Below are 72,089 nucleotides of genomic sequence, written 5' to 3' on the forward strand. Positions count from 1 at the left end.
AAATAATGTCTATCCCCCGTGACAAGCGGGATGTGTGTTCGTGGAAACTGTGCCAAAAAGGACCACGGCCGCAGGAAGTGGGCCTTCCGCCAAACAGTGGCCATGAATACACGCCAGCCTTGACAAGCAATAACAATGAATTAAAATCGGGTTTGGGAAAACGAAACCTTGCTCAAATAAAAGGCTTAATTGCTCCGGACAGTGTTCAACATGATAACGATCCTAACTAGAACTTGTGCGTGACATCGGATGTGAAAAATACAAGCGATTCAACAATGTCAGGGTATTTGATATAGCAACCTCCCGCATCTAAGAATAGTAACGCTATTCAGGAATTCTATATATTTTTTCTTATTTATTTACTTATGTTTACTCAGGGCATAGCGCCAGTTTATGCGCGGAAAGATTAAGGAGTAAACTTGGATCGCGTCAGATAAAAGCTATTGAAGGTAGCCCACTATGTATTGACAATCATGAAAAATGTGTGACATTGCTTGGGGTTCGATTTTGTTACCACCATAAGTGACGGTCAAAAATACAGCATGTTGATTAAAGGGCAATTGCGAATTATAGGATTATTCTATGTGTTTTAGGCGCATTCCGTCTTTCAAAACCCCACGTAACGTGGATCTCTAAATATTGCAAGCCTAGATCAGAACCGTCTGCCACGTCTACTGCCCTATGATAGGCATCCCATATCATCGATTATCCGATTAGTCATACGTTCCTTACGTGACATTTAAATACCCGATTAATATACAGGCACAGACCACCAGGAACTCGGCCGTTGAGTTTCAAACTTTACATCAAAATGACACGTAATAAAGTTTTTACATGTTACAAGTAAATACCACGGCGAACAAAAGTTATGAAATATAACAAAACAGTAAGACATATATATGTTACGGTTGTATGTACGTGTTTTTTCAAGTTACTTGTACATGATTCAATAAAAACAAACATTTTAAGTCGGGCTTTCCAACGTAGACCACTTTGTTACTATAAACCTCTTTTTATTTAATATTTGATAAACCGATATATGTAAACAATACGGCACTGGTAGCCAACTATAAAGCATTAAATAGCGACCTTTGTTCTTGCGGGATCAAGTCCCAGTTCAGTAGAGATCTGTGAATAACCTATTGGTTTGTTTCATACATTAAATTCATCAGCAGGCTTTTCACCATAAGCCAAATAGCGATCGTTTTACCACAACTAGAAAACTGGAACTGCGTATCTACCAAAAAACCTGATATTTGTTTATTTATAGCCAACGTTGATCATTATAAGCCTATTGGCAATCGTTTAATCACAATAATTTAAAAAAAATACAGAGGCGCTTTTAGTGCATCCGGATATTTATTTATTTACAGCCAAAGATGATAAACTGGCATTTTACCATAAGCCAATTGGCAATAATGTATTCTCCGTAATTCGGAAATATAGAAGCCCATTTATCGCTTCATTTACCAACCATGTACCATTATATATAACCACCACAAAGTTCTTCCGGGATTAAGTCCCGGTTAAAGTAGAGACCCGGGAAACGGCGTTATCTACCAAGAACTTCTTTATATTGATTTATTTAATATTTACTTATAGCCAAATGTGATCACCGGACTTGTCACCACAAGCCAATTGGGCGATCGTTTCAACACCATAATTTTGAAAATGAATAAGCACATTTTGTGCACCATCAACCAACCATGTACCATTATATATAACCACCACAAGGTTCTTCGGGGATTAAGTTCCGGTTCCGGTAGAGGCCCGGGAAGGGCGTTACTTACCAAGAATTTGATATATATTTAATATTAAATTATAGCCAAAAGTGATCACCATAAACCAATTTGGGCGATCGTTTCAACACCATAATTTTGAAAATACATAAGCACATTTTAATGCATCACCAACCAACCATGTACCATTATATATTGCCACCACAATGTTCTTCCGGGATTAAGTCCCGGTTCCAGTAGAGACCCGGGAACGGCGTTATCTACCAAGAATTTGATATATATTTAATATTTACTCGTAGCCAAAAGTGATCACAGAGCTTTTCACCATAAGCCAATTTGGGCGATCGTTTCAACACCATAATTTTGAAAATACATAAGCACATTTTAGTGCATCACCAGCCAACCATGTACCATTATATATAACCACCACAATGTTCTTCCGGGATTAAGTCCCGGATCCAGTAGAGACCCGGGAACGGCGTTATCTACCAAGAATTTGATATATATTTAATATTTACTCGTAGCCAAAAGTGATCACAGAGCTTTTCACCATAAGCCAATTTGGGCGATCGTTTCAACACCATAATTTTGAAAATACATAAGCACATTTTAGTGCACCACCAACCAAACATATACCATTGTATATAACCACATTATTTTTCTTTTGGGATTAAGTCCTGGTTCCAGTAGAGGCACTGGAACTGCTTATCTACCAACAACCTGATATTTGTTTATTTATAGCCAACGTTGATCATTATAAGCCTATTGGCAATCGTTTAATCACAATAATTTAAAAAAAATACAGAGGCGCTTTTAGTGCATCTTCAACCAAACATATACCGAACCTATACCAATATAACCAGATTGTTTGATCTCACAGGACTAAGCCCCCATTCTATTATTTATTTACAATCAAATTTGTTTACGTGTCTTTTAAACTTAAGCCCATCGTTTATCATTTAATTCAAAAATTCACGAAGACGTATATTTAAGGTATTTCAAACGAATGTATATGAATATGTATTACCGCAGTTTGTTTTTTATTATGTTACTGATGTATTATATTTTGTTATTATTATCATCATTATTTGTATTTATTATTATTATTAATTTTGTTACATGGATTATATTACAAGTGCTGCAAGATACGAACCAACGCACATCACTTAATATAGTTTGCAGATAAAATTGATCGCTGCGATCATATTTGTTGTTCGTTGATTTAGTCTTCGTTGCAATAGACACCCGGGAAATGCGTTTTTACCAAGGTATAATTAGCAATTCTTCTTTACAAATCGTATTCGTAATCAGACTCCAAGTGTAATGCCGACATGCATTTAATATGGCTAGAAATAAACCTAATTTTTTACGATATATATAAATACACCCATGGATCCATACTGAATTAAATATGTAATGTTCCGTTCGTGTTAATTTTATGATCGTCACACTATCCAAAAGTTTTGACGATTGAGAACGAAGCGAGAACAAAAATTAGCATCCATCGATTGTTGGCGCAGAATTTGAAATTACTAATCTATCACATGAAATTAACGACTTGTGTACTTTAATCACTGATGGGTTTCTATAAAATATACGGCTAATATACGTTTTTCTTTAATCGGTGTAACAGCGGCAAATACATATGAAATGGTATTCGTCTTCTAGATCAACGGAATTACATAACAAACAATAACGTTCATTTCGTGGAATGTTGTTCTGAGCATATCTGCCCGTTTTGGTTCTCCACGGATGTGCAGAGACTCTTTATCAAACAAAGAAAACGCAAACGTCTAGGGAGTAAGTCTTAATATTCTTCGTATTCCAAAGAGGACTTAAAAACGTTATACATATCTAGAACAGTATTGCTATTCATTTTGCCAAACCATTCTTGTTTAAAATTATCAACAAGTCTACATTTGAACTCTCTAACAAAACTGTTTACTTGTACACCGTTTGGATTTTCAAATACATAACCAAATCCATAACTATTCAAAATGTTCTTTACATTTTTGACCAAATTTTATCAACTTTATGGCAATCGTTTAAAGCTTGGTTGTAAACTGTTTTCATAATAATATTTTCATTATTCAGAATTTTAAACAAAAAATTTATAATTTTAAAAAACCTGTTTTCATACAATGGATATCTACCTAATTCTCAATAAACAGCAACATTACATATATTTACTTTAACCTGAAGCAATCGTTTGCAAAATTTTAAATGAATGCGTTCAATGTCATCTGACTTTGTGAAACCCCATACTTCTGAAGCATAATTTAAAATAGAACCAACATAACATTTTATCAATAATGTATTCAATAATTTAAGGGCTTTACCGATCAAATGTTCTTGGTTGAATTTAAAACTTCCAGTATAATTCAACACCGTACCAAAATAGTTAAAGTTATCAACCACTTCAATATCATTACCATTGTATGACCACTTTTCATTTTCTTTTAATCCTCCTCTTTTACGAAAAATCATTATTTTAGTCTTTGCAGTGTTTACATTTAGCCCCCAAGCATTGCAGTATATATATAATTTATCTAAACGTGATTGGACATCAGTCGGTGACTTGCCTAAAATAGCCATGTCATCGGCAAATAACAATAAAATCAACAAAATGTCATCTCTACTAAAACCAGAATTAATGCTATCTTGTAGGTTAAGTTCAAGGTCTTCAACAAATAAAGAAAACAAAATCGGGAACATTACTTCCCCTTGCCTCAATCCAACCGCATAACTAAAATAATCTGAATAATATGAACATGATTTTACACGTGATTTAGCATTTGCATACATATCCTTCAATATTCTAATTAATTTACCCTTTATACCAGGCTTAAACAATTTCAACCATGATGCATTACGGTATATACTATCAAAACATTTTAACATATCGACGGGTATATAACATACAAACGTTTATTTTCATTTAAATAATTTTGAACAATTGACATCAATATATAAATAGCATCAACAGTTGAATAGCCTTACCTAAATCCGAACTGCGCATCCGGAATAACATTGTTTACATTGCAAAACGTTTCAATGCGCTTGTTTAAATCGTGGTAAATAGTTTTGAAAAGCAACTTACTAAGGCAATCCCTCTATAATTATTAACATCATTAACAGCACCTTTTTATGCAAAGGGATTATAATCCCTTCTGTCCATTTTTCAGGAAAGAAACCCGATACAAATATACCGTTAAACACATCGCACAAATGTGAAGACAAAATATCACTACATTCAAGAAAGTATTTATTCAATATGCAATCAAATCCGGATGATTTATTTCGTTTTAAATGCTTAATTGCATTGCGAACTTCCTCAACAGATATATGAACGTCAAGTTCTTGGAATGTAGAATTTTCTAAATTAAAATCATTGTTTAAACAAAATTCTTCTGCTTCATTATTACAAAAATCAGACATATTGCTACTGAGGTTTTAAAAAAAAACATTGTAAATTCTTCTAATGATATTTTATTTGTTAATACATTATTTTTAAATTTGAAAAATCGCCAAAAGTCTCTTGGTTTTTGTTTTCTTAAATTTTCAATCTTTAACATTTTTGCCTATAACAAATGCTTTCTTCTTGCGGATTAAGTCCTTATAATACTTTTTACGTGTACATAAATGTTCTCTGTTTGTTTTTGTTTTACTGGAGTTAAAAATACGTAAAGCGTCGTGGTACAATTTTTGTGCATCATCGCACTCGTGATCAAACCATTCTGCATTCTTTGTACAGCTATTAACATGAAAACTAGGATCTGTTTTATACACACATGTTTTTGAAAATAACGGGTCAACAACACTGCGAATAGTTTCAGTAAATCTAATCAAAACTTCATTAATTGACGTTCTACTTGAGAAATCAATATGTTGTATAATATTGTTAAAAACAGGAAGCATACTTATAATCCTTGAGCGAAATTGCCCGCATAAATCATCATTCCATTTATATTTGACATCGGTGAAAGACTGATACTGGGTCGATGCATTGTTACATAATAAAGTAAACTGTAACGGGGCATGATCACTAAATACGTTAAAATCGTGCACGGTATAATCTGCTATAGTTGAAAAATTGTATTCGTTTGTCAATAAGTAATCAATCACACTAGTACCGTTATATGAATAAAAAGTTTGCTTACAACTATTACCAACTCTACCATTAACAATACGTAGGCAAGTGGACTTACATAAATCAAGTAATTTCACACAATGGTTATTAAGAACATTATCTACTGAGGCCCTAACAGAGGCAAAATCTGGAAAGTAATCAATATCATCATTAACAGTATAAATTTTGTCATGCACAATATAATCGCATTTATTAATTTCTCTACTATTGAGATCGCCAGCAACAAAAACTTTACCAATTTCAGAAAAATAAGAAATATAATTTTCTAATAATTCAAACAATCTACATTGAATGTGTTATATACGGGAGACTCTTGCCCCCATATATACGTTGCACAAATATACAAATCATCTGATATATTAAAAAATGTGTTGTCCAGTTTTAACCAGATAATTGTGTCATAATGATTTTTTACAATAACAATATCTTTAGCTACTTCTTCTTTTATGTATATTACAATGCCACCACTATTTATGCGAGATTTTCTATTCTGGAATTTTCTAAAGAAGTTAAAAGACAAGTATCCGCTCAAATCAATATCGCTACTACTATTCGTCCAAGTTTCATACAAAAAGGATATATCATTAGTACACACAATATTTACAAGAGAAAGGTTACTTTTTTACAATTCGTAAAGCCATTCACATTCCACGAAAGAATGCTGATTTCTCCCCCCGTCGTGCCCCTAATCGCGCACTGGTCGCCCATCGACGTAGAGAGTGTCGTAAACAATCCACGACCGCTTGCCCTTGGCTCTGGCTTCCTTCATATTGGGAAGCAGCTTGCGACGCTTAAAAACCACTTCTGACGGAAACTGTTCAAACACGTTCAATGCGGTGCCGGTCACATGTTTCCACTGACGCCGCGCCATTTCCTTGTCCTTGAAAAATGTAAACATCGCTATGATGGAGCGAACCTAACCACATGAGTGTTCCGCAAGCGATCGATGGACCCTCTCAAACCTGATAGTGTCCGCAGTTTCATGAGCAATTTTGACGGCATCGCTCAGATGTTTCCTCGGAATCTTCTCGGTTGTCTCAGGTGACTCGTTTTCTGTTTCCGGTACACCAGTAAATACAAGGTTAGCTTTCATGTATGTCAAATCGTCACGAAGGCTTTTTCGCTCATCTAATCTACTGCTAACCTGTGCGGCCGCAATATCCGCCCCATCGGAGATAAGTTCGAGCTTGGAAACGCGCTCTTCAACCGTTGTGACTTTATCGTCAAGAGCCAACCACAGAGTTTTCATGTCTTTCTCCAATACTGCCATGCGATGGTCCATCTTATCTAGGCATTGTAGTTTGTGTTCTACTGCAGAGAGTCGTCCACTTATGCCTTCTAGCAAACTCATCGGCGTCGCCTTGGAGGGCAGCGACTACCGGTAGTATGTAATGCATTTTTTTTCGCTTATGGGAGGAGAAGTTATATTACGGATCAATATTATATTTTTGTTTTAAGACTGTCTTGCATAGTGGAGATTTTTTGTGTAAATTAGTGTAAATAAGTACTGCATGTGTGCCTATTACATTTATTACAACATTTATTGCCAATAATGCAAAGCTAATTGTTTTAATTAATAACTGATCCACAACTGATCACAGGGGAAAGATCACAGGGACTGGGCAAATACGCGTAACTTTCTGGTTTTGTATAAAAACAAATGATGTTTTGTATAAAAACAAAACATAATCAACATATATTTATTTTGTGTTTTTTTCTAATTTGCTTATTTAGTGGAGAATCAATGTAGTACGATATTTGACGACCTATCGCGCAAGCAAGTTTATTGGAAGGCGTAGTGGTACGAAAACGTACAATGTATTAGTTTATTAATAGACATATAATAACGATCGCTATACACAACTTCACCAAATAGCAGTACATAGGTGAATGTCAGCCGGAATAGCTCAGTTGGGAGAGCGTTAGACTGAAGTTGTTTACGCAACAGTCATCTAAAGGCCCCCGGTTCAATCCCGGGTTCCGGCACGAACGGAACAGTTCGGCGGCTGACAATTTTTTGATCACATCACTTAAATATCTTTCTTACATCACTAAAATATCTTTTAAAAAATACACGTGTTTTTATATTAACAAATAAATGCAAATAACACATCTATTATCCATGTATTTGTATGGTTGTCTATCATAGGCCTTTCCCTACCACATATAGAGCGCGAAGCGCGACACGTATTATTGATTGTAACAATGAGTTGCGATAAAGGAAGCAGCCGCTTATCAAGGAGGAGCTGTGTCCCAGCAACCCGTTTCCCTAGAGTCAAGCACTCCTCGGAGTTTTTTTTTAAGAACCACATATAGAGCGCGAAGCGCGACACGTATTACTATCCAGATGGTATGGGCCCTTTAGCATTATCTGACCATTACGGCCATAGTTATCTTCCTTAGAATTTGAGAAATTTTTAAATCCTTCTTCCAAGTCCAACATTTTCATCCGATTGTTCCCAAACTTTCACAGGGTTTTTTTATCAATGAGGACCCAACCCAAACTCTATATGAGCAATAAATGACCAGAGTCCAGAATTATGTCTCTTTGAATTTAAAAATAAAAGTGAAAAACTGCTTGGTTAGGTGATTATGTCAACATTTTTCATCAGATTCTTTCCAAACTTACAGTGTCTTCATAGCAATGAGCATTTTAACCTCATTTTAAATGAGAAACATCGGGACAATAAGTCCAGAATTTTTTTCTATTAAATTTGACAAAATAAACAATTTCCACTTGTTTAAAAGATTTCACAACTTTCGTCTAAATCTTTCCAAACTTGTTAAGTGTTTTTATATCAGTATTACTCGAACCCTATTGAAAATGATGAATATCAGAGCAATAAATCTATTATGATCTTTTGCTGAATTTCAAAGTATTGTGAAATGCAGCTTCTTAATACAATTTACAGTTTTCATTCATTTTTTTTCAAACTTTTACAGTGTTTTCATATCAACGAGTACTCAACCCCTATCTTAAATGAGCAACGGCAGAATAAGTTCAGAATCATCTCCCCTTTAAGTTGAGAAAAATATGAAATTACGCATACAAGATGAAACAGATTTTTTAAAACCTACACAGTTCTGTTCCATTAATAAAAACTGCACACGGATACCAGTAAAAAAAAGGAAACCAATGTAAATAAAATGAACTATGAAATATTTGGGAGTTACAACACAAAATCATAGATAATGGTTATTTGGGGGTTATAACACAACATCATAAATAATGGTTATTTGGGGGTTATAACACAAATCATAGATAATGGTTATACCAGTATCTTTTTCTATTTTGTTTAAAATAATCGGCTAATATATTAATATTTACAGTAGAAAAAAATCGTTCCATGTAACTTCATTGAGTGCCTTTTACACTGAAATTCCCGACGCCCTTTGATGCTTTGCATCAATACTTATCTTGTTACACCATGTAATGTTGGCTGCGCTGCCGCCATGGTGTCAACCTTCGGTGGATCGTATGATTCCTGGTTATTTGTAAAAACACTAGAATTCGATACTTCACTGTCTTCCTCGCCGTATAACACAGAGTTTGTATATACAAGTAAGTCACTAACGGAGAAAGAAGTGTCCGAAATCTGATTCTCACCGGACGGGCCTCTTTGTTTTTGTATCTTTTTACTGTTCGTATTTACAGTCATTTTCACTACTGTTTCTTTCTTTTCGTTAACGATTTCTATTTCGACCCATCAGGATATATATAAGGGATTAGTTATCCACATAATTCCAGTAATCTAAACACCGCTATATTTATTTAAATTAAATTTATTTCCAGAATTCGACACAGAACAAAAACACGACCGTTTTCCCGCGTAATCACGACTATATATATCAGAGCATTTTTTTACTCCAAATAATTTCATTCAAATCCTCGTATAACTTGCCAAACTGCCCATGTCTGAGGTGTCACATGTTTAAATGGAATAATAAGCGACAACTCTTTTGCTAAAACCATTTGGCCCAGACGCTTAAAGGGACCTTTTCACAGATGTTTGAATGTAGTAAAGTTTTTCATTAAACGCTTTATATTGATAAATGTTGTTATTGGATATACAAAGCTATGTAGTAAAAAACAAGAATAAAATGAAAGAAAGAAAGAACAAAAGTAACCCACAACTGGGCTCGAACCACATACCCCTGAAGTAAAAGTCGAACGCTTAGACAATTCGGCCAACCGCGTTGTATACTTTATATAAAAAGTTCTCGTAGAGTCACAAAAAATAACGACAACAAGAGAACTCTCCAAATTATTCAATCGTTTTACGTTGCAACGCTTTATAATTTTCATGTTTTTAAATCGTTAAAAGATGCATTTAATGGATATTTTGGAGCATGGTAAATGTTCAGTATTACTGTTTCCTCACAAATATCATAAATCTTAACTACAACGAAAAGGACTGAATCTGAAACCTGTTTTTTTTTATTTTGTCAATTATTCAAAACGTGAAAAGGTCCATTTAATATTTGGTATTAAAAATGAATTGTTCGAATCATTCTCCTTGAGTGAAAACTAGCCATACCATTAGGGTCTAAGTATTTATTTAGAACTGAATTTCAAAATAAGTGTTCATATTGTTTTTGACAATAAAAGTTAAAAAAAAATTAATAAAAAGCATTTTAAAGTGGTCGTTTATAAAGGGATTTCAAACTATTACTCTATGGTAAAAAAATCTAGCCACCCTTTAATTTCTTTTATAAATTGGTCGATTAACAAAATAATAATGATAATTTTTAAATTTGTGTGACTTGTTTTAAGTGGTATCTTAACTTCCCCGATATTATTTGATACTTTTATTATTTGTCTTCAAACCAAATAGACATGTATTAGTCCTCGTAACTGGCGACATTTTTTCAGTGGATAAACACGCCACTTTCGTATATTAAAAACATTTTGCCGTGTATGCTTGTTCATATCATTAAATACATTTGAAACAAATGAACAAATGTGTTTATTTAATTCAAAATATGCTCAGGTTAGATTCTGACATGTTTGTTCACCAAGGTGTTTTGGTTCCCATCGTCCTTTGCCGTTGCCGTTTACCGTGTGTACGTGATTACAAAGGTCGTCTTACTGTCGACTCTTTCAATCTTGCACGTTTCCAGAAAATATGTATGATAAATCGGCAAACCCTTTGCGCATAGTCGCAAAGACGTGCAAGCTAGTCGTTTATCTGAGTATGCTGTTTGCAATTAGTGTTATGTTTTTCGACGCAACACGTTTTTGGCGTGCGAGCCGTATGGATTGTTGTAGACGACAGGTGGAATGTGAATTGTGCGCATGTATATCGGCACGTAGAAATGAACCCATTTCAGTACACGTATCTACTTGTAATTATAGGACATCAACTGTGCTTGTAACTCCTCTCTTATTATTTCAATATTTCTTTAAAAAGTCGAAAGCTTTCCACATGTGGTCATTTTTGTGTCCGAAATAATAGCGTGTGCAAGAATTGGCGGTCTCGTTAAACCTCTTATTGTGTATTGTTCTGTGTGCATACAGGCAATGTTGTTTGTCCGAAAGCAGTCGCATTTTCCAGAGGCCGTATGTCTCGGGATTTTATGAAAAGCACAAACAATACGCACTATATGAAGAATCGCTCGTTTTATGACAATATTTGTAGCTTATTATCACACATGATACGGTTTAATAATTTCCTAATATATTTATACACGTCGAGTTAAGGATTGAATCCAGTAACCTGTTCACAAACTCTTCACAGTCGTTACCTTACCACAACTAGAATCATACAAAATCATTACTTTTTCATTTAGAAAACCAGTGCCTTTTCTACACAATTGACATTTTTATATAGGTTTCACAGAAAACATTGTTAACGAGAATAAAACAAAATATTTGAAAAAATATATCAATTTTTTTTTATCATCTTGTATATGCATGACTTTTTGCCCCACTGCAGATGCTTGATTCATATTTTGGCAATTTTATCGCGGACGATTTTGATTTGTTCCAGCGACAGCAAGATAACCCTTTAAATGGATGATGTGCTGAGATTAACTCCTGTGAGCTTCATTTCGCAATTCAGATAACTCAAGATCAAACCTAATAACATATCAGAGGCAGTATGCTAAGAAACAATGCAATATGCGTGTAAGAAAGGAGGATTTCAATATTGTAATATTTCATCTGTCGAGATTTATGTGATTTGTTTCCGGGATCTTTAGTATTGGTTCTCATTTTCCCAGTATATTATTTTGTGATGCCCTTAGTCAGTTTGTTCTCAAATTAAACACCAAGCAGACGTCTTAACCCGTTTAAGCTGCGTGTTTTCATTCTGGAAAATATTTGACTTTTTACGTCTTGAATGTTTGATATCAAAGTTGGCAATTTTAAACTATACCTTCCATCATCAATACCTGTTTTTGTTGAACGGTTTGTTTAGCCACAACTATACCATAACTGCCCTCTACCGGTATACATGTATCTCCAAGAACAGTAAGCATTTATAAAATAACAAAAATAACCCCTTTTATCCAAAAACATATTTCACTTTCTGATCATCATGAAAATCATAAACATTTTCCGATCCTTGACTCAAAAAGTATTCATTAAGTGACCACCAACAAAACATATGCGAATAACAAAATAAATTACATGCATCAGAACAAATTTATTTTCTCGGTAGATTCTGACTTTTAGGGTTGGTAAGTATTTGCCAGCGCTGCGGCAGAATACCAATTTGGTATAACTGCAGAAGGTCTTTGTTCGGTGTCACAGTCTTATCGTCGCTATTGGCAACGGAAGTATGGTCGCTTTTAAGGGAGATTATATTTTTTGCAGGAATCGCCCCATCGCCCTTCACCGTGTTTGGAAGGATTCATTACGTTTGTCTTTCTAAGCTGATCGATGGGTTCTCGCTTTGTAGGCGTGGCGATGTATTCAGAGGACGTCACAACCGGAAGTTTGTGTAGCACGATGGGGAGCTTGCGGTCGCTTTCGGCGTCCTCAAGGGGTTGGAGAGCTTGAAACATACAAATATGTATCCAAGCATGGTTCGGGTATAAGCATGAAACAAGATATCACTCTTCATATATGTCGAATTTATGACATACTTTTGCGTCACTTAGATCGACATGTGACGGCTTTGGACCCCGTTGGAAATAAGTTTTGTACGATTTATCGTCAAAACTTTACGGGTAATCCAGTGCACTCATATTTCTACAATTAAATATAATGTAACATCGACCAGTAAGTGTGATAAAATGTGAAAGAGTATTTATCATATTTATATATATGTAGTATGATCTCTGATGGAAACTATCTGTGATATATCTGAATTGTTAAAAATTGTTCACTGTTGAATGTATTGATATGTTATGTGCACAAATAAAATTATTATTACATGTATTATTATTATCCTTATTATTATTATTATTATTATTATTATTATTATTATTATTATTATTATTAGACTTTATCATAAAACAATAAATAGGAAAACAGATTCATGGGGATATTTATAACAGTGCAGTATGAGACATGAGTACATGTACTATAAAGTAAACTTAGATTACTTATCAGACCTCTTTTTAATGCATACGAGCAAAGAGAATACTTTTGCATTATTAGAACACGCTGACCACGTGTGTAAATCGCCGAACACACGATACCACCCGAGCAGAATATGCAAACCGGAAGTATGAGCATGTGAATATTTACCTCCTTTTGGTACGACGGCGTACTTGGCCTCCATGCCGTGAGTCAGGTGATCCAATACGTGACAATGTACCAGCCACGTTCCGGGGTTGTCGGTGAACATGTCCACGGTCTCGTACGTGCCGGGAAACACCTCGACTACGTCCCCACGGTGCGACTTGGACGTGCGGTGCACGTACGTCTGACCGTGAAAGTGTGCGGTGTGAAAGTCATCCTCCGAGCCAAGTCCCAGCACATACCACGTGACGTGCTCTCCAACCTCCATAACCATCCCCGGTGTATTACCGAAGAGATAGCCGTTGATGCTGTTCATCATGTTGCTTTCCTCGAACTCCACGTGCGGCGCCATGGTTCCCTGAACGCGGTTCATATTGTCCCGGATGTACCAGCTCCGGTTCTCGTTGATGATGTAATACACCATTGCAAACTCGCGGGTGTGGTGGTCAAGCCGCTGGTTGCGAGGGTCCAGAATTCCGCGGCGGCATGTGACCAGGGGACCAAAGAGACCCGTGGGGACGTCCCGAATCATGTTTGCTCCAGAGTGGTATATCCATCCGATGCAGTTGGGCTCGTTGGGTCCCGGTCCCGCCCTCTGGGGAACAGTCCAGCGATATGTGAACACTTTACCGGGTTGCACTTCGTCATCGTCGTCAAAATTTGATTGGTCGTTATATTTCATGCCTTCGTTGCCTTTATTCGTGAAGACGCCGTGCGGTTTTATGGAGAACGGATGTGACGCCTTGTTCATGAAAATCACCTCTATGACGTCACCGACCTCCGCGCGTATGAACGGACCAAGGAGTCCCAAATGTATTTCACGGTAACCGCGCTTCTTCTCCTGGCTGAATGTCTCGTCGGTAAATTCTCTGTAGACGGCCTTCTTGTAAGTTGTTCCCAAGAAACCGCCAGTGTTTCTCGTGTACAAGTAACCGTGCCTACAATGTATAACATAAAGTCATAACAAGACACTTAAATAATTCCATGCAAAAGGACGGAAAGTAATTATATTGAGGTTTGCAAAATCTGAGCTTTTATTAATAAGTCGTTTCTATATATGCCACTTGTATTTTACTTCACATACGCAACGTTACTGTCAAGATAACGTATACACGTATACATGTACGTCGTACAAATGAAGTAACAGGTACATCTATAAGAAAGACATTTTTCATAAATCGTTTTTTTTCGACCGATGAAAACATGTTATGATACGAATGACTAAACCACGATAGCGTTAGCCACGGCCCATAGTTGTTAGTCGATAAAAATGAAATAACAAAAACTGTTCAGATCACAAAATGATCTGAAAAACAGTTTTTGATACGAAACGATAACTATTTTTTTACCACACTGCACTCATGTTGGGGACTACTTTGTTAGATAACAAATCGTTCAGCACTGCCGGATCACATAACACTCACGAGTCCGGGTCGTTCAGGCCTTTGCCCTGGATCTTGTCCAATCCCGACGGCGCGTAGTCCCACTCGACCTCGACAGCGGCGATGTAATACCGACGGACGGCGCCCGACGGTTTCATGGGGACGACAGGAAGGCTCTGCGGACCCGGACAAACGTTCACGTTGTAGATTGCGGACATGCCGGCCATCAGGTGGTGTTCAGTGTGGCAGTACAGCGCCCAGTGGCCTGCAGTGGTATACGGGTATAGGTAAGAGCGAGCTCGTGTTATGGGGTTCAATAAATATTCGAATTAGATGAAGACAAAATGCGTATAGTCAGTTCGATTAGGGCTTTAAGGAAGTTTTGTGGTTAAAAAAAAATTGGGACGAGGTGTAGATAAAATAAGTTCAACGGTTCAACGAAGCATTGTATTCGTGATCAAATAATGATTATCAGCGCCGAGGTGTCTCCGGTCCTGGTAAACGCTATTAATTAACATTAAGATTACGAAACAACGAATTGTATACCACTTTTAAAATTTTGGATTTCTAAACAAAAACATATTATTCATCGGAAAATACAACCTGGCCACCAATCTCAAACAACACGTCCACCAATCTCGAACAACAGGCCCACCATACTCACACAACACGCCTACCATACTCACACAACACGCCCACCATACTCACACAACAGGCGTACCATACTCACACAACACGTACACCAATCTTACACAACACGCCCACCATACTTACACAACAGGCCCACCATACTCACACAACAGGCCAACCATACTCACACAACAGGCGTACCATACTCACACAAAACGTCAACCAATCTCACACAACACGCCCACCATACTCACACAACACGCCTACCATACTCACACAACACGCCTACCATACTCAGACAACACGCCTACCATACTCACACAACACGCCTACCATACTCACACAATACGTCCACCAATCTCACACAACACGCCTACCATACTCACACAACACGCCTACCATACTCACACAACACGCCTACCATACTCACACAACAGGCCCACCATACTCACACAACACGCCCACCATACTCACACAACAGGCCTACCATACTCACACAACAGGCCCACCAATCTCACACAACACGCCTACCATACTCACACAACAGGCCTACCATACTCACACAACAGGCCTACCATACTCACACAACAGGCGTACCATACTCACACAACACGTCCACCAATCTCACACAACACGCCCACCATACTCACACAACAGGCCTTCCATACTCACACAACAGGCCAACCATACTCACACAACACATCCACCCAATCTCACACAACAGGCCCACCATACTCACACAACCCGCCAACCATACTCAAACAACAGGCCCACCATACTCACACAACACATCCACCAATCTCACAAAACAGGCCCACCATACTCACACAACACGCCTACCATACTCTCCAAACAGGCCCACCATACTCACACAACATGCCCACCAATCTCACATAACAGGCCCACCATACTCACACAACACGCCTACCATACTCACACAACACATCCACCAATCTAACACAACACGCCCACCATACTCACACAACACGTCCACAAATCTCACACAATACACACACCATACTCACACAACACGTCCACCGATCTCACACAACACGCACACCATACTCACACAACACATTCACCAATGTCACACAACACGCCTACTATACTCACATAACACGTCCACCAATCTCACACAACAGGCCCACCATACTCACACAACAGGCCCACTATACTCACACAGCACGCCTACCATACTCACACAACACATCCACCAATTATACACAACACGCCCACCATACTCACACAACACGTCCACCAATCTCACACAACAGGCCCCACCATACTCACACAACAGGCCTACCATACTCACACAACAGGCCCACCATACTCACACAACACGTCCTACAATCTCACACAACATGCCAACCATACTCACACAACACGCCTATCATACTCACACAACAGGCCTACCATACTCACACAACACGTCCATTAATATCACACAAACACCTACCATACTCACACAACAGGCCTACCATACTCACACAACACATCCACCATACTTACACAACACGCCTACCATACTCACACAACACGTCCACCAATCTTACACAACACGCCTAACATACTCACATAACACGTCCACCAATTCACACAACACGCCCACCATACTCACACAACACGCCTACCATACTCACACAACACGCTTACCATACTCACACAACTCGTCCACCAATCTTACACATCACGCCTACCATACTCACACAACACGCCTACCATACTCACACAACACGCCTATCATACTCACACAACACGCCTACCATACTCACACAACACGTCCACCAATCTAACACAACACGCCTACCATACTACCACAACACGCCCACCATACTCACAGAACACGCCTACCATACTCACACAACACGCCTACCATACTCACTTAACACGCCTACCAATCTCACACAACACGCCTACCATACTCACACAACAGGCCCACCATACTCACACAACAGGCCCACCATGCTCACACAACACGTCCACCAATCCCACACAACAGGCCACAATACTCACACACACATCCACCATACTCACACATCACGCCTACCATACTCACACAACACGCCTACCATACTCACACAACACGCCTACCATACTCACAGAACAGGCCCAACATACTTACACAACAGGCCTACCATACTCACACAACACATCCACCAATCTCACACAACACGCCCACAATACTCACACACACGTCCACCATACTCACACAACACGCCTACCAAACTATCACAACAGGCCCACCATACTTACACAACAGGCCCACCATGCTCACACAACACATCCACCAATCCCACACAACACCCCCACAATACTCACACACACGTCCACCATACTCACACATCACGCCTACCATACTCATACAACACGCCTACCATACTCACACAACACGCCTACCATACTCACACTACAAGCCTACCATACTTACACAACAGGCCTACCATACTCACACAACACATCCACTAATATCACACAACACGTCCACCAATCTCACACAACAGGCCCACCATACTCACACAAAACGCCAACCATACTCACACAACAGGCCTACAATACTCACACTACAGGCCTACCATACTCAAAAACACGTCCACCAATCTCACACAACACGCCAACCATACTCACACAACAGGCCCACCATACTCACACAACACATTCACCAATCTCACACAACAGGCCCAACATACTCACACAACACGCCTACCATACTCACACAACAGTTCTACCATACTCACAAAACAGGCCTACCATACTCACACTACAGGCCTACCATACTTACACAACAGGCCTACAATACTCACACAACACATCCACCAATCTCACACAACAGGCCCTCCATACTCACACAACAGGCCTACCATACTCACACAACAGGCCAACCATACTCACACAACACGCCTACCATACTCACACAACAGGCTAACCATACTCACACAACACATCCACCCAATCTCACACAACAGGCCCACCATACTCACACAACAAGCCCACCATACTACCACAACACGCCTACCATATTCACACAACTTGCCTACCATACTCACACAACACGCCCACCATACTCACACAACATGCCTACCATACTACCACAACACCCCCACCATACTCACACAACATGCCTACCATACTACCACAACACGCCCACCATACTCACACAACACGCCAACCATACTCACACAACAGGCCCACCATACTCACACAACACGCCTACCATACTACCACAACACGCCTACCATACTGACACAACACGCCCACCATACTCACACAACACGCCTACCATACTCACACAACAGGCCCACCAATCTCACACAACAGGCCTACCATACTCACACAACACGTCCACCAATCTCACACAACACGCCCACCTTACTACCACAACACGCCTACCATACTCACACAACACGCCTACCATACTCACACAACAGGCGTACCATACTCACACAACAGGCGTACCATACTCACACAACACGTCCACCAATCTCACACAACACGCCCACCATACTACCACAACACGCCTACCATACTCACACAACACGCCTACCATACTTACACAACACGCCTACCATACTCACACAACAGGCGTACCATACTACCACAACACGTCCACCAATCTCACACAACAGGCCCACCAATCTCACACAACACGTCCACCATACTCACACAACACGTCCACCAATCTCACACAACAGGCCCACCATACTACCACAACACGCCTACCATACTCACACAACACGCCTACCATACTCACACAACATGCCCACCATACTACCACAACACGCCCACCATACTCACACAACACGCCTACCATACTCACACAACAGGCCCACCTTACTCACACAACAGGCCTACCATACTACCACAACATGCCTACCATACTCACACAACACGCCCACCATACTCACACAACAGGCCTACCATACTCACACAACACGCCTACCATACTCACACAACACGCCCACCATACTCACACAACACGCCTACCATTCTCACACAACAGGCCCACCATACTCACACATCAGGCGTACCATACTCACACAACAGGCGTACCATACTCACACAACACGTCCACCAATCCCACACAACACGCCCACAATACTCACACAACACGTCCACCATACTTACACAACAGGCCCACCATACTCACACAACACGTCCACCAATCTCAAACAACACGCCCATCATACTCACACAACACGTCCACCAATCTCACACAACACGTCCACCAATCCCATACAACACGCCCACAATACTCACACAACACGTCCACCATACTCACACAACACGCCCACCATACTCACACAACACGTCCACCATACTCACACAACACGTCCGCCATACTCACACAACAGGCCCACCATACTCACACAACACGTCCACCATACTCACACAACACGCCCATCATACTCACACAACAGGCCCACCATACTCACACAACAGGCCTACCATACTCACACAGCACGTCCACCAATCTCCACAACTGGCCAACAATACTCACACAGCACGCCCACAATACTCTCACAACACGTCCACCAATCTCACGCAACAAGTCCACCAATCTCACACAACAGGCCAACCATACTCACACAACACGTCCACCAATCTCACACAACACGTCCACCAATCTCACGCAATACGCCCACCAATCGAACACAACACACCCACCATACTCACCACCATACTCACACAACACGCAAAACAGTCTCACACAACACGCCACCCAATCGGAAACAACACGTCTACCAATCACACAACACGTCCACCATTCCCACACAACATGCCCACCAATCGGACACAATGCGCCCACCAATCTGACACAACACTTCCACCAGTCTCACACAACACGCCAAGCAGTGTCACACAAAGCGATCACCAATCTCGCACAACACGCCCACCAGTCTCACACAACACACCAACCATTCTCACACAACACACCCACCAGTGTAACACAACGCGATCATCAATCTCACACAACACTCCCACCACTATCACACAACGCGCCCACCATTCTCGTACAACACATTAATCAGTCTCACCCGACAATTCTCACAGAGCACGCCAACCATTCTCACACTACACCGCGCAATGCTAACACGAAACGCACATCAATCTCACATAACATTTCAACAATTACTAAACACCCACAATTCTCACACAACACGCCCACATTCCTCACGCCTCCACAATTCTCACACGCACGCACCTACATTGTCCGGGTGCATATACCCAGTGAATCCCAGCCCTGGGATGATGATTCGGCTATCCAGGGTGCGCCCGTTCACCGCCATGGCGTTCCCTTCAAGGGCGACCCCATGCAGGTCCTTGCTACTCCCTATGCCCAGGAAGTGCCACGATACCCGGTCTCCTAGGCACATGTCGATACCATTTAGGGTCCCATATATGCGACCGTTGATAGCTGAAAAATGATACGTTATTCATATAAAACCATTTGTTACAAAACAACCCATTAAAATGTTTCTACGTATAAATAAAATGTACTTAGCCCGTTCAGGATCATTCACATAAATTATTTTGAAACACTGCCTTTGATTCCGCCTTAAACGAAGCATTGTATCGACAATGGTAATGTAAAGTACAAGCGAACATGTTTTTCTCATATGTTTTCCACGGAAATCGTCTGATTTTACATTTAAGATTCATGAAAATGCACCTACGTAAAATACCACCGAAATAGACTGCGTTCAGTAAGATTCATGGAATTCTCAATGCATGCTCGAAGGTTTCAAAATAAAACTAAGTGACGACAACAGGTTTAACCCATTCCCAGGGTATTGTCAGTACCCTTTTAGTTTTTAAATCGCTTTAATCCATGAAATGTTTATAAAATAAGTCAGAAATCGTCTGGCAGGACCAATATCTTACATGTATCAATCGTTTTTTTCCATTGAACACGTAATGGCGTTCGTTTACAAACAAGCCTTCATGGGAACTGATGCTCTACGACAAAAGACAATACCAACAAGCAAATTCGTTGAATTGATATCCCCCGCCATTATACTTCTAGACACAAAAGTTTTCTGGACGGATGGACAACGCCAACGTGCATCAACCTCTTATCCATATATATACTCATACCAAGTTCCAATGAAATCCGTCAAAGCACTTCCAAGATATGGCTCCGGACACACAAAAAAAGCATTTTTTCAAGATACAAAGGGCCATAACTCCGTTATTATCCGATGGTGTACAATGCCATTTGGCGTGCATCATCCTCTTATTCATATACATATATACTCCTACCAAGTTTCAATGAAATCAGCCAAAGCACTTCCAAGATATGGCTCCGGACACAAAAGTGCCGGACGGACGGAAGGACGGAAAGACCGAAGGACGGAAAGACGGACGGACGGATGGACGGAAAACGCCTAAACATTTTCCCTTCGCCTACGGCGGGGGATAACAAGGTCACGTTCACCTAAACGGCAGCCACATCGTTTCCATGTAGCTACGTGACATTGTACTGAACAGTTACGAGATACTCATAATAATGACGTATATGTGATCTTAACGACTGTTAGTTTAATTAAAACAAGAAATGTGTTTGTCGGAAACACTATGCCCCCTTCTGCGCTGCTTTGAATTTATTTTTTTGACCTTTGGCCTTGAAGGATGACCTTGACCTTGACCTTTCACCACTCAAAATGTGCTGCTCCATGAGATACACATGCATGCCAAATATCAAGTTGCTATCTTCAATATTGCAAAAGTATTCGTAAAATGAGCGATTTTGGCCACATATATTTGACCTCTGACCTTGAAGGATGGCCTTGACACTGTCCTTTCACCACTCGAAATGTGCAGCTCCATGAGATACACATGCATGCCAAATATCAAGTAGCTATCTTCAATATTGCAAAAGTATTCATCAAATGAGCGATTTTGGCCACATATACTTGACCTCTGACCTTGAAGGATGACCTTGACCTTTCACCACTCAAAATGTGCAGCTCCATGAGATACACATGCATGTCAAATATCAAGTTGCTATCTTAAATATTGAAACAGCTATTGCAAATGTTAAAGTTGGAGCAAACAGACCAACGTACAGACCAACAGACAGGGCAAAAACAATATGTCCCCCACTATAGTGGGTGGGGGACATAAAAAGAACTGAGTAATAAACACAAATCACATATCTGGAAATCGTGCTGCAAAATATAAAAAAAGAACTAAACACACTATTATCATGTCTTTGTTAATTTGTCAATATGTATCACGTTCGTTAAGACTTTACGTGCGAAATAGCACGCTCTTGCCAAGGCAGCCTGGTTTTACCCGACATGTGCATTCCAAATATGTACAAGTTTGTTTTTCTCCACAGATAAACGGTTGCCTATCACGCCTTTTAGAAATAATTTAACTGAAACACGTGGTAAACAAACAAAAACTTAGGAGGTATCAAAGAAAGCCCCATGTTAACTTCAAATATAAGTTGTATTTGTTTATCAGAAATACATTTGATATTGCCTTATCTTAGCATCTCTTGTGTGAATTTAGAATAACACAAACACGTTTTAGAAAATAATTTTGTTCACAGCGATGTTAAAAAGTAATTACATTATCATAAACATGTATGTACTTGCTTATTTATATTTTAATCATCTGAGATAAATATGTTTTATAGAAATCATAACAGAAATCGTACATCATAATGGCGAATGCTCTCTTGGAAAATAGAGTGAGGTATATAATATTGTGTATAAGACTGTCGAATGAAGTCAGCGATGAATTTACCTTATCTTCTAAGGATTTCGTAAAGTTCGCAAAGTCACATATATCTTGAAGTGTATGTCTGCAGTAAATGACTAAATATGTAAAATAACCTTACATCATCGTCTTTTAATGATGTCATATATAGAGTGACGCACTTTTTTTCACTTACTAAGCGTAAACATCGTTATACATGAGGCGACTGTCATGCAAAAAATGTCTTGTTTGAATGACGTCATATCAAAAAATAAATGCAAGTATGAGATAATCTTCGGTTAATGACGTCATATTAGACGTGACATCTCTTGAATATGCGGATGTTAATTACGTCATATGTAACATGACGCAAGGCGCACGTGACATCACAGTTGACGTGATCTATATAGTGCATGTGATTTCCAAGCGTTAATGGCTTTACATGTCATTTGACCTACCATACAGAGGAGTATTTATCAGAGATGACATAATACATTAAGTGACCTTCCTTGTATAACATTGTTGTTTGTAAATAATGTAACATTTAATGTAAACACTCTGTATGAGATGTTTTAGTGTAAATGTAGTCGTTTGTAACGTTCGTCAACAATGACGTCGTATTCGAAGTGACGTACCGTGTATAAGGTTGCCGTGTTTGAAAGCCTCGTCGTTCTTGTCGAGGTTGACCTTCTCGGGGGCGAACATGCGAACGCTGTCGTCGATGTAGTAGGAGAGATTCTCGTCGATGACGGCGATCAGGATAAAGATCTCCTTGTTTACGTGAATCTGCGAGTTCAGACATGAACTTATGTTTGTAAGCAGTGACGATGCGGTCAAGCAGGTATGTCTATTATTGGTTTCAAGGACGGGAAAGGGGGTTTTCGAGGGTTGTAACGCCCGACTTTCAACAAATATTGTAGAGTTATAATTCAAATGGCACGTACAGAGAGATAAAAATCATTGTCCAATTGTAAAATAACCCGTATTGTCACATCAAATGCTACAATCCAGTGCTTTATGCAATGAAAATCCGCAAGAAAATTGTACTTTGCAATATCTAATGTTTTATGTTAATATATTTCTTCTACAAGTTATATATAATCACCTGTTTGTCCTTTTCATTGAGCGAGCCCGGTTTGCAGACGAGAAGCGGACCTATTAAACCACTGTTTGTATCCTTGCGCACTTCCACCGCGGAGTGATACGTGTACGACAAGCAATTCGGATCGTCCACGGTGGGTGCTGCGGTCCAGGGCACGGTGAACCGGTACGTGGTCGTCTCACCTTCCCGGGTAATCAGTCCGTATGGAACGTCTGCATGGAGAAAGAAAAGAGCTGCCATGCATCTTGAATGTTGGCTTGTTCATTTGCTCGTCAAAACGAGTGGTTATACTACGACGACGCCATAACGAGTGATAATAATGCTACGACACAATTACGAGTGGTGTAATGAATGAAAATAGTGCTACTACATCGTAATGAATGATGTAATTGCTAGTACTTCATAATTACTGATATATGTAATACGAAGTCCTTACGAGTAATGATGCTGCTACGAGGACATAACGTGTCATTTTTATAGGTACGACGACATAAGAGATGATATAATCGCAACGACGTTATACCGAGCAATACTTTGTTTACGACGTCAGTATGAGTGATATTATAGGATTGATATTAGAGTTACTATACCAGAGAGGGTGATATTACAGAGTTATATTCAAAAATTACAATACAATGAATTTAAATTTAAAAATTAGCACACGCGATAACTAGTATGTCCGTTGTACACTTACCACTGTCGGCGGTGTAGTAAACAGATCCCTCCATGGACTTGTCGAAGCCGACGCCGTGGGGGAAAATGGAGTAGGGGCGAGAGGCGTTGTTGTGGAACACCACCTCCACCGTGTCGCCCACCTCCACTTTGATTGGCGGGCCCATCATGTGCAGGTGCTCCTCGTCCAGGGGGCGGGGCTTCATCCGCCTGTCATGGGATACAAGGCGGCGTTAAGAATCCACATATTAGTCTCTGCTTATGATTAAATATAAAATTGAAAATTTCGAGAATTATCTTGATTATAAACATTTATCAATACTCTCTTTTAGTCACGATGATATATAGAAAATATTACAATATTGGGGTGTGGTATTGCACGAGCAAATGCTGTTTTCCACCGGCCCGCACGGTGAGTTGCATGCGATGTCACTTTATCAGTGCGATACAACACACTGGCATACGACCGCAAAATTAAATTTCATTTATCATTAACATCCGTGTTCACTCTTTAAAAAACCATATTATTTGACATCAATGCATTTGCAACAACCAAAACAAATGAAAATTAAACATGTTACACGTTGTGCAAAACCGCGCATGACGTTAGAACACGTTTTTCCAAATGTCATTCGGAACGTTACGTATATTTGACAATGCTGATGAGAACAATGATGACAATAAGATTAACGCCGAACATGAACACGATTAAAAGACAGTACTAACGTGAACGCACTGTCCTCGTACTCGACGTAGACCGCCTTCTTGTACGTGTTGCCCACGCTGTCGTGGTGGTCGCCGTGGTGCTGGTGGTGATGGGCGTTACTGCAAGCACACAACAGCAGCAGCGACGTGAGTAAAGGCATGTGCACTGTGTAGGTATCAGAGATGGTAAGTGAATCCATTCATCATAAGGCTCGGTAAACACACGTTTTGCCTCTTTGATACATTTGTTTTATTTTTGTTTCGTCTACGCATGGGTTTCATATATCTAGTTATTATTTATTTTCATTTGGTACTTTCTCTCTCTCTCGCTCTATCTTCGGTTAACAAATATTAACGTAAACTATTATACTAATTATTATACATGTGTATTGTCAAAGAACTTAAACAATAAACGATACTTCGCTTTTGATATTTACTGCTCTTGTGTTCTCTGTCTACCACATTTAAACTTCGTAAAACATTTCGATAGTTAGTGCAAGCCAACATCCGTATTTCTGCGCTTGTCCTTTACACGGATAGAAATAAATTTACTGGCGGCTTAATTATTTGTAATTAGCCGTATTATATCCGATTGCATCAATTTAGTAACTAGACATATGCAGCTGACAGTTGGCGCATCTTCACAAGACGGATTCTACAAAAGACAAAGCTGTAATTTTTAGAATTGCATGCAATTTTTATTGATATTGTTGTTTTTTCTTCCCTACCTGGAGAAGCCATGATCCATATCAACCTTCCCGGAAGTGAAGAGGTCCTTACCGCCGGGCTTGTAGTTCCAGTTTACTTCCTGGGCCGCGATGTAGTAGCGCTTTCGTTTCCCAGGCGGCGTTTCGGGAAGTGGATCCGGAGAGCACTGTTTCACGTGAAAAAACGCCGTCATACCGTCTGCAATTAACAATTAATAGTTACACTTGGTAGACTTGTGTACATTTGCAACTCTTCCATGCGCCTGCCTGAGCCAATTTAACAAAGGGAAGACAGAAATAGCCGACGGGAGTTTAGATTTGTTTAAAAGCAAGTCGAATTATCAGTGGCTCCAAATCATTTTGTTTGAAGACCATGCTGGGTGTCTCTTAAATCAATGTGTCTGTGTATATATCAAGATTTTGGCTGCATTTTCATAAAATAAAGATTATATGTGTTCAAAAAATATTATATTCTCTATGAAACCTACTAACCTCCTTTTTTCGTTTTGAAGTCATAAAATAATAAATTTAAAGCAAGAACCATTAGCTTGTAAAACATATAATCATATTTCAATCAAAGTAATATAAAAATGACAGTTCAAACACTAGTCTGGTTCCCTTACCGTGGTAATGATCGTTGTTCCTACACACGAGAAGCCAGGTACCAATGTTGATTGGAACCATGGTAATCGCTGTGAACGTTGCTGGGTACACACCAACGGCGTCCATGCTGAGGTAAAACGTCAGATGGACAATTTTTATTATATTGTTTATAAGGTTGTTGTTGTTTTTCATGTCAGTATTCATATTTCTATCGTCAGTATTATACAAAAAATAATACAAAATATAATTGTATCACATGCCATACCCTGTTTCCCATGTTTTATTACCATTACGAATATTTTTACCTTACACGTGTGTAATATACTTTTTATGCGTTGACCAATCGCATTTTTTATTTTGCTGAAATGACGTTGCAACGTCAAATGACGTCACAAAATGTAAACATAATTCGGGATTTATCATTATGTTTGCGTAAATATTTATTTAATTTGCTTATTTAAAAGCATGCGATAAAACATATCTGACACTCGTTGTCATTTCATACCATATTTTATTAAACTCGTCCAGGAAATTCGTTAGTAAGTACTAACAAAATTCCTGAACTCGTTTAATAAAATATGGTATGATATGACCACTCGTGACAGATCCTTTATATCTGACCGGAGCAAAAATTAAATAAATCCAAGCGTCAATAAAATAAAGTAAAAAGTGTTATACATTTTCATGAAATCTGTTCACAATCATGACACATTGAAAAAAAGAAGAAAAAAATGCATGATGTTTTTTTTTCTCCATGAAGTTACAAATGTTTAACGTAATTGTAGAACAATGTATAATATGTGATAATAGCTTTGCATGTCTCTATCTAAAATTATATAGATAACGTATGACTTTAGACATGAAAAGTCTTGAAATAAAATGTGTTGGATTTTTTTTAGAAAAGGTGTGTATGTAGAATGGAAATGTGTATGAAAAGGGCTGGGGTGTTTGTGTGCAAGAATTGGAGTAATTGTGCATTGTCGGACCGTATTTGGTACAAAAACGAATATGGTACATTTGTACCATATTCGGCCGAATATGGTACAAATGTACCATACTCGGACCGAAGATGGTACAATTTTCGACCGAATATGGTACAAACATTGTACCATATTCGGTTGGAATAAGTTTTTCTATGCTCGCCAAAACGTATTTGGTACATACCAAAAAAACTCATAAAAATGAAAATGGCCTACGTATATGGTACATAAATTATGTATTTCTTAATAAATGAAATAGTCTGCCGATGTGTAAACTTTTTTTCAAACTCAAATACATTGTATTAACCTAATATTGGAAGTGACAAAAGTATCATCATCATCATCATCATCATCATCATCATCATCATCGTCGTCGTCGTCGTCGTCGTCGTCGTCGTAACTAGCAGTAACAGAAACAGCTAACCTAACCACACTTTACATGGATTTTGCTGGTTGTGTAACTGTTTCGCCGACTAGCTCAGTCGGTTGCGCGTCAGATTGGCACGCAGGCGGCCTGGGTTCGATTCCCGGGCGGGCCAGATACTTTCGTGGAGATCATTAATAGCAATTTTCAAATTTTTAAAACTTTTTTTTTCGAAAGTGTATTTTCACCAAAATCCGATTTAAGAGATTTTGAGCTCTTTTAAATGAATATATCTCTCCAAAAATAAGGATGTTTGACTGGCTGCTTTAGACAGGTGTGACTGTATTCCTAAACATTACTTTGTAAAGTTGATTTGTCGTTCCGACGTCATATTGTTGAGAAGCCGACAAAGCTTTGAAGTTTCCGATTTTTTCTTTGATAACGTGCCGCTTTAAAAAGGCGGGAATTTTGCACACGAGTCTTACTCAGAAGTCAGTAACCATATTTGACTTGGCGGTCGGCAAGAAAAGTTGTGATTTTCGACTAGAAAGAATTGAAATCCAAACTTTCTTCAAACTTCAAAAGAATTCTTGACAGTAAGTACTGTACATAATTTTAATTTTCAGTTGTCTTAATATGCATTGATGTTTTAACATGCATTGATTTTTATGTTTTATGCCCCCCCCCCCCCCCCTCAGAGTGCATTTGCAGTTGTCCGTCCGTCTATCCAATTGTCCGTGGCATTCCTTCCGGGTGCGTAACTCCTAAACTGCTAAAATATTTAAGCTACAGTCATTTTTTCGAAAGTGTATTTTCCACCAAAATCAGATCGAGCTCCTGTAATCTGTAGATTTGAACATTTTAAATTTTATGGAGTTTATAGGTCTTTGACCTTCGAACCCTGCCTAGTCGTGACTTCTGGTGAGCGACCTAGGCCCCCAGGGCCCCTTCTTTATATCCCTTCCATCCACGTAGCATTGGTTTCTACAGACCGTTTGTCCGTTGACCGCCATAAGTTTGCCCGCTATTTTTCCCCTGAATTTGAATTCGGTTGGATTTCAATGAAACTTTACATGAAGTACTTGCTACTTTCATTGCGCATATTGCCCGGAAGTTCGGATTGTAAATTTTAGCGGAGCTATCAGACGAGTGATTTTAGCTCAGCTCATGTCGTGAGACATTCGTTTTCGACACGCGGTGTTCAATACAAGCTCTATTAACTAATGAAGTATAAATGTATAATAACTTATTATATTATTTCAGATGAAGGAAGCAATTAGGAGAAAAAGGAAGCAATTAGGGTGCTTGCCCAGGTCGAAGTACGACATTATTGTCAGATGTTTAAACGGATCGTTCGATGTCCCTGTGAAGAAACGGACACCTGAAGAGAATAATTGTTTGGCCATGATTAGAAAACGTAAGGACTTCGAGCTTGGTGACCGGGGTTCTTTATTGTGTGGCGGAAAGCAAGTCCTTGTGAAAGAAGATCTTCCTAGATTTGTTGAGAAGATGTTCATGGAAAACAAAGGATGTGGAGCAAGGGTTATTTACAACAAACTGAAAGTAAATTACACGGGGTTCTCGGAACAAGCTATCCTTGAAATACTGTACAATAGCAAGTATTACCATGAGAAGTATCCGAGATTTACAAACAAGCCAAAGCCAAAGACAATTACAGAAGAGGAACCAGGCAAAAGATGGCAGATTGACATAAACATGAAAAATCAAAGTGTTAGCTACAAGGGGTCCACATACAGTTATATTCTACAAGTCGTGGACGTTTATTCTAGGTACGTTATGCCAAAACCCCTGAAAACGAAGAGTTCGCGTGAAGTTGCAAAGGCATTAGAGGACGTGTTGATGGTTAACCTTGCCCCTGACATCATCCAATGTGACAACGGACTGGAATTTAAAGGCCCTAGTATGAAACTTTTGTTGAACAAGTACAACATCAAAATGATCAATAGTAGGCCGTATCATCCTCAATCACAGGGCAAGTGTGAAAGGTCAAACAGTGTTATAAAGGCCAAGATTCTATTTGCAACAAAAAGTAAACGTGGATTTAACTGGGTCGAAGGGCTTCAAGATTTAGCCTATGCCATAAACACAAGTTTCAAACGAGTTCTTGGGGGTCTCACGCCCTTTGAAGCCTACTACGGAAGAAGTCATGTTTTTACCAAAGAACGTCATAGTTCTCGTGAAATAAAGAAAACCATACGGCGAGCAAATAAAAAGGCTTACAGGTCGCTGTTGAAAAACGCAACTTCCCCAAGCAAGTACAAAGTAGGAGAGACAGTATAAATTCGCTATCCCTTTCGAAAATCCAGGGTGCCAACCAAAAGATATGTTATCGAAGGCAAGGTAGAAAAAGTAAAACGAAATGGTGTTTATATCGTGTCATTTCAAGTACCGAACAAACCCGAACTTGGATTCGTAAGCAAATCGGTTGGGGTCGAAAACATGACTAGCCTAACTGTTGCGTTAGAGAAACAACGAAAAATTAAAAAACATTCATTAAAACAGAACCGCTCAGAGAAACAAAATCACAGAACTAAGTACTATCATGTTTTAACACACCATGAAAATCTGCAGTTGTTGGATGGGGTGAATATTGCCATGGACCCAAATCCGGATGGAAATTGTCAATTTGCTGCTATATCGCATCAACTTGGTAAAATTGGTATATACAAAGACGTAGATGCTTTACGTAAGGAAGCAGTCCATCACATTGTAGAAAACAGATATTTCTATGAAACTTTTGTCTATGATGAAACATTTGATGAATACGTTAAGAATATGTCTAAGAATGGGACATACGGCGACAACCTCACGCTCATTGCACTTATGAGAGAATATAATTTGCAGTGCCTGGTAGTTTCTACCCGAGGACTAGAACACTCATCAATTGTGTCAGCAGCAGGGTTTTCATTAGGATTCTTTGTAGCAGGCTTTTGAGTTATTTGAGGAGGCCAACCTGCTAGGGGGGTCCGGGGGCATGCCCCCCTGAATTTTTTTTTAATAAAGGTGCCAAATTCTGAGCGATTTTGAGCACATATTTTACATGATTTTCCTCAGTTAAAATAGAGGATGTTAATGTGAATTGTTAAGTCCTCAGGTTACATCAACTCTCAGGGGTGTCAATTGTCCCAAATTTGAAATCCTGAAAATAAAATCTGGGTGCCGATAGGGCCCACGGTGGGTTCAGGGCACACCCTGGACAGGGGTCCAGGGTGCCAGAGGCCCCCGGAAGCACCTGCAATTTAACTTATTTGAAACAAAGAAATCGCTTCTCCTGAGCTTTAAGACACCTGTATTTTTAAGAGATTCAAAACAGAAAAAAATACTTTGGCTAGCAAATATCACAATCTATTTCTTTAAATTTTCATGTAGATGCATGGGTCTGAGGTGGAATGTCCCCGTCGGGGGCGAAGGGCCCGGGCCCTAGCTTAATGTATAATTTCTGTGCAGTACATAACATGTATTCTTTACAGTTTTAATGAAAATCTGAATTAAACATTCACTGGAAATTTTAACATTTAATAAGTTGTAACTTCCAATAATGACAATGCCATTTCAAAATATATAACTAAACCAATTTAAATGACTAGTCCACAAGTAGTTATTGCTAATAAGAAGAAACAGTACAAACTGTAAACATCTTTATCACATGTCAAACAATAACATTCAATATAATTAACCTCTACTTAACACGATCCCATTTTACCAAGAGTATGTGACTAGCAATTCAAATAATATTACCAAAGGAGTAAATTACCTTAAGAAAAATAAAGTCTGATAAACACCACAATAATTAAAACAATAATACTGAAGCATTTTATGAGCAAATACCTGAACATTTTTAGTAATACTGTGTTAAGAGTACACAATGACCGTCTTTTTCTGAAATAATTGATTATTCAGTTTATAAAGATTGTGTGCCTGTTGACATAAGATTGTTTTTATTTGATTAACTTCAGCAATTATTTGGGAAAAAAATCGGGCATAGGTTGCCCCAGCTGATGCAATCTTAGGATTTAAATATTTTGCTGAGGAATCTTCTTTGGGCCATTTTTTTTAAATACAAATTTGGACATAGCTTAACATTGCAGTGCCAATTCAATATATTTAGCATTTAAGCCAACCAAGTCCGACCTTAATCATGAAAAAATCAGGAGAGTTTGGGGCTCGAGAGTTTCATTTATCCTAATGAAAGACTCACCCTCCTGTAAAATGTGGTAACAAATAAATCAACTTACCGCTCGGAGGGTCAAAACTCCGCAGAAAAAAACAAACATCAACGAAATCTGTCGAAAATCGAATAAAAAACGAAATGTAAGTGTAGCAGGAAAGTGCATTTATCCGGAGGTGCCAGTAAATGATAAACGTTAACAAAACTGGAACAAGATAACTTCAACAGAGAACTATCGTTCTTACTCGAAACACAAACGAAAAAGTCGTTTATTTTTCTTTTTTTTTGACATATCCAATTGTTGACTTTGTCACAGTTTGTGACCTTGAATCAAAGTCGTACAGTCTCGTTACCCGCTCCGCGATTGGACAATTATATCGATACGACCAATGAGAAAGCAGTTAACATATATCGGTTAAGGTTGTTTACTTCCGTTTCAGACAGTTAGTATAATAACGAATACTAAATATCTTGTCATCGTCGTTAAAATTTGCCGATATTTTTTTAAAATTTTCTTTCCGAATTTGAGCCGGCCTGAATTACATTTGAGGCGGTCAAATTGGCCGCCGGCCGCCTCCTAATGAAAACCCTGCAGCAGATGGAAAGTTCGATGGTGATGTTGGAACAATTGCATTGGGGTATTTCCCAGAAGGATTTGGCATGCATTACGTTAGTATCCGTATCAATCAACGCGTGTACAAGGACATAATATCACGCTTAGAACAGTCGTATGACAACGGTGACTCTGGCGACAGCGCTGCGTCTGGCGACAACGCTGCGTCAGGCGACAACGCTGCGTCTGGCGACAACGGTGACTCTGGCGACAACGGTGACTCCGGCGACACCGCTGCGTCTGGCGACAACACTGCATCTGGCGACAACGCTGCGTCTGGCGACAACGGTGACTCTTGCGACAACGGTGACTCCGGCGACAACGGTGACTCCAGCGACAACGGTGACTCCGGCGACAACGGTGACTCCGGCGACAACGCTGCGTCTGGCGACAACGGTGACTCCGGCGACAACGCTGCGTCTGGCGACAACACTGCATCTGGCGACAATGCTGCGTCTGGCGACAACGGTGACTCTTGCGACAACGGTGACTCCGGCGACAACGGTGACTCCAGCGACAACGGTGACTCCGGCGACAACGGTGACTCCGGCGACAACGCTGCGTCTGGCGACAACGGTGACTCCGGCGACAACGGTGACTCTGGCGACAACGGTGACGTCTCTGTGTGTTCAGCCCTGAAAGAGCTTCAAGATATGATAAACAATAGGAGGGCACAGAAGCGAACGACTTTTCCATTTCTGATGTTACCACTTCACATTCAAGTTGAAATTTTTAAGTTCTGCATACAATCAAACCCGTCAATCCAGTTTGTGTTGGCGAAGGTCGGCAAACCCTTTAGAGATTTAATAAGGTCAATGAGTTTGCAAACACCTAGAATTTACATTCGGCCGGATATTGGACTAGATACTAGTAACAGAAATCCTGTTAGCGTTCGTTTCCTATTAACAAGAGCGGGCAGAAACAGCGGTCTTATTTCGGCAATAAAAGAAATCATCAAGGGGCCAAAATGGGCAAACGCATGGCTGCGTTTGCGTGTTAGTGGAATCGGTTGGTATGATATCATAGATGTCATGTACAGACATTACAGGTGAAATATACATGTATATCGGTGTTTGGAAACCTGTTATGTTATTTTTGTGATTGATGATTATGTTCTTCTACCGGAAATTTGTTGTCATTTGCTCATTTACTGGTAACTTTTTACGAAGCACATTTTGGATATTTTGGCTGCTACTAAAATGAATGTATATATGTATATTATGTCTTGTCAAAATGCTACAGTTGGATTAAAATTTAAATGCTGTTCTATGTTCTTCAATATTACTTTGAAAAATCCTGTCAGTATACCAATAAATGAAAAAAGTACAAGTTTGTTGAATCTCTTGAATGAAACAAATTATAAAATACAAAATGTAAAATGAATATGTGATGATGATGATGACAAAACATTTGTGATGATGATGATGATGGTAAAAAAATTGTGATGATGATGGTGGTGGTGATGATGATGACAGTGGTTATGATGATTGGGGTTTGATGATTGTGGTGATGATGATGATGATGATGATAATGATGATGATGATGATGATAACAAACGTTTTGGGATGATGATGACAGCGATGTTTATCGGACGATGATGATGGTTATAATGATGATTATAAGTTTTTAGATGATGATGACGGCGATGTTTATCGGCCGACGATGATGATAATGATGATGATGATAACAAAATATTTGTGATGATGATGATGGCGATGTTTATTGGCCGATGATGATGATGATATTCTCATCGTCGTCATCATCATCACAACATCCTCATTATCGACCGAAAACATCGCTGTCATTATCATCACAAAAAAAAATTTTGTGATCACCATTACGATCATGATAATGGATATGATGATGTTGGTTTTGATGGTGATGATGATGGTGGTGTTGGTAAAGATAACAACGATGATGATCATTGGGGTGTTGATAATTGATGTGATGATGATGATGATGATGATGATGATGATGATGATGATGAGATAACGATGATGATGATGATGATGATGATGATGAGATAACGATGATGATGATGATTACGATGATGAGTGTGTATCATATTCGGAACGAATGTGGTACATTTTTCATCCGAATATGGTACAAGTTTGTACCATATTCGGTCAGGCATTTTACCCCAAAACTGCAGATACGTATATGGTACAATTAGACAGTTGTACCATATTCGGCCGAATATGGTACAAACTTGTACATATTCGTTTTTGTACCAAATACGGTCCGACAGTGCATCTTATAACTGGCTACACACGCGCGGAATAACGCACGTATGACGTTAGAAGCCTTTAATAACCACACATGACACGACGTATGGTTACTGTTGCCTTCTAAATAAAACGTCGGTTTAAAATACGTCGTTAATGCATATCGACAAGTGAAAAAAAGACGGTGATTCACATTAACCAATTGTCAAAACCGTCTAAACACATACAATGGCGTAGAAAAACCCAAATTTTAGCCGAGGCAGTATCTTAGGTCTCATTCTAGAGGGGTTCGGGGACATCCCTCCCCGGAAATATTTTTTATACCAATAACGTCTCTGGTGCGTTTTAAAGGCCATTTAAACCACATTTTATACCTAAATTATCGGAATCGTGGACGCTATATATGACCGTTAAGTATCAATAAAGTTAACAAAAAAATCTGCTACAAGTTTATTGTCAATTTTAAATTATGTAACCATAAACGGTGTTTAAAGTATTTGGGGAAAAAAACCGAATCTACTGGGGTTCGAACCAACGCAGTGACAATATAATAGTGGTCAATGGATTCAGAGTCTGACGCGTTATCGATTGCGTCACAGGGACATATTGATTTTCATGAGGAGTACAAATATTTAAGTTAAATCAGTAAAGTTGTTGGCCATTTTTTTCAATTTTCTTTTGTAAAATTTTGTTTTAGCACGTCATCATTTTCTGTCAGTTCTTTCTATCATCAACTACATTGACTATTAAAAAGAAAATACTTTAACTTCTTTATATCCAAAAAGTTTAATACGCGGGATATCATAATTTGAAAATTCTAATGTAAACAAAGATTATTACCACCTGAAACGGTCCCGGATTTAACTCGACGCCGGCCATAAAGAGGAGAATACCAATAAAGCCGAAAACGCCAACCACCCTTAGTGTGTCTAGTCCAAAATAGACCCAGACCTGGCCGTAAAACACCCGATTCTAGCTCGGTACGTTCCGTTGTCCACCATGATTATATCATCGAAGTGTACAGTGTGAAGCTTTGTTCAATATACGGATTTTCCAAATCATTTTGCTGAGCCATTTTGGCATCAATTGAAGTTATTAAATAGAAATAATTATCTGCCTCAACATGAACTAATTGTACTTAATGACAATAATTATTTGTGAATATCATTGTATCATTCATTAAATTGCCTCAATTTCCTATATAGATTTTATTCTTTGACATAAATTTTCCTTTTTTTCCTTGTAATCTCAACATTTCTCTGCAAATTTTAGCCGGTGTGCCTCAGCGTGGCTACGACGCTGACATACATTCTCACATACGAAGCATGTAAATTTCTAACAGGAGATTCGAAAGACTACCTTATACATCAGAATTCTGGTGTTTTTTGTGTTTAATTGATCGACCATTCCTTGCGGCACTCAATCAACCAAACGCTCGTTACTAAACAGGCAAAAACGTTAGAGGGACATGTTCGCAGATTTGCGTAATTGCTGTGTTATCGTAAACCTTATCCTGTGAAAATATGCATCTTGCTTTAAATTTGATTTGTTGTTTCTGGTCATATAACAACACAGTCTAATTTGGGTTTTAGAAGTAGTAATAAAATAGCAATATTTATCTAGTCTGCTTTTCGAAAGCTTCGGACTAATACATTTGACGGGGATAACAACTTCGAAACAGATCTGATTTTTTTTTTAACTTTAATCACTTCGAAGCTGTATTAAATCGTTGATGAAAACTTTGTTTTTGTGTAATCAAGATATTAATAGTACGAAATGAGCAGCACACTTAATTCTACGGAATGTAAGAAATTGACGAGAAATATAGAATACAGTTCATGTTCTCAGACAACGCTTAAAGTCAGCATTGCAGCTAAGATTTATACGACGATGTGAATCAAATTGTAAAGATTATGTTATAATAATGTTATTTTTGGGAATGTGTGTCTACGTTATAACTGGCATATGACTGCAATTTGTGAGTGACTGATGTTCACGATTACAAAATGAAACACAGAGATTTGTCTCATCCCATAAGCAGGACGAAAACAATCTTTTCTTGAACAACAGACATTATAAGTTACGTTTGTGTAATAACTCTATACTGCATGACAAAAATTGCATAAATTATCATGGATAACAACCAAAAGAACAACATGGACACCGTAAAATCCTTAAGTTGATATAGTTACCTGTTGGGGTTTTCAATTAATTATGTTTGTTATTCAAAGTTCAATACGTGTCAGTCTTGTTTACAGAACAAAAAATGTAGTGGGATCATTATAAAATACTTAAATTGCTTTATATTGCCAATGTAGACAGTAACCCAAGTTTGCCAATGTAGACAGTAACCCAAGTTATATAATTCAGTCGATACTTTCAAATCATTGGACAAACCAGATCGGACAAACACTGAGATTGCGCGATTTAGGTTCGAATACTAGTTTAAGACAGGTAAAGGGACATTGCCAAAAATCTCGGCGAGGACTTAAACACAAGCAATTACATGTTCTAAACCTAAAGCTAAATCTCTCGGGCTTATATTGCTATTCCGGGTCAACACGCCTTCTGGGTTATTTATATTAATCTATCAGTATTGCATGTTAGCCGCGCTACATGACTAACCGATGTTTCCGCTGCACAAAGGTCTGCCCGTAGATCTGCATGGTGTGGTAGCCGTTGCCAAGCGCGAAGATGTAGATTGCCACCTCCTCGCCCTCACACACGTCCAGGCCCGGCATGTTACCGTACACGTAGCCGTTAATATGACTGAACTGGAAATATATATACCGGTGCATATACACAGGCCTTCTTGTGTTTGTTTGTTTGGTTGTCGCCGTTTTATGATATGCAAGAACTAATGCACGTTGGTGTGCCATACATATGCTTGTAACTGATAGTTGCTTAACTTGTGCTTTCCTGTCAAGTTTAGATATTTGTAATGTCCAATCCTCGACGAGATAGAAGTTTGCACTTTAAGATCTTAACATTTGAAAATGAATTTGGGAATTATTTTTCAAACGGTAAAAGCAGCATTGTAAAGCTTTCGTCCATATAATGTGCAAATCTACATTTATCCAGAATGCATTGTTTCAGATCAACAGCATACGCAGATAACACGGCTATTGAAAACGGCTCATTATTACACGATATGCCCATCGACCATGAACAAAAAATATCGCACTGTCGACCTATGGAAATACAGACGTACCCTGACGAGATTGCATCATACGAAACAGCAAACTCATATTTAAGTTCAAGCGGAAACAATATGAGAGATTTTATTATGCCATGAAAGGATTGTTAAGCCTGTTTGTTTTACCCATTAAAAAAAGTGAAAGGTAGAAATATCACCCCAACTCCCTCCCCTTCCCTAATATGGGGAACTGCAACTTGTGTACTGGCACCCTTCTTGGGACATCAACTTACTGATAAGTAAGTCATTGCAACCCATACAAGTTTCAATAAGCCATCGTTCAGTCAGCTAGTAAACAAGATGGCTGATGATGATGAGACATTTCATAGTTGCCCAAATCACAGAAAATTATTCCCTTTGGACAGACCATCATGAAAACCCTGATTAAAAGAACTCCTACATAGAACAGTAAATAGACACATCATAAAATGTTTGTATGTGTTGAAGTGGGGTGGGAGTGTAAATGAAGAAGGTTAACCCATTTATGCATAGCGTCTAGAAGAAAAGGCATTGGCAAACAGCGTAGACCCCAATGAGATGCCGCATGATGCGGCGTCTCATCAGGGTCTGTGCTGTTTGCTTAAAGAAATTTCTGTAAGAAATATTCTTAATATAGAAATAAATATACTAGACATCCCTAATTTTGGAAATAAATTGATCCAATCTAGAAGAATGTCCACTAGGCATAAATGGGTTAAGTGGGGTGGGTGTGTAAATGAAGAAGGTTAAAACTAAGCGCGTAAAGAAGACTTTTAAGCTGAAATCATAGATACATCGGCCCAACTCCCGCGTTCTTACTTGATTGCTGTGCTTGAACTCCTTATCCTTGCTATGAAGGAGCTGCAGACACAGGCGCGGGTCCTGGCAGCGCCGCAGGTTCAGGTTGATATAGTGACTCTTACTCTCGTCCGTGATCTCAGTGTAAAAGAACAACTCGTGCTCGACGTCTTTACGGAGTCCCGTTGATGACAGCGTTCCTGATATATGGAACCGGAAAATCTTACATTCAGCGAATAAATAATGTTTATTTACTTGAAAAAATATGGTCTCTTGTGCCGTTATCTTCTAACAACCTTACCATTTTTCTTTGCTGAGCGTTTTTTTATATATTTTATAAACGAGGGAATCAGCTATTAATACAATTGACTTGAACTCTCTTCGATCAATAACAATTACAAATGAACTGAACGCTCTTTAAATATAGATAAGAGATAAATTACATGAGATGTAACATAACTAAATTTATTTGGTCATTCAAAACGCATCATCCAGAAGGTAATTTTTTGTTGTTGCTTTAATATTAGTTTCTTTGACATTGACTAAATGCGCATGTACATTTCACATATACCTAGTCGATCCTTCAGTGTAATATGTGTAAAATGCATCACAATCAAAAATGATAGATAGTTGCTTAACTTTTTAATTAATAATTGTTTGATGTTTTTAAATTTTAAAGTGAAAAATTATGTAATAAAAATAAGAAAAATATGCAACACTCTTCTGAATGTGTAACTACAGCAAATAAATGTTTATATGGAGCAATGTCTCATGACAACCGCAGCTCATTATAATATCATTTCTAAATTATAACAAGAGCTTGTCACAGTAGTGCCAAATCCCCGCCGAAATGTGTTTGCTTGTATGACAACATTTGTTTTAGAGAGTAGAATAATATTAAAATTAAATAAAGGGATATAATTCAAACACTAAAGTAGATAGAGTTATGGTTCTTAGTCACTGCACTTTTCCTACTTGCCATCTGTTTAAGTTTCAAGTAAATCCCTTCAGTAGATTTAGAGTTATGCTCCGGACAAAAAATTTCTGTAAAATTATATAAAAGGGGAGATAATTCAAAAACTAAGGTAGATAGAGTTATGGTTCTTGGTCACTGCACTTCTCCTAGTTGCCATATGTTTATATTTCAAGTTTCAAGTAAATCCCTTCAGTAGATTAAGAGTTATGCTCCGGACAAAATTTACTTTTAAGTTAAATAAAAGGGAAGACAATTCAAAACTAAGGTAGAAAGAGTTATGGTTCTTAGTCACTGCAGTTTTCCTACTTGCCATCTGTTTATATTTCTAGTTTCAAGTAAATCCCTTCAGTAGATTTAGAGTTATGCTCCGGTCAAAAATTTATTTTAAAATTATATAAAAGGGAAGATAATTCAAAAACTAAGGTAGATAGAGTTATGGTTCTTGGTCACTGCACTTCTCCTAGTTGCCATCTGTTTATATTACAAGTTTCAAGTAAATCCCTTCAGTAGATTTAGAGTTATGCTCCGGACAAAATCGTACTTTAAAATTATATAAAAGGGGAGATAATTCAAAAACTAAGGTAGAAATAGTTGTGGTTCTTGGTCACTGCACCTTTGCTAGTTGCCATCTGTTTATATTTCAAGTTTCAAGTAAATCCCTTCAGTAGATTTAGAGTTATGCTCCGGACAAAAAATTACTTTAAAATCATATAAAAGGGGAGATAATTCAAAAACTAAGGTAGATAGAGTTGTGGTTCTTGGTCACTGCACTTCTCCTAGTTGCCATATGTTTATATTTCAAGTTTCAAGTAAATCCCTTTAGTAGATTTAGAGTAATGCTCCGGACAAAATTTACTTTAAAGTTATATAAAAGGGGAGACAATTCAATAACTAAGGTAGATAGAGTTATGGTTCTTAGTCACTGCAGTTTTTCTACTTGCCATCTGTTTATATTTCAAGTTTCAAGTAAATCCCTTCAGTATATTTAGAGTTATGCTCCGGACAAAAATTTATTTTAAAATTATATAAAAGGGAAAATAATTCAAAATGTAAGGTAGATAGAGTAATAGTTCTTGGTTACTGAAATTTTCCTAGTTGCCATCTGTTTATATTTCAAGTTTCAAGTAAATCCCTTCAGTAGATTTAGAGTTATGCTCTGGACAAAAATGTACTTTAAATTATATAAAAGGGGAGATAATTCAAAAACTAAGGTAGATAGAGTTGTGGTTCTTCGTCACTGCACTTCTGCTAGTTGCCATCTCTTTATATTTCAAGTTTCAAGTAAATCCCTTTAGTAGATTTAGAGTTATGCTCCGGACAAAAAATTACTTTAAAATCATATAAAAGGGGAGATAATTCAAAAAGAAAGGTAGATAGAGTTGTGGTTCTTGGTCACTGCACTTTTACTAGTTGCCATCTGTTTATATTTCAATTTTCAAGTAATTCCCTGTAGTATATTTAGAGTTATGCTCCGGACAAAAATTTACTTTAAAGTTTTATAAAAGGGGAGATAATTCAAAAACTAAGGTAGATAGAGTTATGGTTCTTGGTCACTGCACTTCTCCTAGTTGCCATCTGTTTATATTCTAAGTTTAAAGTAACTCCATTGAATAGATTTGGAGTTATGCTCCGGACAAAGTTTCAGCCGGACGGACAGACGGACGGACAGACGGACAGGACCAATTACTATATCCCCTCCGAAAAAAAAATCGGCGGGGATAATAACTCTGGAGCACGAAATGTTGGCGACGACAATAATTATGGTGCTGATGACTTAAACGATGATGACGTTGATGGAGCTAATGCTGCTGTTACTGGTTATGATGATGATGATTTTTGCGATGACGATGATGATGATGATGGTGATGATGATGATGATGTTGATGATGATGATGATGCACCTGATGATAATGCCCCTGATAACAAACCTGGTTTACAGGTCAGTAGGACACCGACAAGTCCGGTCTCGATGTCGACCATTGAGTCCACGTGCGAGTGGTAGCCCCAGGGTATGCACGCGTCGTCGTCTGCCGTCGGGGCGAAGTTGTCTGTGATGTTCCAGACGTACTGAAACATGCCGTTCAGCGGTACGCCGTCATCGTGTTTAACAGTACCGCTTTCGCCGTCGAGGTAAAGGGCACCTGTAAGAGCGATTTATAGACGTGTTCACCTGCGTTATAAGTTAAAAGGAACCGAGTGAAAGCGAATGTCCAAACCCGTGTGTTGACGATTAAACATATGTATGTTTCAAGTTTATTTTATTGAATAACTGCACTATCAATAATTTCAATTTAACAATATATTTTTGAATTCTCACTTCTGTTTTTGTGTTTGCTATTTTGTAAAATATATAATGGGGTTAAAGCATCAAATAAAATAGTTCGTACCTTCGTGGGATTTCGTATAAAATAGACCGTGTGGATGAATACTTAAATTGGCTTTAATTTGTGTCGCCATGTTTCTAAATGTGATGATGATCAAATCTCCAATCTCGCCCTTTATAACGGGTCCAACATACCTGAAATACACGGTTTTTAAAGTTCACCAGATTAAGAACCTTTAATTGACAATGCATTCCATAAAACGACGGTAGAATACATTTTACGAAATTGCATGCGGTATGTGGAATAAATACATATAATATGTGTGATGCGTTGAAAAAGTCTCATAATGTCGTAGTTTTTATATTCCAAGATTAAAGGGATCTTTCACGTTTGGTAAAATGACAAAATTATAAAAAAAAAGTTTCAGATTCGCAAATTTTCGTTGAAGTTATGATATTTAAGAGGAAACAGTAATACTGAACATTTATCATGCTATATTACTAGTATATTCATTACATGCATCTTTTGACGATTTAAAAACCTTAAAATTATAAAGCGTTGCAACGAGTGTTTTGTTGTTGTCGTTAAATTTTGTGACACTACGAGGATTGCTTATATTAATAAATTTTCCAGAAATCTTACCCCATATATGCAGGCTTGAATATTTCGTGTGAAAACGTTGCGTCTGTGTACTGTTTATAGATCGCTTTCAAATATTTACTTCCTATTCTGTCTTTTCCTGCTTTAATTTTGAGATCAGCTTCGCTGAAAGAAGAAACAAGAAGGCAAAATCAAAACACACGTTAAAACAATACATTGCTTATTGTGTAACATTCAAACGAGTAGCACGCACAAGACCAACAACTATCTGGGTCTCACAGGTTACTGTTACGGTTCAAACTCTGAATTGCAAATTCCATAAAGGCAATACAGAAACAAGAACGATGGCAGTGCACGCTACATTTTCATGTTATCTGCCAACAGCATAACAGTCTTGCACAACTGCTCTATATTTTTATATTTTGAGGGTTTTTTTGGCATTGTAACTTCCCCTGACTGATCCGCATTGTAACCTCAGGTTGTTTCTCCATGCATGCTTTATATATATAATGTTTCATCAACACATATGCAAACTTACGTTATTTAAGGGGAACAATCTGTTTGCATGGTAGATGATTTCTGCCTTATATTATTGGCGTATAAGCGGTTTTGAAGAAGGTCGCAAACTCACCAATACGAAAGAATGACAGATCCAACCGCATGAACAACAAGAACCTCTGTACAATTATAGTGTTAACAAAGAGCAGTTCATAATTTAAACATAGCAATAATGTTACCGGTAGGTTCGAATTTTTTGTGGCAAACATCAAATCCAAGAAAATGAAATCTTGAGATTGCCATCATAATTAATGTAACGTATGCTATGAAATTTAAAAAAAGGAGAATAACTCATTTCATGTGTTCATAAATCCATTCAAGTATTTAAACCAATCAGTAGCCAGCAATTTTATGACGCGTCATGTGACTACATGTTGTTCGATTCTCAAACTACGAAAAAACATTTAATCGATTGCTGTTTAATATTAAGTAGCATGTGTCAACGTCTGCGTGGTACAGGTATGGCGGCTGTAAACGTCGTCGTCAAGTATGTTAGAAGCGTTCGAATTATCGCGAGACGAGAACGTCATTCTGCAATACATATGATACATATATTCTAACATTACGCAAGACTAATCACAGTTCGAGCTTTTTAATGTTCTCAGTCGTGGAACGTGTGTACATGAGGTTTGTAAAAGCCAATGAACTTCGGGTATGGTAATAGTAAATCCAACAGACTGCTTAGTATTAAAAAAGTCAGTATGAGTTAAATACAAATTACGGTCAGACAGTGTTCTATGCACTATTATTTCACATTAACAACATATAAGATACAACATCGTTTTTCAAAGCGAATTGGAAAAAGAAAAATAGAATAATTATATTATTTATATTCAATTAGTCTGGCACAAATCAACGCACACGTTTGCGTGGATTACACTTTGCTCAACCATGGTTAGCAGGTGATGGCCTGGTTTACTGACAATTAGGGTCGTTTGCTCGGTCTGTTCACATTAATTATCGATACATCGAGCAAGAGACAGTAGCCGAAAAACGTTCAATTTAAATGACCATGAGTATACGATTTATTGAGCATAAACAGTGATGTCAAATTGTAATGTGCTTATTATGCGTTATTGGATTGGGATAATTATTGTCCTCATAAAGTCCTTTTTATTACTTCATAAATGTCAAAGCCGACATATGTAGGTGTATGCCCATCATAATGTTGTCCCAATAAAAAATCATTTACGCAACTCTTGCTTGACGAGAGAATGATTTTTGAGATTGACAGTTATTTGATTGTAGTTCATCAAAACTAAGGCGGACAATATAAATTTCCACTTGCGATACTCCTGACGTAAACATTTCATTATATCTTTCGTATAGCAAAAGTTTCGTTTAACATTTCCGTCGCACTCATGACCTCAAATTCTCAAATATAGGTGAACAGTTTAATAGAACTGTTTATAATAACCATATTTTGCACGAAAAAAACATTCAAAATGTACATCTAATTCAGAACTTTTAACATAAATTGTAAATCTTTATTGCACATGCTCACCCAGACCGAGAGACGGGCATGCATAAAATAAATACCGAAATACGTGTATGCATAAAATAGAGACCGAGATACGGGTATGCATAAAATAGAGACCGAGATACGGGTATGCAAAAAAATAAAGACCGAGAGACGGACATGCATACAATAAAGACCGAGAGACGGACATGCATAAAATATAGACCGAGAGACTGGCGTGCATAAAATAAAGACCGAGAGACGGACATGCATTTAATAAAGACCGAGAGACGGGCGTGCATAAAATAAAGACCGAGAGACGGGCGTGCATTAAACAAAGACCGATCGAAAGACTGGCGTGCATAAAATAAAGACCGAGTAAGGGCATGCATAACATAAAGACCGAGATACGTGTATGAAAAAAATAAAGACCGAGAGACGGGCATGCATAACATAAAGACCGAGAGACGAGCATGCATAAAATAAAGACCGAGAGCTTGGCATGCATAAAATAAAGACCGAGAGACGGGCATGCATAAAATAAAGACCGAGAGATGGGTATGCATAAAATAAAGACCGAGAGACGGACATGCATAAAATAAAGACCGAGAGACGGACATAAAATCACGCAGACAGACCGACAAAAAGACAGACATACATAGACTGACAATAGATTGGCATGCATAAACAGCCATATCGAGTGACGGACATACATTCATGAGCAGAGAGGCAGACATGCATTTGTTTGTGGTAAGGGACCCTATGATCTTCGGGTCGTGGAAATTGGCATTGAGTCCGACAGCCAATACGGACACTTTTACACTGAAGATTTAACGTCGTGCACATTTTTCTCAACATATATATTTTTGAACGCAAAAATATTTTTTTTAATCAACATTTATATGACTAAATATTTTTAAAACACTTACATTTTTCGAAAAATGACGTGATTTTAACCACAAATATATGTGTATAACATAAATATATTCTTAAATTACGACATTTTTTAAGAGCACGTACATTTGTGTTGGATTTTATTTATGTTTTACATAGATTATTGAAACTTGTGTCATGCTATAGAGCATGAAAAAAATATTTGAATTGAAACAGTGAACAATTATCCGGAGTAATACGGCGTTATCGATTTCATTTATAAGAAAGAAATGCTTAAGACATAGCAGGCCTCCCGATTGTTGAATGTGTACGCATGCGCACTCGTTTGTGGAAATCCCCAACTAAAATTGATAAAACACATGTAAACAAAAGTTAATAACCGCAATTTTTATACATATATATTTTCTAGAAACACTTCAAAACTTGCATCTCTCATGAGAATGTTTAACTAAATTATAAATGAATGCTCTTTTAACCAATGGAACATATTTTAATCAATGATATACTTTTACGGTTATTTGTCCCTGATCGGCTGTTAGTCCTCAACCAGTATACTACCAACTGCCTACTTGATTCCGAGCAAGGGGGCCGATTGCCATTGAAATTATTATGTGGTCGACTATCACACTTGTTTTAATATACTTATGTCACGAGTGCCGTGCATGCCAACGTCATATGCTTGGGACATCGTCATATGCTCTCGTTATCGTCAAAACGCACTTTGGTATCGTGGTTCCAGCGAATACAATAGGACCATCTGTTTGCGCCTTGTGCACAATTACCACAACAAACCACGTAATCGCGATCGTCTCTCAAGCAAAAGTCAATTATATCCTCATAGCAGCGTTGAGTTATCACACGAAGTTATAGTTCGTCACAAACTCGACAACAAGTGATTACTATAGCATGCGCCTATTCAGACTGTTCGGGAATATATATAAAAACGCATATTGAACAAGACTAATGCCAAGCAATATATGTCCCGTACCGGCTCCACCAATGTCAGAATTAGTTTTTTATATTTGTTGCCATAGCAACCAGAATTTTTGACGTAGGAAGAAAATGAAATGACGTGCATAATGTCCATATTGCCATTTACTCATGTTTCAAGTTTCATGAAAAAACATGAGGAAGAGGAACTATTAAAGTGATCGCAGAATCCAGAAAAGTGTGCAGGATCCACGATTTTCAGCTATATTTATAGTCTTTGTGTTGCCTTAACAACCAACATTATTGACGTAAGAACAAAATGAAATGACGTGCATAATCTCCATGTTGCCATCTGTCCATGTTCCAAGGTTCATAAAAAAAATATGAAGAACTTTTAAAGTTATCGCAGGATCCAGAAAAGTGTGACAGACTGACGGACTGACCATAAGTCCCCTTCGGTGAAACCGGCAGGGGACAACAATTGTTCTTTTAACAAACATCTAGGTCCGTATTCACCAAACAATTCTTAGACTTAAATTAGAATATTCAATAATTTCTTTAATTATGAGTCAAACTCTTCAGTAAACATCTCTATCTATATTATTCTTCATATGGAACATTTTGTTTATGACATAATCACCAGTGGAGGCCTGTATATATTCTAACACTGAACACATTTTTCTTGGTTCTAAGTATTCTTTATTCTTAAGTCTAAGAATCGGTTGGTGAATACGGGCCCAGAACTAAATGAAGCTGTTAGATATGCGGCCTTATCTACTGTTTTTTCAATGAAACACGTTCAAAAGGGACACGTACTAAAATATACAATAATCGGTTAACTTATCTTGTAAATAATCAACATTATTATATATACTCAGGGCGTGTTGGTACAATGACATATGCATGTTGAACAGATGCATTGCCTCATACAGCATATGATTTAATGGTATTCGGGATCACGTTTATGGAAACATGACATGCGATAATAAAACAATTACGTATAGCATTAAAATGCAATGAATGACACAACGTATAACATACAGATTGTACAGTTGAGGATTGACTCATGTCGTATTGCAATCGAAGTCTGCCATTGAAAACGAGACGCCTGAGCGACCCTTTAACTGGTCACATTTTCTGAATGAAATATTCCAGTTAGGTAAACTTAAGATTCTTATCTCAATATGGAATAATAGTTAACAATAAGCAACATCAATGCACTGACGCTAAAAAGAGTCGTCATTGGAAGTATTGCAACATGGTCCTGGAAACAAGGCACGTGATTGTGAATGGCAAGTACCCCAACACCGCGTAACAGACTATTGGATTGTTTTGGTAAATATACATGGACACCAATTTGTTCTACAACTTTTGGCATCCATGCACTCATACATAATGATTCATTTAACATTCATTTTTCGGTATATTTCATATAACAATAGATGAAACTTGTTGATAAACGTTAATATCAGGTGTGTTACCAATTCAGCTGCGCAGATCCATTTTTTATAACTGGTAATTGTATTTAATGCATTCAACTCTCTAGAACTACATTTTCGAGAGTACCATTCTATCCGAAGCTCGAACAGTTTAGCTAAGTTATATTAGTTGTGTGTCGCCTGTGTACCTCTGAACAAAAACATGTCTGTATGATTGTTCCTTACTGATACGATACTAGCATACATGAATATCGGGCCAATATTAGCTCATTAATTATGTTAAGCGCTCTGCATTAAATTAACCTGTTCTCACTACCTCTTCAACATACAATAATTGCTTTAAATGTTTAAAAATATTAACCGAATTGTCACTAACCATGTATTACATACAGTAATACATAACTTCTTGTACAAATGTGTCTTGTTCTCATAAAACTGGGCATAATGCATGTGCGTAAAGTGTCGTCCCAGATACCTGTGCAGTCCGCACAGGCTAATCAGGGACGACACTTTCCGCTTCCACTAAATTTTCGGTAAAAAGAGACTTCCTTTAAACGCAAAATACTATTAAAGACGACACTTTACGCACATGCATTATGCCAAATTTTCACAGAACAAGACACATTTGGTCTCAATTGTTTCTTAGTCATAATATTCTCGTCAGCTACGTTTTCGTTTCCTATAAGACATTTCATAAAAACGCACATTGAGTAGCGATATATTGATGGCAGACAATTTTAAGCGCAATTTGGAATGTATATACACGAGTTTAAAGTTAAAAAAATAACCTCGATTGCGCCGGCTGTTTGTGGCATATTTAAACACTTCCCAGTCCGTTTTATAAGAGACTGGTGCTTTTTATGGGTTTGGAAAGATGCTCAGAACAAATGCACTGCATCACGGTGACCTTCACAAACATGTGTGGGGACAAATATCATAAATCAAATAACGCAATGTTTATCATGCCAGTGGATGTACCTATTGCCCTACTATAAACGTTCAATAGGTGACATCTTATGATCGTGCATTATGGGGTCAATGACAGGACGTGACACACAAAACTTATCACGCGAACTTTCTCTCTACAAATAAAACCCCTCAGACAAACCTTATGAACATTTCCATCTTTCATCATTCCTCCCCCGCTCTGGAAGACAAACGACCAGGTCCGCTAATAGGCGGCCTAATGGATCTACCAGGTGGCGAGAACCATCGAGCCTGCATCCAAAATGCGATCAGCATGTTTCCCTAGATAATGTGTAATACTGACCCAAGTCGCCCCCACACAAAAAATCCAAAATGGTATATTAATCAAGGTACAAGTTTATTATAGCACAACAATAAACACGTGTTAGTCCGTATGTTCACGTACGTACATGTTACTTGTATGTGTGTGTGTGTTTTTTTCTCAATATATCCATTAACTTTCAGCCTTAATACGTGTCATTACAAAAATAGTTGGCTCACTGGATGTTTGAATGCTTCTTGTGCAATGAGGATATTGCGTCAAAATGTCCGTCTAACAAAACGTAATAAACATCAGAAACGTATCATTGTTCACGGCCAAATCATCTTCGTCATTCAATCATATACGCGCATATATAAGAAATATACATTCATTTATACAGTTCCTTTAAAAAATAACATGAAACTATTAAAACAGCGAGCGAATAGTTTGGTGATCTGGCAGATGTATTCCATTCTTCAAATATGGTGAGTAATAGTTATACAATGTTAAACAGTGCTACATTAAAAGAAGGAAATAAGGTGACAAGAACGTTAATGTTGACTAATTTTTTATGGTACTTGAACAACAGACTGACATTTTAACACTTAAGAATGGCATCAATGCGTCATCTAAACCATTTAAAATGAAAACTAACACTTAAAAACGCACTTACTATATATAGAGTAAGAAGGTTACGGAAACTTACACATTGTAAATGAGACGCGCTCTGAGAAAACGGGGCTTAATGCATTTGCGTAAAGCGTCATCCCAGATTAGCAGACCGCACAGGCTAATCAGGGACGACACTTTCCGTTTTTATGGTATTTTTCTTTTGAAGGAAGTCTCTTCTACACAAAAATCCAGTTAAGGCGGAAAGTGTTGTCCCTGATTAGCCCGTGCAGACTGCACAGGCTAATCTGGGACGACACTTTACGCCAAGCATTATGCCCATTTTTCTCAGAACCCGGCTCAAATTATGAGTGCGATAAATGAACGCCAGTGGTGCTGAACAAAAATGCTTTATCATACACAAGAACGATGCAAGCAATTGTTTTCCAGGTTTTAGACTGGATCCCTGACACTATTTATATAGATTGGTAAGCGACGGTATGTTGACATATTGTTCCACATCGATATAAACCGATTTATGCCCATGGTTTACCTCTCTCTTTCTTTATACAATTCTTTTTTCTCGGGTTCCATTACTCGTTTCTTTAATGTAGGACTTAAGCGTTTTCCAAAAAGGTACGGGCCTATCACATATTAAAGAATCTATTGACTTCTGGGACCCTGCTGATTTCAATCTCTAGTTCAATATTGTAAGTAGATCGGCTGGTGAAACAAACATGTGTCCGTGTTGATTTGTATCAAATTCACCAGGAACCTACAGCGAATTCAATTAAATAGTTACATATAATTTGGCTTGTAATGCTCAGTTTCAGAGCTCGTTTTACTTGTTCACTTGAAGATGTTGCACTTTTGGAAGAAATTGACCAACTGTTGCTTCCTTTTGGTAATTTTTTAGATAGCAATTGGGAATTTTGTAGTTTTGTCTCCATTGGGAAAGTACCTTTTACGCGTGCTTTATAGAACTTATAAATCCTTGATTCAATAGACGCCCGGGACGATCTAGGATTTTTTAATGCCCGGTATAAAACACCTTGTGCACTGCTCCTTGGTTTACCGTATCATACGATAGACTAAGTTCGAACGGATTGAACAGGGGATAGAGCGTGCAACCTTCGAGTAAGGACGCTAGTTTGTTCCAACGGATCAGCGCTCAACATTTGCATATTGGAAGAACTAAGCATTAAATGGGCCGTGTCCATTAACATCCCAGCCTTCGTCCATTAAAAACTTTCCTTCATATTCCCTGTCAATTGCACATGCTTTTATTGCATATTATACGATCCGAGTTCAAGTCCCTATTTAAATGCAAAGTCGTCGCCGAAAACAGAACAAAAAGATTATGAAAGAATCAAATATGTTATTTTATTTTCCAAATCAGTGTTTCACTGCATTAAAATTACAGCAAGGGACGCTGCGTCCGCTTATACGGTACTGTGTTGTGAACAATCCAATAACCGATACTGTGTTTTAATTATTTGTTAAACAAATGCTTCAAACATCGGTCTCGCCAGAAAAAAAAACGCTCGGCATCATGTGAATGTGTATAATTATAAACATGACATGCATGCAATGCAGATAGATAAAAAAAATCTACTCGCTAAACAGCATATGGCCTTGATATGAAGCACATGTATTTAAATCAAAGTACTGACAGTACTGTTGTGACGATGCTTTTGAAGAGGATTGATATAAAAGCATATATTTAAGTTTAACTACATCACCACAATTGTGTATGTGGGTACGAAAATTTTGGGTAGGAAAACAATGGGTACGAAAATTGTGGGTACAAAAATTATGCCTTAAAAATTGGGTACGACAAAAGATTTTGTTACGAAAAATAATTTGGGTAGGATAAAAAAAATGGGTACGAAATAAAATGTGGGTACGAGCAAAAATTAGGGTACGAAAAAAATGGGTACGAAAAATGTAGGGTACGAAAAAACTTTGGGGGTACGGGGAAGTATTACCCTTGGGGAACTTCATCCATTCAGCGAAACTGGGAGGCGGGTTACATTCTCGATCAAATATAACAAGAAATATCTTTAAAAAAAGATATTCGACGTGTATTTTCTGAACCACTCATCTAAAAAAAAACGTTTTGTTAAGTAAAACGTTTGTGGGTTATAACATTACGTTTCAGCATATAAATTCAAAACTTGACATGCTCTTTAATTACACCATGCTCTTTAATTTCACGTGTATATCATACCAAACTTTATATATTGTAGTTTCCTTTCCTAAGATAATGATGCTATGTGTACGGATAAGAGCGAGTTTCACAGATGTCAATTTTTTTTAAATCAGAGTTTATTTACAGGTCCTACCGGCCTCTTCACGAGGTCTTTGAGGTCCGACCTGACACAGATGTCAAACAGCTATTATGCTGTTATATACCATAGTTGCTACAACGTTTACAAGTGGCAGGTTCGAAAAAAATCGTTTTCTTTGAACTCATGATCGCGTTGAAAGCTTATTTATATACACATTTTAATTCGCAATTTATTTACTGAATCACGACAAATGTAAAATACAATACAGAAAATGCATAGTTATTTCATTGATCTATAAACAACTAATGGATTAAATATAACTGATTTAAAATTAACGTTTTCAAACTATTATTAAATTTTTTTTCCCAGAATATGCTGTCCTATTTATAGCTGAGCTTCCTATACCTTTATCAATGATTATCAGCGAGGTATGCCGATTAGAAAAATCGAGCTATCTCAATCGGACTGGCTCGGTCTTTTACATAGGTCGCCATTGTGAAGAATTTTTCATGGTATGATAACTTTGACGAGCTGCTTAGCAGCATCGTCAAAAACGACAATTAGAAATTGAGATACACATGAAACATCACATGTAAGATTTCATGAGCATGTGACTCATTTTTAGTATTGCAACATTTCATCTATAAATTAAAAATGACGTTTACATATTTTTTACGGCAGCTATGAACGTTTCAGCGGTGTTAATGAATAAACCTATCAATTTAGTCAACGATGACAAGCGTTATAAACGCGATATTAACCTTATATTATCCCTTTTATTCGTTCATGTATACTTTTGCTTAAAGAGAAATGACAGATTGAATGCGCGGCGGAGAGACGTCTTCAAGTGAAACATGATATATCGCGCTTGTAAATGTATTTAAAAAAGTATAAAAAATAAAATTGAATGTATGTATTTTAATAATTTTAAAGGGGAGATTCACATTGTATATAAGACATAGTAGGCATGGCGGGTCATTTAAATATGGGGAATACATGTTCTACATTTGAATGAAATCCCTCGAGCAATTTCTAAGAAACTATAAAAGTCGAGCTTAAAGAAAATCCCAGGGTTGAACATGTTCTTCAAAAGTTGTGTTGACATTTACTTATACATAGGGAGAGAAAATTTGATAGCTTTCAGAAGTTTATCGATTTTAATTCACGATCGATTAAAAAACATTTTCGCGACTTTTGCAAGGTTATTTCGACAGAATTTTTTTATCTTTACACGAAAACACATGTTTGTTCTTTTTTGTTTTTCCACCTGCTTGTTTAATTTTATAAAGGAGTTATATTAGAATTAAATAGCGACAATAATAACGCGTTTGCGTCAAAATAATGTCGTAAATAGATAAAATTAAATCAGGCGTCATAAACGATGAGATTCATTTAAACGCATAAACCTTTTGCACTGTTATTTTTCACTGATCGTGAGAAGAGAAATCCCAATTTAGATTTCCCACATGAAAGCGTACATAAGATTATTGTATAAGTTGTAAACAAAGATACTTCAAACGAAAATCACATTAATCTTAATTTGGAGACACTAACGACCGGATACACATTTTATTTTCAAATTCAGTAAATTATTTTCAATTTGTAGGTGAACGCTAAATGATAATGACAAGAACATATTTTTATTTAAAAAAAATTTGAGGTCGCTGTGCTTACCAAAAAGTTAAATTTATACTTTATCATCATCAATATTTTTGTCATTTGTCGAAAACGATTTATAAAAACCTTATACGTTATTTGAAAAATTTTCAGGGTATTCATCAAATCTTTAAGGTACCGTCAACCACGAATGACGGAATATGAAAAGTTGTAAAATAATACTGTATTTTTTTTACAATTATTAGTTTATATTGATTAAAATACCACGACTGGTATAATACATTACTTTAAAAAGTTAAATTATATATATATAATGAGATATCTTCTTGCGTTATTTATAGTGTGTTTATCGTTATGTCACCTATTTTCGCGATGTACTTGCGATTTCACATCGCGAAATTTAATTACCGAACATACTGAAAATATGAACTTTTTCAAGTAATGAAATATACCAGTCGTGATATTTTAACCAATTTAAAGTAATAATTGTAAAAAATATGGTATTTTACAACTTTTCTTTTCTTCGTCGTCGTGGTTGGCGGTACCTTTAATTCGGATTTCGAATCATTTGACAATTTACCGAGTTTTGTTTTATTTCTGCTGAGAAAACTTACACTTTATCATCATCAATTTATTTTGTCAGTTGTCGTAAACGATTATTTAAATCCTCATTACCGTGTAAATTATATAAATACATGGTTAGTATTTTAGCGAAACCTAATAATAATTGAATATACTATTCAACATAATGCATGCCTGGTGGGTAAACACAAATAATAAAGAAATGAAAAAGGTGCATGATAGCAAAAGGAAAGTGTGTTCACGTACATGCAACACATATGGGGCTTATGTTGCGCTTATGACACAGCGTGATGTAAAAATATTTTAATGCATTAATTAACTTAATTGCGTAGTAATAGAAAAAACGCACGGTGTTAACATAGTTAAAAGGCTTTAATACTTAAAGAATCTTCTGAAATTTTGTTTAAAAGGCGAGCCGTTTGCGAGGATACTTTTTTCTGAGGAAACTAAGATTGTAACTTGATATGACCAGTGCCCCAGATAAGCTGCGTATCTGCGTCTTTCATCCTATTAAAATGTTTAAAAATGCAATATCATGCGTATTGAAAACGCAACCAATTTGACTTTTACGCAAATTCGTCAAATTTGATGCGTACCATACAAAATCTACGATCAAAAATGCTTTGCTCATTTTAGGTCTTTTCTCTTTGGAATTATTATCGTAACACGGTGACGCTTACATTCAGCAAGCTCAGCAAACGGTCATAGTTATTCAAACGCTATGCGGACTGGATTTCATAGTTAAGCGTCTGACCAAATTATTTACGACGACAAACATGCGTTTTCAATCTCACTTAATTCGTCGCTCAGTGTGCATGTATTTGTAAAGCGTCTGTACTTTTAGTTTCTATTATGATGCGAAATAAAAATTGCTAAGAGAGGTCGAAAGATGTCCGAGATTGTTGCGCAAAAATATCAGCCGATCACAAACTTTTTTGAATCAAGAAAGCAAGAACCAATAAGTGCAGAATCATTCGTGTTATCGATTTTGTTAGAAACTGTGTATACAGCAGTTGAGTTGACATCCAAAAAACATGATGGAAAGTCTGTTACTGAAAAAACCTGTCAAAAGTCCTTGGTTAGAAATTGTCAACATTTTTTTAAGTTTATATCATGGACAGTTTCAAGGATTAATAGAAACATAAGTTTATTAAAATTTATGATGATAGTTTACAGTTCTATTGAATCAATACAAGTGTGCAGCGTCAAAAGAAGTAAATCAGCAATTATGTTAAGGTATGCATTTTTATTACTCATTTAACTCTATTTGAAGAATGGAATCACCCTATTTTTCAAAATCAATGGGTGAAAACCCTATTTCCTAAATAATTATCTGGGGCAGTGTATGACAACATTAACTTAGACGTTGAGGACATTTAGCCAAAAATTAGCGCAATGCGATTGGTAAGTCGACGAATATGAAGCCTAAACCGCTCACAGAATATACCTTGTTAGCGGTGATATATATGGGCAGAATCGAAAGAAAGCGTGTTTTTATTTATATCACTGAAAATCCGGTTGAAATCGGTTGAGAACAAACAATATTGCGATTTTTATTTTTGGGGCCGAGTACGGTAAAGTACGAAAACAACCTAATTAATATTCATGATTCGACACGTTAATTCAAACCTAAACAAACACAATTGCGGATACGGGCGAATTTAGCGGAGAGAAGGTAAGATCAAATGCAAATACATCTGTTACAGACGGAAACTGAGTTGCAACGCTACGTTTTTGCTAAATCTATGTATTTATTTGCAATATGCTAATAATGTTTAGAGAAAGCTTATTATAGATATAATTTGCATAACTCGCGACGCTGCAATGATTTTCGCCTATTGCATGTATTTATGATCATTGATATATTATTTTATCGATTCAAAACCGAATTTGACCAGGTTTTTGATGTTAACCTCGATAAAATATATTTCAATTTAATTTATGTAAAGATTTCTCAATAAACGACTTATATGCAAAACAACGATCAATACCGCGAACGGGGACTTTAAGACAATAATACGTATATGTAATGATTTGAGTACACGAGAGAAATGTTTAAGGAAACGAAAAACAAATCGTATTCTTAAAAAGCGTCATACACAATGTGTTTACTGAACAAGAGGCACTTAAAATCATAAACTACTGTAATAAAAAAGGAATGTGAAATTAGAACTCATGTTACATCGGATATACACTTGATGGCTTTGATCGTGTTAAAGCTACGAGGTTTCTTATAAGAATAACATATTTTGTATAGAGTTTTAAGAAAATGTAGTGAAATGAATCAACTAACTAGACAGTACAATTTGTTCTTAACAACTATAAACGCCAAGGGAAAAAAAATGATTCTGATCTGGGGTTCAAACACGGGCAAGCACCACACACGCTTTATCAGTTATTGACGTTTTTGCTAAACTATGCGCAACGTTACAAATGTTTAAGATATTCATCCAATTTCGATAACTGAATATCAATAAACAGCCATGCATATAATGTAAATATTTTTTCATTTAGCGGTGTTATGTTGGTTGTGAAAATAGCATTTTGGTTTAGTCATGGCATTTGAAAATTGTAATTTTGCAACACTTTGAACAAGTAACTGAGGCAGTAATACATCGTGTTTTTTTTACCAACGCTTGTAAGCAAAGCTTATGTATAAGGAGCAAACGTTTAATGAGCATAACGCTTTGTATCGTTATACATTATTGACTACTTATACATCATTAATAAACATAAAGTAATGTATGTTGGCAGTGGATGTTAATTGTATAACATTGGGTGCAGCAACGTAAAAATCTTGATTATTAACGTTATTTAAAACCAGAATCACCGAGTTCTATTTGTTGACAAGAGCTTGCAAATGAAACTAAACTATGTTGAAAACAGGTGCAATTCAGTATTTATATAACTATTCTTAACGTTATTTTAACTAAAGCGCAATAAAGTAGCATAGCTTCAGCAGCGCTTGCAACTAAAACTACATTCTCGAAAAAAATCACTCAAGCTATTGGTTTCAAAGAAGCAACCAATACTTTCCGGACATTGCATTTTGACTGACTGAGGTTACGTTTGTCTGGGCGTATATCTACTGAATGAATTAACTCCCTACTACTAAGATACCTATTTTGACGTGTGTGTAGTTCCTTAGAAAGTTAAACTTAATTAAAACCCTTTTGACTACATTCAGATATTAAAGGCTTAATTTCTAACCCATAAATACTGGTCTGCACATAGCCATTTTCACTTTGCCTCTGAGTGGGAAATGGTTAAGAACACAGTTCTCAACTATGCAAGAGCGTTCATAATCAAACGACAAACATCACTGCAAAAGACTTTCAAGAAACTTAAGGTTTATGAAAGATCGATAAAGCGCATACCTTTGATGATTAAAGACCATATCCCGACCGCTTGGGGCATAGTCCCACTCCGTCTCAACTGCCGCAATAAAATATCTGCGAATGGCACATTGAACATGGCCTATCAGCACACAACACAGCACTGAGAAAATAATCAACAGCAGCTTCATAGTGGAATAGTCTCTGCAATAATCCTAAGTTTCGAATTATCCCAAATTTACATCCCTCTTCAACGCACACGTTAACAGTTTTGATACAGACGTTACAGCGACGTTCTTAACGTCATCTTAACAATCTGTTAACTGACGTTAAACGAACGTGCACAGCGATCTCTAATTCTTACAAATTCACACTACCGCAATTAAAGCGGTCTGTGTTTAAAGGAATTAAAATTCGCCGCACGTTCAAATTAACAAACGGCTATGTTTAAATGCACGTTATGTAAACGCGTTATTTCGGTGTACACAGCGTTTACCGTGCGATGACAGCGCACAAAGACGCCACGGACCGAGACTGTCAAAACGCAAGCCCACCAGGTGTAATAAAGCCTTCGTGTAAAAATAAACGTCAAAAGCAATTAAATGTAGTTTTTGTCCAGATGACTTAATGACGAATGCGTATTCGTGTTTCGCGGGTGATATCAGATCAGCCCATTGCTTGTGAAATGTGTATTCCAGCTAATTACGTCTGAGATTTTGGTACACACATGTAACGACCATTCTTATGAAGGTATTTGGACACTTGTTTAACCCTTTTATGCCTAGTGGACGCTCCCATCCTTTTAAATTGGATCAATTTATTTTCAAAATTAGGGATGACTAGTACTGTATAGTTATTGTTATATTTAGAATATTGCTTACAGAAATTCCTTTAAGCAAACAGCGCAGACCCTGATGAGACGCCGCATTTTTCTAGACGCTAGGCATAAATGTGTTAATAACAACGGATTCTTTAAACCAAGCGTTTTTCATTTGTAAGGCAGTTCCACACATTTATTAGGTAGACATATATTTTTTATAAACCTATTTAATTGAAGGCATAGAAACACATTTAATGGGTAAACTAATAACCGTTTGACAGATATCTTTTATTTAATTTTAAAAGTTTCAACAGTTAAACACGCGTTTTTTTCGCACAAGATGGATTCCGCCAAATAACAAATGTTTTAAAATAAACACTTAAAAACCAACACGTCTTTTAAAATTCCATTTTGAAATAAATAAATTGCAATCGAGTATCATTGGAGGAATGTTTCAGTGTTTAAAACACTGGAACCTTCCCTTTAATGAAACGCACGTAAAATCGTGTTTTGAAATGTAATGTATGGCTCAAGTGGTATTAATCAATTAGGTTGTGAAGCAGATTATTTATTGTTACAGTTCATGTATTTTCGGCGTCAGTTGTATACGTCTGTTGACATTGAATTATTTTCGCAATCTGATTAAAACAATTCGTAAAATACGGTACTAATATCCACTAACGCGCTTTAGAAAGACACCTTTAATGGGGCCTTTTCACAGATTTTGGCATGTATTAAAGGTTGTCATCAAATGCTTTATATTGATAAATTTAAACACTGGATTTAACAATCTCCATTTAAAAAAAGTAACCCTCAACTAGGCTCGAACCACTGACCCCTGGATTCCTGGAATAAAAAGTATCCCGCTTAGACCACTCGACCATCCAACCTCACGCTATTGTCGGATGTATTTTTATTATTAAATAATGCAGACCTAATTTTGCAAATCAGTATGCCTTAGCTACGCTAGGAACCGTAACCCGTGACTGCCTGTGTGGATAACTCCAGTAAAATTTAGCAGACGACAGAATGCTAAAAGCCTCTGCTTTAACCAACGCATCTGCCTGTTCTCACTGGTACATTACACAGTTGGGTAGCGTGTGGCTATGATAATAAGTGAAAACAGTCATTTTGAATGATAAATAATCATATTATAACGAAAAATTAACTGTCACTGTCAACTGGGTCATGCGTGTTGTGTATCGTGTTATTTCTTAAAAGTTGACCCAGCATTTGTAAAAATATTGCAAGACATATACATTTCCAGAAAGGAAATTTGTTTCTGCGTTGAATAAGACCGAGATCGTGAAAATCGCTGCACAATTGACCTTTCGACAGCTAGAGTGAAGCCACGCCCACCGATTTCAAGGGGGGTCACTCCGCCGAAGTCCGTCATAAAAATGGCTACGCGAATCGGCCGCATAAGTGAACCAAAAAGGCCTCATGGTATACCAGAAAGGCCATACAATAGTTTTTATTATCATTGAATAGTGGTGCTGAATATAATTATCATATCTATTAAATAGTCAAAACTTTTTTATTAGTCTACTTAAAAGCCGTTAAATTTATCATCAAAGTCGGCAAAATTATCGCCAATTATCGCATACAGTATGAATTGTTCGTTAGTCACAATATTTTTCCTTGAGTAATAGATGTTTCAGTTTTTTTAATTAAAAGCCGTTAATTTTTGCAACCGATGGCAACATCGCAAATGTGGCACAGGTAAGTAAATTTATTATAATAGAAGACGAAGAACGTTTTTATTGAAATCCGATATAACACATATCTACAATGCGTTTGGTCAAAATGACCCATGAGCATTGTTATAATCGTAAAACATAGTCAAAGTCGTCAAAAAGGTAACATACACAATATATTATTATATATTATTATTTCCTCGTAAACTATCTTCTGCAATATTTAAAATATAAAAAGTTGAACGAATTTTCATGTACAAAAAACTCGCTAATCAGACCGGGTTTTCAAAGGGTCATTCACGGTTTGCGGCATCTGTTTTGATAACGGATTAGTAGAAAGCCCACATATGGTGTAAAATTACACTTATTGGCCCCTATTGATAATTACTTGCGCATTTGAAAATAGTTTCTTAACTTACATTAAATTCGGAAGACTTAAACCGAAAGAAATAAAAATGCTTTATTCTATGTGATATTATTAAAAATTATACCTGATTGGCTTTATTATTACGCATTTCATTAGCATTAAAAATAGATCTAGCAAAGTTTATAATGTCTTATTTATTAGCCGACTGCATAAGAATGTCAAATTATTTAACGTTGGCCACCTTTGAAAAAATGGTTTTAAATGTTCCTTTCTAATTTCTCTATATAGAGGAAAAACAGGTAAAAAGTGATACTCGTTTTTTATAACGTGTCCGTTGCAAAACTTACATTTTCTATTTTCGCGTAGTATCTTATTATAACGACCTTAGAACAAACGTAAAGGTGTTTTGCTTTCGGGCGATCGCTTAATATGTTGAGATTAAGCTGTTCGTGTGGACGACCACAATGACGAATCCAACGTTTGAATTTTTCAAGATTAGTACCCGGTTTAGGGAACGGAAAAAAAACGTGATTCCATCTTTTAACCGTTCAGGATACCTTGTGTCTGAATTACAAGTGCCATAGCAGCACCTTTTAACCATTTTCTTTGTTTAAAACACAGAATTACGTATAACCTTATGTGTCGGACAACGGCGAGTTTGACGGACAAAATGGCGGATAGTAACGGGCCTAATCTATGCTGTAATCTGATTGGTTAATAAGCCTGTCAATCAATCGGCTGTCGAAACGTCAATTGATGAAGATATGGCTGTTCAAAGCGATGCACCCCGTTTTGGGCTGATTTTGAGTTGCATACCTTGTTATATATATATTTGATAGTGAAATTATTTTTTTCAGAAAAGTTAATTTTTCGTTATAATATATTTATTTATCATTCAAAATGATGTTTTCACTAATTAATATCATAGCCACACGCTACCCACCTGTGGTACATTACATAGTGTGTATTTAATAGCTTGTAAGACAACGTTGGCCAGTCTAGTGTTTATCATGGAAATATGTACATATTGGCTGCTTTCAGGAAGAACGGGGCGTAATGCATGTCAAATAAGGTTAGCCTGTGCACACTGATTAGTTGTATCAATGATTTGAAAAAAACTACACATCTCGACCTGTGTTGTAAGACACACTCTTTATAAATTTAAATGGGTTGTGGTCATTTCGAACTTGCGATATAAAAAGCTATAACATAATTTTGAAAACTGAGATGCGTCTAAAGGCCTCCTCACACATAGGCGAAAGTCTCCCGACGTCAACTTGCGTGTACTGGCGAATAAGACTTCAGCAAAATTCGTTCTCATTAGTATACGTCCGTTGCACATCGTTGGTAGTGTTCGTAAGTGGAAATATATTACAATGGATAGAGAGTTACTTGTCTAACCGTACCCAAAAAGTTTTTGTCGGCTCAGCAAAGTCGCAGTCATTAGAAGTAAATGCCGGTGTCCCACAGGGCTCAGTATTAGGGTCGTTGTTTTTCCTGATTTACGTTAATGATATTGTAGAAAACCTTTTAAGTATTACCCGACTGTTTGCTGATGATACTTCATTATCATGCACCACATCTGTATTAGCCGATCTCGAGGGTATTTTAAACCATGACCTATGCCTAATTAACGTATGGGCAAAGCGTTGGCTTGTTGATCTTAATCCCCAAAAAACTGAAGCTATTCTATTCACAACACAAAAGAATATTACTTTTCCCAAGTTAATGTTTGGTAATGTACCCGTAACATTTGTTGATGAACACAAACATCTCGGTCTTACGCTTAGCAGCGATGGTAATTGGAACAACCACATCAATAATATTATGACTTCCGCGTCGAAAATCCTTGGCGTTATGCGAAAAGTTAAGTACAAACTATCAAGAAAATGTCTAAACCAAATATATTTCACACATTTGCGACCATTATTAGAATACGCGTGTGTTGTATGGGACGGTTGTACATTGTACGACAAAGAATTACTTGAAAAAATCCAAAATGAAGCCGCGCGAATTGTCTCAGGCCTAACCAGATCCGTCTCACTTAGAAACCTTTACACTGAAGTTAAATGGCCAAGTCTAGAAAAACGACGAAGTTATCTAAAACTAATTAATATCTACAAAATGCATAACGGTCAGTGCCCCAATTACCTTAATAATCTTCTCCCACCAACAGTTCATGAACAATCTTCTCGTAATCTTAGAAACGCGGAAGACTATACTATTTTATCAAGACGAACTTTACTTTATTCACGCTCGTTTTTACCATCTGCCATTAATCTATGGAATTCGTTACCTATTGAAATAAGAAACATTGACACTATTTCGAAATTTAAAACTTCATTGAAACAATTATATAATTTATGCGAAGATAATCCCCCATACTTTTACATTGGGGATAGACACTCATCAATTCTACACGCGCGCTTAAGAAATAATTGCAGCAACCTAAACTCAGACTTATTCATTAATCATTTAAAAAACACTCCCCTATGTGCGTGCGGAAATGATGCTGAAAATGCGGAGCATTACTTCTTTCATTGCCATACATACCATTTGCAGCGAATAGCTCTATTCACTGCGCTAAGATCGTTTCATCCGCTTAATTGTGAGGTGCTCCTCTATGGTAAGCCTTCACTAAATAATGAAAACAACACCATCATTTTTAACGAAGTTAAAAAATATATTATTACGACAAAGCGATTCATTGCTTAGCTACTTTTTTCCATTTTGCTGGACAGGACTTATTACTATCTTTATTAATATCTTTATTACTATATGTATTATTATCATTATTAATATCCTTTTTTGTATAAGTTATATGTATATTTTCTTAACACTCATTATTATATTTTTGATTAATTATTATTATTACTATTTGTATTACTATTTTTGGTAACAACTGTTATTATTAGTAGTACTGATGTCATCATATAATAAATATAATTATTGAGTTTTATGTTCCCAAGTGTATATACTGTGTAAATGACATGATTAATATTTTATGTAAATCTGTCACCATTTCAACATGTTAAAACTATCGCAAGGGAAGGACCCCCGATAATGTTGAAGAACTTCAGGTCTAACCCTTTTTCCATTTTGTATGTATGGACCAATGTATATATTTGTATAATGTCATTATCTGGAAATAAAATATGTTTAAAGTAAAGTGTTCGTATGGATGCGTTTGTGAGCTTTTGCGTCCGTTGCGATTAGTTCTGTTCGTCGGAATTAGTTCTGTCTTCTCCGGAGACACGCGACAATTCCATCCAGAGAAGCCAGGTATTCGGAAATGCCCAAGGACGGTAACCCAAATGTGCCTTATGCAATCTCAAATCCCATCCAGAGTTGCTGCCCATAGTGAAATCAGTAAATGTAGCGGTAGGGCGCATGCTATCAAGATTATACGCGGAACAGTGTCACAAGCGCTCAAAATGGTGTGAAAATATTATTGAAAACTTACTTTTCTTCTGCCCTTTTAATGATCCCACATAACACGCACGATAGCATTCATCATTCCAACTTGTGGGTAGACTTCTACTTATAATGGACAGCAAGCAGACGTAAATTTTGTACACTTAAAGGGGCCGTTTAACAGATTTTGGCATGTATTGAAGCTTGTCATTAAATGCTTTATATTGATAACTTTAAACATTTGACCTAAAAATCTCCAGTAAAAAAGAACAAGAATACAATGTAAAAAAAGGAAAAAAGTAATCCTCAACAGGGCTCGAACCACTGACCCCTGTTGTCCTGAACTAAAAAGTCTCCCGCCTAGAGCACTCGACTATCCATGCTCATGCTTAGAGCGGAGGAATGCATACAATGAAAATTCAAGAGCATGGTAAATGGTCAGTATTACTATTTCCCTAAAAAATATCATAACTAAAACGAACATTTGCGAATCTGAAACAACTTTTTTTATTTTGTCAATTTACCAAAACGTTAAATGGCTCCTTTAAAGCCACACACCTTGAAATGAAGTACATGTTAATCAATACATATAGATGCAATTTGAAAGTGTGCAAAATAGCCATTAAATTAGTTAAGAAATTCAATTTTATTAACATATTACAATATGTGAACATCTCCCGATAAGAAAATTTTCGGAGGGTAAAGTCGAAATATAGAGCGAATATTACTACGAAATAAACGCTAATCACTTTCTTGCTGCTATGGCTGGAAAGTAAGCGGCATTAAGTTATTAAATAAAAGTATTAAAGGGTATATAACTGCGAAAAGTACCTGTTTCGGCACAGACGTCGCCATCTTGACTTCCTTTAGATCATCGCGTGATTTTCCCCTCTGTATTAAGATATTTCTGATGTGTAAATGCTTGAGTAGACGAAATTCATACAAAATCATATCAGTAAAACTGTAAATAAGTTAACTCCGGAACATCAAAAAAAACTCATATCACGTGTACACACATCCAGGAATGCGCTACTTCCAAGAAACACAAGACCGGCATTACAACTAGAACCTGGACCGTAATTACTTTAAGTTTTCGGACACTAAGTTTTCGGACACACGCTTTTTAGCAAAAATAATTATTGTTCGTTACACTTAATTTTCGGACATACGGGTGTTTTCCATAAGTTATGTCGCTTAATTTCCGGACAGTATATTTGACAGCTCTATTATTCAGACATCGGCCCTGTTTTTCGGGTATTTAACGACCGCTTAAGACGTGGATTGAGCGTGCCCTGGTACTGTCTTGGACAAAAGATAATAATATGTTCCTTGTATGTATTTATACAAAACAAATATAGGCGTTCCTGATAACTTCAATCCCATGGTTTAAAAGTACAAAACATATTTAATTACATAAAGTAGTGTATGTACACAAGTGACATATAATCACATACTTATTTTACATATGCATTTATGCAAACAACAAGATGATTTTTATTTCAAGTATCATAATACTGTAGTGTCTAACTCAAACCAGATAGAGACCACTCGGTATTAAGCAACTTATTAATATAATTATTACATATTATTAACATAGCAGTACAGTCATATAAACATCGTCCAGTACGTTACTTGTTAAAAAAACACTTCCTTTATTTGATGAATTGTCTGTACTAAAGCACGTGTAATATTAATGAAACAAATGTGTCGCCATGTTCTGCAGCATATGCATCATAACATGATTTAAAAACAATATTTTATATTGTAAGGAAGAGGTAATCTGCAATGATGTTTGCAGCACTCAATTTCTCTCTCGACAATGTTTCTATTTCTCCTATATATTTCATATAAACTTGATATATTTGTGCATTAATTGTTAGCAAACCTGAGTCTTTAAAAATATTAATAAAGACTAATCAGTGACGACACTTTCCTCCTAAACTAGGTTTGTGTTAAGAAAGAGACTTTCTTTAAATGAAAAATATCATAAAATCGGAATTTGTCGTCCCTAATAAGCCTGTGCGGACTTCACAGGCTTATCTTGGACGACACTTTACGCACATGCATTAAATCCCATTTTCACAGAGCGAGACTCAATTACATTATGTTATGAAACTTGGTATACACACTTAGCCGAGTGATTGCCACTTTTTGTCTATTACACCTTCTGTCCATTCGTCTCCCAGTCCAAGGCCGTTAATCACGGGCGCCAAATCTTTTTTGCGATACATTAACACATTAGCCAACGCTACTTCCGCGGTGGCGCTAAAAACCGGATGTTTTTTTAATTTCAAGGATTTCAATTTTTACAGGATGAGTTGGTTTAATATGTCTTTTCAACATATTTCGCATTATTGTAAAAATCGGGCAATGAAGTGCGATTAATATGTTTGTTCCAATTTAGATCTCCAAACAATTTGGATTGCTCGGCCTTTTATCGTTATTTTATTTTAATTATAATCGAGTTATATTCCAGTTTTATAGCATATCAATTACAGAAATCTTCAAAATATGTTTGCAACACATGTTTATCATAATTATGTAAACTGTACTTGTTCGATTATATTTAACTATCATCGGATTAAGTAAAAACGATCGAACATTCAACCTGGAATACCACACAAAAAATTCGGTCGGTAACGAAAATTACCACACCTGAAAATGTGCATGGGCGCCACCTCCTGTCATTAACACCACCTCCTTGGCATAGGCTCCCTCGCTCTTGGAAAAATATATATTTATCTATTAGATCGACTATTATATAGTGGCCGATTTTCTGTGCAATCAAAAGCATATACATTTTAAAGCAATTGATTGATGTCGTTGGCATGTTCATTGGTTGGAAATTTGCTCGTCACAGGCAAATAGCTTCGATTTGCTTTCAATAACTCCACAATGGCACAACTTAACATGGTCCCCACGTTTCCAAGCGGAATGTGATTGTGTGTATCAGTTCTTTTGTGGATGAATTAATCTATACTGAATCGCACTAGATTGCCCGATCTTTTAAATAATACGAAATATATTTAAGAAAGATAACTTTAAAACTTACTCACCTTGTACAATTTTCCGTGAATTTTCAAATTATCCGGTCCTTAACGCCACTAATTAAAGTGATTAACGGCCACGTCCGCCTGCATTCATCAGCTGAAATAACTCTTAAAGAACATATGTTACTTAGTTGACATTTTTACAGTTTCGATATTGAGACATCATTTTTATGGTCTTATGATAAATGCATGCTTTAAGTTTTCTTTACAAAATAGACCTTTGTATTCCCATTACTGCTTTATAAAGACAATTGCCCTATGTGTTAGATATAGGCATCATGTATGTACATGTTGTTATGCACACATATACCACTAGTGATTTTGCTGCAAGCAACAACATACTAATATAATTACGTTCAACAACATACTAATATAATTACGTTCAACAACATACTAATATAATTACGTTCAACAACATACTAATATAATTACGTTCAACAACATACTAATATAATTACGTTCAACAACATACTAATATAATTACGTTCAACAACATACTAATAGAATTACGTTCAACAACATACTAATAGAATTACGTTCAACAACATACTAATATAATTACGGTCCTTTTAAAGTACACACAAGTGCAACAATTAGAATACATTTCCCATATTCAATTGTTTCAGTAGGATGATTAAGAGTTCTGGTTGTACATAGTGGTTTCATAAAGCGTTGTAAGGGTATGACAGGAGTGCGAAATTCTCAATACGTTCATCTGCATTACGTGATTTCAAACGCGACCACGTGTCGGAAAATAATACTTTGTTTATTGAATCTGTTTTAGCTGTGAAACAATGCATTCGCTTTGGGTATTGAATGTGCGAGGCTTCTAATAGATGCATTTATCATGATTATTTCCAATTTATCCATATTGTCCCAACGTATTAATACGATTTTTAAAACTTAAGTAACAATTTCAAGAAAACCTTTCTTGACACCAGACGATTTTCCTTCATGAACGCTTTAATTGTATTTGCTTGAAAAACGATGAGGTATTAGATATATTGAATGTGATTAAACTGTAAGGATCATCCGGGCCATCAATTTACATTACAAACATAAAAATAGATTAGGTAATGGTGCCTAAACGACTACACAGTATAATAATTAAAATTAAAGACGTGTCTACAGACGACATGCGATACGAAAGTAAATGACATTTTCATGACCATGCACAAATCTGTTTTCCAGATTTTACATATGTATTCCAACACTTATTCTAAATGAAGCACTCGATAGTATTTGTGTTCATTTTTCATCTTAGTTTAAGCATGAACAGTTATAAGAGTTCCAACGGCGCAAATAATTAGTGGCTGCATATGTTACACTTTTCTTTATTAACTGCTATATCAGTTCTATAAGCTAATATGAAGTGTGTCCTAGTCACGGAAACATTTCAGACTCACATTGAAAAGAGTACCAAAAGCGCATATGAATGGTGGTTAAATCTCGTTTATATTTCTGTAAGAACTGTATATGAGTGCTCACCGTTAATATAGGGTTTTGTAGTCCTAACCAAATAAATGAGGTAAGTTTTAAAGACTGTGCTGCACTTGTCGTCAGGCGCTCAGGGCCAACAGAGGCCAGAGTCAGGGCAACACTTCACCTTTAATCTCAAAAATGATGTTCACAATATTAACATCATCAAAGTTCGTTTCGAAAAAAAATCCTACTTCTTTCCAAGACGGAGAAGACTATTAAAATAATCTATTGTATCTCGGCGGTTTCGGTTTATGGTCGGCCGTTCAATTTTTGCACCGGGTTTGAACATTTTGAACGGTAGTGTTAATTAACTATACAGAAAACGATGTAATGACAATAAAACTATTTTAACCTTAACTACTTTGGTGTTTTCATTTTAAACATTTAATATTGTTGAAACAATTCAAAAATACATACATCAGCTTAAAAAATTGAGTAATAATTAGTACACATTTGGAACATATACGTTCATAATAAGAACACCTATGATTTTTTGTTCTTTTTACTGAAACACTTGATCACTGACTTAATGCAGTATACGTTAAGATAAGAAAGGTCAAATTGAAAACGTCTGAAAAGCTTATATATAGTGTCTGTTCTCATCTTTTCATGGCAATGTATTACAAATTTTATGCGTATGGCGTATGGCTTACAAGTCGTTATGTCGATCCTTGCTTGGGATTGCAATTGCCATCATCGTTAAGATATTATGAGCCTTGTTCTGAGAAAACTGGGCTTAATGCATGTGCGTAGTATCATCCCAGATTAGCATGTGCAGTTCGCACAGGCTAATCAGGGACCAAACTTTCCGCCTTCACTTGATTTTCGGTAACGAGGGACTTCCTTGAAACTAATAAAAACATAAAAGCGGAAAGTGTCGTCCCTGATTATCCTGCGCGGACTGCGCAGGCATATATGGGACGATACTTTACGCACATGCATTAAGCCAAGTTTTCTCAGAACACGACTCTTAGTGTGCTACAGTGAGATCAACGCCAGGTTAGCAATGAGATGTAACTCTGTCGAACATACTCGATATTTACAGGTAAGAGTTACCTCTCTTAGATTTATCAAGCTCGACTATGTGTGTGAATTGTTTGTAGTGTATTTGTCGAATTTTGATGGATGTGAATTTGAGAGAATACCAAACATGTCAGTTTCTGACAGTCCCTGTTGTTAATTAAAAAGCTTCAATGCCTATAAATAAATAAGTACCACATTGTGTTGGAATACTTGCATATATGTATCTGTATTTTGAAATCAACATCGTATTCCTGCAGTATTTTACGGCAAAAGAATATATAAAAAAGTAACAATTATATGCATTTAGTTAAATTTAACACGAAAAATCGTGTTTGAGCTGTGAATCACTTTGATTATCTGCGGTTAAGAAGTTTTATCCAAGATTTTATTTTTAAAAGCATGTAGATACGCCGTTTGATTGTATCAATTTACAAAATAACAAGATACCGATAACGCATGTATGTATTTAAACAAACAGTACAGTTTGCAAGCATTTGTTAATACTATAAATCACAGAAACTAAGGGAACATTCCTATTCAACATTGAGAAATAATGCTGTTGTATATATCTAGTTCAGTTAGATAGCTTTAAGAAAATGTTTGATATTGCTGTGTGTGATAATGTGCTGCGTTGCAAAACATGCGAAATCCGTCTGTATTATAGAGGACCAAGATGTTTCTGAAAACAGAAACAAATATAAATAACTCATAAATATCAAATGTATATGAAAATAAGTATACCTTTCATGCGGAGACTTCTCAACATTACAAAGGCGACTTCGTATGCAACTTACAAAATACCGATATGGCACTGGGATCTCCGTTGCATAATATGTATGAATTGTAAAAACAAGAAATTCATTCATGATTAAGCACTAGCCCCGTAGCTGCAACTTATCTAAAACATCAGTCGAAAAAATCGCGATCCCTTTAAAATATCTTCTATATCAGTCGGAAATATCAAAACAGAAAAGCAAACACATACAACAGTTAGATGTTTACATGTACGTTAATATTTGCGTTTGCAAAAAAAAATAGTTTATATGGCTGAAAAGGTGCAGTTTGCACTTAACAAATGAATTACACAATATGTATTCACCAACCGGGGTCTAGAAAAGCAATCAAATAAAAAATATCGATTAAAATCAATCATCGAAATGAGACGCCTGACAGAAAAATGACACAACCAAAGGTACTTATTTAGCAGATTATAAAACGCATTCGTATATAGCGTAAGCTTTTTAAGTTTAGACAAAAACATAACATGCCTTTGGTGGTGCGGTGGTCTAGTTGTAACACACTGGTCTACCATTCAAGAGGTCCCTGGTTCAATTCCTGGCCGGGGCACTGGAAATTTCAGAAATGCTTCAAGTGTTTCCCACCCAACTAGAGATGTACTGGTATGAAACCCATGTAATTCTCGCGTTTATCGGTGCTATACACTGTGCACGTAGAAGAACCAATGGATCTATTCGCAAAGAGCTAGGGTATCGCACCCTGGTTCCTTGTATCTCAATACTGTCCCTTATGTATGCTGCCTCTTCAGCAAAAAACTAAAAAGGCCCCATTGGAAATAAGTGATTGCACTTTCATGGGTTATTCTTGACTGCAAGGTCAAAAACAAAAAAACAAAATACAAGACAAGGCTGTGCGACGTACACAAATTAGTTACCACTTTACGACCGTGATGGTCCAATGAATTGATCGTTCTACATTCATATGCTCATCTAAAACACCATCATTGAATTAACAGCAATTTATATCTGTCATAATATAGCTTGCTTGAAGGCGAATACGTCAGATAAGCTTCGAAAAATAACGTCGGCATTTAAATGCGAATATCGACATCAGATAAGCATTGACAAAAAACGTTTTCATTTTGAAGCCGAATATCGACACAGATTTAAGATGTAAATGCACACCTATACATTTCAGAAACCGACCAAATATAAAAAAACTTTAAACT

The 72,089-nt window shown here is 37.0% G+C and overlaps 1 protein-coding gene and 1 non-coding gene across 2 annotated transcripts; one reads left to right on the forward strand and one right to left on the reverse strand.

The window, feature by feature from the left end:
• The first annotated feature begins 7,785 nt into the window (after positions 1 to 7,785).
• Trnaf-gaa (transfer RNA phenylalanine (anticodon GAA)) lies at positions 7,786 to 7,875 on the forward strand. Its single transcript is given in 2 exon segments — positions 7,786 to 7,822; positions 7,840 to 7,875. It is a non-coding gene; the product is annotated as a tRNA-Phe (tRNA).
• Positions 7,876 to 11,494: 3,619 nt separating this feature from the next.
• On the reverse strand, positions 11,495 to 58,813 carry LOC127858706 (hephaestin-like). The gene is made up of 16 exons (XM_052395936.1): positions 58,313 to 58,813; positions 43,371 to 43,493; positions 42,792 to 42,922; positions 42,333 to 42,545; positions 39,450 to 39,628; positions 38,081 to 38,229; positions 27,105 to 27,211; positions 26,503 to 26,680; positions 25,796 to 25,894; positions 25,092 to 25,279; positions 24,401 to 24,609; positions 23,931 to 24,081; positions 20,792 to 21,004; positions 15,004 to 15,226; positions 13,586 to 14,517; positions 11,495 to 12,887 (listed from the first exon to the last, which is right to left on the reverse strand). Exons 1-16 carry the CDS (start codon positions 58,459 to 58,461, stop codon positions 12,682 to 12,684), a joined length of 3,450 nt encoding a protein of 1,149 aa, XP_052251896.1. The 5' UTR covers positions 58,462 to 58,813; the 3' UTR covers positions 11,495 to 12,681.
• Between the last annotated feature and the right edge of the window lie 13,276 nt (positions 58,814 to 72,089).

Source organism: Dreissena polymorpha, chromosome 14 (genome assembly GCF_020536995.1).
Source record: "Dreissena polymorpha isolate Duluth1 chromosome 14, UMN_Dpol_1.0, whole genome shotgun sequence".
In the NCBI taxonomy this organism is placed as follows: domain Eukaryota; kingdom Metazoa; phylum Mollusca; class Bivalvia; order Myida; family Dreissenidae; genus Dreissena; species Dreissena polymorpha.

Excerpts from the sequence above, each read along its gene's own strand:
- LOC127858706 (XM_052395936.1), bottom strand. The coding sequence starts at position 58,461 with ATGAAGCTGCTGTTGATTATTTTCTCAGTGCTGTGTTGTGTGCTGATA. Across the intron at positions 25,895-26,502 it reads ATGGATCATGGCTTCTCCAG|TAACGCCCATCACCACCAGC; the intron begins GTAGGGAAGAAA and ends GTGTGCTTGCAG. Across the intron at positions 24,082-24,400 it reads TCAATGAAAAGGACAAACAG|ATTCACGTAAACAAGGAGAT; the intron begins GTGATTATATAT and ends CTGAACTCGCAG.